The sequence below is a fragment of the Lathyrus oleraceus genome, chromosome 4 (assembly GCF_024323335.1).
Source record: "Lathyrus oleraceus cultivar Zhongwan6 chromosome 4, CAAS_Psat_ZW6_1.0, whole genome shotgun sequence".
NCBI lineage: Eukaryota > Viridiplantae > Streptophyta > Magnoliopsida > Fabales > Fabaceae > Lathyrus > Lathyrus oleraceus.
The window spans coordinates 10,886,916-10,959,004 of record NC_066582.1 but is presented as its reverse complement, the minus strand read 5'-3'; positions in this window follow the sequence as shown (position 1 = coordinate 10,959,004).

Genomic DNA, 72,089 nt, shown 5'->3' with positions numbered 1-72,089 from the left:
TTGGCAAACACAAAAATTAAGAAAAATATTTATTTCCTTGTCTCTCCAATCTTTTGCAAACAACACTTTTCAAACTAAAATGTACATATTTTCAAAGAGGTTACCATGGAGTACCATGGATGTTTAGGGTGCTCATACATTCCTTTTGCATAATTAACCCCTGAACCCTTATCTCTTTTTATTAGTTTTGTTTTAAAACTTCTTTGAGTTTTGTTCGTACTTTTCCCTTTTCCTTTGGAAATAATAAAAGCGTGGTGGCGACTCTTGCTTTATGAGTTAAGTTAATCAATAACTTAATCTCAAAAAATTTACCGCTATAGAAAAGTGGCGACTCTGTTGGGGAGTAGTCCTCAGTGGGTTTAACATATCTTTGTTTATGTGTATATATTACGTTTGATGTTATTTGTTATTATTTGTTTTGTTTGGTGCTTGGTGATCTCTGTGTTGTGAGATAAGTCCTATACCCGGACTTGAGAGCTCTTATGATAGGAGGGTGGTATAGTCTTGTTTGGCTTATGTAGAGTTAATCCTTAATAAGTTGACTTGAGATCCCTCACTCAGTGGAGGCCCCTTTGGGATTACTGCACGAGTAGTCATAGTTGGCATTACTTTTTCCGACCTGGGAGCCTGAGAAGCTGATAACCTTAGAACCCTTAACCCATCTTTTCCTTTTAGGATGTAGTGCGGTGGCTATTCAGGTGTAGACTTCAATTAGTTTTTACGCGATACTACACTTGGACGAGTTTATCTTAAGAATATTATTGGTTGGCGAGTAGTCGTTTAAGCCAGTAATATCCAAAAGATGGAATTATGACTCTAGGAAATTTTTTAGAACCTTGTTCTACAGGTGATTATACCCTTAGTACATACCTTGTGGGTTGGTTCTTAACCTTAGCTCCATGCTCGTGACTCCGAACCTTTGGACCTTGTTTGTGTGCCTTGTTTGTGGTTGTTGCATCATGAACTCATTGCATTCATGAGCATTTTTCTTAGTTTTCGAGGAACTTAGATATTCTCTTTGCAAACATCGCGAATAAAATGATCATGGATATTGGAAGAAGGAACACTCGGAAATACAGTTTCAGATGTCCCGATCTCATGGAATTAAGGAAGCTAGCATCTTTTGTGGATGATCCTAAGGATTTTAGAGACCGTTTTGGAAGACTTTTGTCTGTTCTATCTATTGATGTTGATGATGGTCTTCTTTGTACTTTGGTTCAGTTCTATGATCCTATTTACCGGTGCTTCACTTTCTCTGATTATCAGTTGTTTCCTATCATGGAGGAGTATGCTTATCTTTTGGGTATGCCAGTTTATGATAGAGTTCTTTTTAGTGGGGTGGAAGGAATTCTTGAATCTCGAGTTATTGTTGAAGCAATTCACCTGAGGAAATCTGATGTAAATGATAATCTCACTGTCAAAGGAGGTATCTGAGGGCTGACTTTAAAATTTTTGATTGAGAAAGCTTTTTCTTTTGCCAATGTTGGTAGCATGGTGGCCTTTTAAGATATTCTTGCCTTACTCATATATTGTTTGGTCTTGTTCCCCAACATTGACAACTTTGTTGATGTTAATGCTATTAGGATCTTTTTAGTTGGGAATCTTGTTCCAACTTTGCTTGGTGACACCTATTTATCCATTCATCATAGGAATTCTAAAGGGGGTGGAACTATTGTCTGTTGTGCACCTTTATTGTACAAGTAGTTTATTTTGCACTTTATGAGTCTCCTATCTTCAAAGAAAACAAGGGTTGTTTAAGGTGGTCTCAAAGACTCATGTCTCTTACCAATGATGACATAACTTGGTATTCTTCTATTTACGACGACGTCAAGATTATTGATAGTTGTGGGGAGCTCTCTAATGTGCCTCTTCTTGGTACATAAGGATGAATCAACTATAATCCGGCTTTGGCGAGACGTCAACTTGGGTTTGCTATGAAAGACAAACCTAATAACACCTTGTTAGAAGGTTTATTTTTCGAGGAATGGAAAGACACACAAGGGTTGAAAGTCGGGATGATGAATGTTTGGCACAATAATCATAGGAAAGGAAAAGTGAGCTTGGGTTGAAGAATTGTGTAGCTTTGGAGCCATACACTAGTTGGGTTAAGAAGAGAGCAAAAGAACTCAAGATGTCATACGCTTATGAAATACCTATGTCTTTAGTAATGGTCAAATTGCCCACTATTAAAGGCATAAAGGAGTTGTAAGAGGCTTTGGGTAGGACGAAGCAAGAAAGGGATGATTGGGAAGATAAATTTCACTCACACCTTAAGAAGGTAGAATTGCAGAAGCAGTTGAATGAAAAGGATGACTTGATAGAGTTGCTGGAGCAATATGCTATGAAGAGGTCAAGGAACCAAGAGGATTTATTTTCCTCTCATCTTCCTACTTCTAGTATTTGGAAGGGCATTGTAGCCCAGCTCGTGATGGAGAAGGATGCCATGAAAAGCAACTATGAAAGGGAGATTAAAAGACTTCGTAAGAAGTATCAGCTTGGAGTCGGGTCGTCATCGGATATGATTCTATAGATCTAGTTTGTTTCCGTTTATGATCACTTGAAACTGTATTTCTGATTGTAATCCTTCACATTATTAATAAAATGAGATTTTCAGTACTTTAAAATGCGTTATTCCCTTTATAATGTTTGCAATTTGTTTTATGTCTTAAGTTCCTTTAAAAATTCACATTTGCATTTGCATATCATGCATCATGTTGCATCTTGGTCTTGCTTTAAGTAAGTTTGTCAGGGGTATTATTTCTTCCTTTCTTGGTCTTCGTCCAAACAAGTTGTCTCGCCAGTACAACACTCGTGTTAATCAACTGAAGAAGATGGATCATCTAGAGCAAGAGAATCGTGAACTCCGTGAAAAGGTGACTACTTTGAGGGAAAATTATGAAAGGCTCACTGCTATGATGGAAACTCTAATGGCTGCTCAGAATCAGCCTCATCCTCCTTAGACTCCGCTTTAGAGGATTGTGATTTCTGAAATTGTCTCTACATCCATTTCTGTGGCTCTAGTCAATGCTCCGCAACACCATATGCCTCCTAGTTCCCCTTTGGGAATGCCTCCTAACTTTGTGCCTAAAGGGTATCAACCTGATGTTGAAGTACCCATGGATCATCCGATTATGTCTATACCATCTCTCGTGGTTCATGCTGCTCCTTATGTTAAAAAACCTATTTTCTATGCTGACTAGAGTGAAACTATTGGTGTCTGTTAACGGACGGACGAGTTCCAAGATCAGTTTCAAGCCATACAAAAAAATATTCAAGCTTTGAGGGGAACATATTTGTTTGGGAAGAATGCTCATGAGCTATACCTAGTTTCTAATGTGAAGATTCCTCATAAGTCCAAAGTTCCAGATTTTGAGAAGTATAAGGGCAACTATTGTCCTTTGAGTCACTTGGTGATGTATGCTCGCAAAATGTCAAATCTTCACTGTTGATTTACTACTTTCAAGATAGTCTGATTGGTGCTGCTTTGAAGTGGTACATGGGACTTGATAGCATCCAGATTTGAACTTTCAACGACCTAGGTGAAGCTTTTGTTTGTCCATACAAGTATAATGTTGGCATGGCACCGGACAGAGATTAACTTCGTGCTATGTCCCAAAAGGATAAATAAACCTTTAAAGAGTAGGCATAGAGACGGAACGAGATTGCTGCACAAGTCAGTCCTCCGTTAGAAGAGAAGGAAATGACAAAGTTTTTTATGAAGACATTGGGTCTGTTTTACTATGACAGGATGGTTGCAAGTTCTCCTAGTGATTTTACTAAGATGGTAAACATGGGAATGAGATTAGAAGAAGGTGTTCGTGAAGGACGATTGAAGGAAGGTGGTTCATCTGACAATTCCAGAAGGTATGGGAATGGCTTGCCTAAGAAGAAGGAACATGATGCTAACGCTATTTTGCAAGAGAAACATAGAAGATCTTCGAGAAACAATCAGCATCACCAGCATGTGGCGTCAATTACTCTAGTTATTAATCCTGCTCCAGTTGTTGAATTGCTACGGATATATATATATATATATATATATATATATATATATATATATATATATATATATATATATATATATATATATATATATATATATATATTCGTTTTTAGTCTCCTCAGAGCGCTGAGTCTTCAACAGTGTTTGGCTGGATGCATTGTTCTTCATACCTTTCCCCATCCAGAGTCGAATTCATCTTGTAGTTAGGGTTTTATATCCTTGACGATTTATTTTCATCCATATCAAGTTCTCCAGTTGGTGTTCCCATCTTGTTCATATTAGTCGAGTATCTAGTTGTGATGATTCAAATCTTCATGTTTGTATCCTTTGCGCTCATTTTTCAGCATAATCATAATCATACTCATACACATACATGCATAAACATAGCATCAGATATTTCATTATGCATTTTTGCTGCATTGATCTTTTTTCTCCGATCCTCTGCTTTGGTGATATTATTTCCCCATGCAAATTTGGTGTGTCTGTCCTCCTTCAATTGTAGATTGTCAGCCCCTTAAGCAGAAAGAGTTTATCCTTTCTCCTTCCCCACTGAGTTATTTCCTCGTGGATGATTGTTATTTTAGTCTCCTCCCCAGTTCATTATCTGGATGGAACTACTCCCCTTGAGTTATATCCTCATTGGGTTGAGTCTTGTTTGACCGTTTCTTTCTAGTTCTTACCTAGATAGATCTTTTGGTCCCCAAGAGTTTATTACCCAGTAACCGGTAATATCCTTCTTGATGATTGAGTACTATACCTGTGTTAATTTACCCAGTAACTGGTAAAAGGTAATTTACTTATTTATTTTTCTCCAGTGGATTCGTTTTTTTCGTTTCCTCAGCAAGTCTATCCTTGATATGTTCATCCTAACTGATGCCAGATATTCTTCCTCTAAGTTTATCCTTGATATGTTCATCTTAACCGATGACTGATACTCTCTCTTTGGTCTTCTTCCCAATAACCAGCAGTTGCAATTCCTATTTTCTCCGGCAGTCAATCCTTGATATGTTCATCCTAACCAATGACAGATATTCTTCCTCTAAGTTTATCCTTGATATGTTATTCTTAACCGATGACGGATACTCTCTCTTTGGTCTACTGCCCAGTAATCGGCAGTTGTAATTCCTATTTTCCCCGACAGTCTATCCTTGATATGTTCATTTTAATTGGTGACAAATATTATTCCCTTTGAGTTTATCCTTGATATGTTCATCTTAACCGGTGACAGATATTCTCTGTTTGGTCTTCTACCTCAGTAAAAGGTAGTTGTAAATCCTAATTGGTTTCTTTTTCCCCAGTAGGTTATTCTTACCTAGTAATCGGTAATGAATATTCCTCATTGTCCTCAGCGAGTCATCCTTGATATGTTTACCCTAACCGGTAACGAATGTCCCTCTATCCAAGCGTACTATCTTCCTACCCAATAACCGGTGGTAGATAATATATCTCTTTTACTCATGTGTTGAAGTTTTTCTTACCTAGTTGAGTTTGGGTTCGAATTTATTTGTGAAATCAATTTTTCTTTTGGCTTGAGTATTTCAGTTTTGTTCTGATCTACTCTCATTCCCTGCAGATCTCTCGTCCCCTGCAGATCTCTTATCCCCTGCAACCGAGTCTTTCCATTGATTTATTTTCATGGAAATCCCCTCGTGTTTCCAGTAGTTTTCAAGTCGTAGCCTGGCCTACGCATAACTTTTATCCCCGGAGTCTCTGTCTCCCCAATGAGTTTTCCTTATGGAATGCATTGTGCTCCTGTGGACTTTCAGTCTCTCCTCATTCTTTTCCTTTGTGGCAATATATTCCCCACAAAGATTATTTTTGCATTCATATCATATGCATCATGAGGTCTCTTAGGGACCAAAATTTGTTTCTTGATGTTGTTATTTAAGTCCATTCTACCGAGTTGATATGAAGATTTAAACCTTCACATCCTCATCTAGAATATCCTTAAATAGGGGCAGTTGTAAGACCCCAATTTTGACCCTAAGATCCCTAATGATATCTCATCATTTGCATTGGATTTGGGATCACACCTTGGTATTCTCCTCACCCCTCATTCATTGGGTTTGCATTAGGAGAAATCACCAAGCTGATTTGTGATTGTATCATACTTTATTTTATTTTTTTTACTAAATAAAATACCAAAAATATGTCTATGTGTAGCTTTGTTTCTTTTATAGGTGTGTGTGTGTCCATCTGTGCCTCACCAAGTTCATATTTAGGGTTTGAGACCCTCAATGAAAGATATCAATCAAGGAAAGGTTCACAATGGTTCTAAGAATCATATATGGATCCCCATGTTATTTATTTTCCATTTTAATCAAGAATTCATCAAGAGTTTGAGGCTTGTTTGCCTTGGAAGCCTTAATTCATCTAGGTATCTTGTGTGACTTCCTCAGCAGGTTTCTTTAACAATTGGTCAAAGATCTCAAGGGATGCTTCATTATACTTCATCTCAAGCATATATGATCCTCCATGAGCCCCAAATATCAAAATAACTTCAAGTTTGCAAGTTGGTTCAAAGAAGTTGACCATAGAAAGCTAACTAGTCAAATTTGGGGTCCCCTAGACCCTATCTCCTACAATTTTTGTCATATGAAAATGATTAAAAGATAAAATTTACTCTTTATGACATTTCAAACAACTTTCATGTTGGAATAAAGAGCTAATTTTTCTTGGAAAATCATTTTATATGATGAAATATTATAGGTCATTTTGTTTGTGCCCTAGATGGAAGGTCAACTTCCAAGAGCCATAACATGCTCATTCTTTATGATATGAAGGCCATACAAGTTTCAAGATATCTTATCCAACTTTTCTTCTTTGAGAAATGTCCAATTCTACTTGTAAGGGCATGTACCAAGAGGAAACATTATAGTTCATTTTGGGTCATCATCATTGAACAAGCAATTTTCCTCAACTTCTAAAATCCATAACTCCCTCATGAAAGATCCAAATGGTGTCAAATTGGTGACCAAATTGAATATAATCTAAAAAGCTACAACTTTTAAGAAGGAATCATTTTCATTTGAAGCTCATAGAAAAAGTTATTCAAGGTGGAAAAAGTGGTCATTTGGAAAAAGCTCATAGCAAAAGTTGATTCTTCCAACTTCCACCTTAGAATTCATCATGATCCAAGCTCCAAATGGAAACAGCTTCAACAGAAAAGTTGCTCCCCTTCATGTTATCTTTCCAAAGAGTCCAAGATCATGGAATTTGGAGCATTTTTTAGTGGCTTGTGCATGGGTGTAATGCATGGCCCTAATTGGAATGTTTCATGATCATTTTTCAAATTCAAATTGCTTGGTTTCATGTTATTGTTTTAGGTTGGTTTGCACATGATTTTGGACCTATTCATATCACTTCATGGGCCTTGCACACACTCATGAAAGCATGCACGATGACATTGCGATTTTTGGCATTTGATGGAAAGTGTGTGAAAAGCAAGTGTGAAGGTTATAAATACATTGCCCTTGAGCTCAGAATGAATGACCTCATGCCCCAGCTTTGATCCTCCAACTCCCTACCCTCCATTGATAGGATAAACTTGAGGATTTCAATTAAAATCGAGTTTCAATTTCACATTTGTTTTGAGATTGAAACTCCAAGAGTCCAAACTATTTGATCATCCATTTCACTTCCTGCAAGTTGGAATAAGCAAGCCAAGCCAAATTGGAAGAGAGATCAAGCTCAATTGAAGCAAACCGAAGGTGATTTTTTAGAATTTTCTCTTCTTCGATTCTCCCTCAATTTTCCATTATTTTGCTGATTCTTTGGTTGTTGAAGACCTACCAATGTAGGCAACAAAATTTAGTTGCTTTGAGGTCAAATCGAAGCAACTCAGTTCATACTCCTCAATTTTCAATTCCACATATATCTCTATATATTGAGAATTGGAAAATTCTAAGGGGAGATTCGAACCCCTGACATTTTTCTCTTCAAATTAGTGTATGAAACTTTCATTTTTATGAACTTTGGTGGTGGACCAGTCTGGTGAGGTCCGTCGGAGAAGATGACTGGAGCCCTAGCTCCGGTGGTGTGCTAACATCAGTCCCAACCATCTGATCCTTGCCTTGCATTTTAGTTCTGATCATCCATTTTGATTACCACGTTTGCAACGCTTTGACTTCGGTATATGGTGGACTGCACACGCGTGGACATCATATCTGTCACCTCAATTAATGAGGGAGATCTGATGGCCCTTGTTTTTTCTCTTTTCATTTTAATTTATGATTTTACTTTAATTACCTCTATTTTGTTTAATTCATATTAAATTCATTTTTAATCCAAAAAATATGGGACTTTTTCACCAAAAATCTTTAAATATTTTCCTCTTCCATATTTTGAATTAAAAATATTTTTTGGATTAATTTTGATATTTTTTGTGAATCAAATGATTTTTGACTTGTTTTTAAATATTTTTAAATACTTCTGATTTTCCAAAAATTCTAATTTTTTTTGTCTAAGGTCCTTTAACCTTGTTTGACATAGGATAAATGCCTTGACCATCGTTTATTTGGTGATTTGAAGGGATTTGAGGTTTTTACTTTCAAAAAATGAATTTTAGTTCATTTTTAATTGTTTAAAATATTGTTGAGTCATTTGGTTGACTTTGTGATGTTTGACTTTCTATTTGGCCTTGGTCATGGTTGATTTGAACTTCCATTTGATCAATACTATTGGATTTAGGGGGTTGATGAAATGTACATTTCATCCCTCAAAATGAATGGATAGTATTTATCAGATGAAATTCCTCCTATGATCAATTTGGGTTTCTCTATCCCCTTCCCTCTTCATTTTCATCCCTTTTCTTCCTTAATCCACCATTGACCAATGATTTCTCTACAATTAAAATGCTAGTTAATTCATCAATGATCTTGTGTCAAATGAATCAACATGAGCCAGATTGAGATAGGTCCCCCCCACTTTAAATTTTGTGTGTGGTGTGTTTTAGGAGCTTGGTTCTTTGTACCATGTCTCTAACATGCATTAACACCAATATCCTTATTGCCTGGCCTCAGATAGTTGTGACTTCTACATAATTCCAATTACGATTGCTTAACATAGAGCTAAATATGTCCCAAAAGGCATAACATTCTTGTAAGCGAGATTGTAAGTCTCCCATTCTTCATGGCATTATGTGAAGACTTGACCTTTTTTCCATTCATGAGAGCTAGTGCCATACTTTGTTGATTTATCCAAGTTGGATCCCTTCTCATGGATGATATCTTGGTTCATGTCTTCGTACTTGTGAATGAATGGTTGAGTGTTCTCCAAATAATGACTTAAACAATTTGAATTCCTCAACTAACATTTGACTACCTTCTTATTAATATTGTTTTACTTTCAAGTCATTTACTTAATGCAATTTAAATTTCAGCATCTTTATCATCTATTGCTATTTACATTTCATGTAACTTGTTTATGTTGCAGTCATTTTCACTTTTCTAATTTGAGTCATATATTGTGATTGTATATATTGCGTGCTTGTGATTTTCTTTTGTTTGTGGTATTAGTAGGACCTTAAAATACTTTATAACAACAAAAAACCTTAAAAAATATCTTGGTGGACTGTTGGACTTGATATGAACTTTTGGACTTAGAATAGGCAACTTCCATATGCTTTGAGGACTTGGCCAATGCCACTATTTGAGGCTGGGTTATCTTGGCCAATGCCATTCATCTGATACCAAGCCTTGAGTCCCCCTTTGGTTTACTTGTTACTTTGTCTTAGTGTTTAAACTATTATTTTGATCTTATTATTCATATCTGATGATTGTTTCTATGAGTTTGCCACAAGGAATATTTCATCTGACACATTTGAAGGTATTGAAGATTGCTTACTATTGGAGTGCTTTCTTGGATGTTATGTCTATCTTTATTTGATGCCTTCGTATTCATGTTAATTTCTTATGCTTGTTGCTTGATCAAAAGTCCAAAGGAAATGTGTTTCTATCTGACACTCTTGTCTTGTGGATTGCATCCCATTGGTCAGATCTTTTCAACTCTAAACTTTTAATTTTTGTCTAGGGTAGTCTCTTCATCTCCTCCCACTTCTTTAATTTCAAAATCTCTCCCTCTTTTCAAAACCTTCTTTGCTTGTGATTTCAAACTTAGACTTGTTTTAATGAGTAGAAACTTTGGCCTTATGCCAATGAATTTTAAAATTCTCTCTTAATCAAGCTTGTAAATAAACTTAACCATATTAACGTTAATTTCAAAAGACAAAAAGAACTAAAAACCTCATTTAAATCTTTGGCCATTTTGTGCCCTTTTCTTTTACACCTTTGTTAAAATCAACTCACCAACTTCTTTGAAATTTTTACCATGAACTATGGGGTTTTGATCCCTCGTTTTTATGTTGGTACGTAGGCATAAGACCGAAGGTCTTGTCAAACACAAAATATAATTAATGAATTCTTTTCTCATCCCCCCATTCTTTTTTAGCAAACATATTTTCCAACTAAAAACACTTGCACATAAAAAAGGGCTCCCTAGGAGTACCTAGGACACTTTGGGTGCTAATACCTTCCTTATGTGTAACCAACCCCCTTACCTGTAATCTTTGGCATTTTATTAGTTTTGATTTGAAAACTTCTTATCTTTGGGTTTTGTTCTTACTTTTCCCTTTTCCTTTGAAAACAATAAAAACATGGTGGCGACTCTGGTTTTATTAACATTGAGTTAACCAATAGCTCATGGTCATGAATTTACCGCTACAAGAACCAAAACCATAAAAAAATGAAAACCTCGTAACAATTACTTGAATATCTCCTACACTATGAAACAGCGGTGAAGCTTTAATCGTTGACAGTTGGAGGGGAGTCTGGTTATTGTTGCTCAGGGTATTTGTGTTTGTTATAGGAGGGAGTAGTTTTCCTGGGACTGTTTAAGGTGGTCCAGCTTCTATCGTCAGTGTCAGAGAGGTATAATAAGGATGTTGTGGTGCTTCACGGTAGGGCTTGTCATCCAATTGAGTTTTGAACTTCTTTTTTCTTTTGAAAACCAAAATCAATGTGTCTCCCCTATGCACCGTGTATGCATTTTATATGTATTCCTCTTCAAAAATTTCTTTGCACACTCAAAAGAAGATAAGCTCAAAATGAGCACTACCCCTCATGTTTTGGGATTTAGCTTCCTTCTTCCGAAGAAACATTTTTTTCATTTCTTAATCAAAAGAGAAAGATACGTTAGATTGGTTATGACTGTTGGTTCGGGTGGTAGAAAAGAGAAGAGCGGGCAACTAGTGAGGGAGTGAGGTGTGGATGTTAAGAGGTGGTGAAACAAGTGGTGATTTCGTTTGGTGGAAAGAGTGATGCGGAAGAAGAAAAAATAGGGACATTGGAAACAGGGAAGAAAAATGGGAGGTTAAGAGGAAGGAGACGATGTAACAGAAGTTGCAGGATTGAGGAGGAATGCAGAAGGAATACTTGGTGAGGAGAAAAAAAAACAAGTTAAGTTGATTGAAGAAGATGGTCGATGATGCTCAGAAAATCAAAAGCTCTCTCTCTCTTTTTAGTTGAATCCCTTTCATTTCAAAACGTTAACACAATCCTCAATCTCTCCTCGCCACCTGTCCGTTTTATTAATTGGACTCCCTTTTTTTTTTTCTGACAAGCACTTGTTCTCTTTCTATTAAATGGTGGGTGTTAAAAATAAAAAACCAACTCCTTCCAGCTGGCGCCACTGATAACGTTGTGCATCTTGGCGGTTTCCCTTTCTCAATGCAATACACTTAAGTGTGTGTGTGTATATATATATATATATATATATATATATATATATATAATATATATATATATATATATATATATATATATGCTAGGGTTGCTATCTCTTAAACAATGACCAAAAAACCCTTTCTTCAAAGTTTTTAGAATAAAAATGAGTTTTAAAAACTAAATCAAAATAAAATTAAACTAATCTAAATAATCGAAATCGGATTGAAACGAAAGCGTAGGAATTCTATTTAATTATTACAAACACTTTGACAAAGAAATAAAAATAAAAGGACTCAAAATGAATAAAAATTGGATACAAAAATGCTCGAAAAATTAAACTGAATGCACCAAAATGATCAGCGGAAAATAAACTTTTGGAAAACAGACAGTTTTTGATCAAATTTTGAAATAAAAAATACCCGGTTGAAAAGATTTAGGCTGATTAAAATGCGACCACAAAAGGAGTCGAAAAATTAAAACGAGCATGCCAAGTTAAATTACTTGAACCGTAGATTAATAAAACAGGCGTCTGCAACTTTGATTTCAAAATTTTTTACCTACTAATTTTACCTACATTTGAAAATTGATTCAATCGATCTCTCTGTAGATCCAAAAAATTATTTTGGTCGATATTTTAGGCATTATGCGATATGAAATGCATATTATGTTATGGGGAGAATGCAAATATCATGATGAATGTGTCGATTCAATAATTCAAGGTCAAAGTTATGGTGTGACAGGAGTATAATTTTAGTTATAGGTTATATTACAATAATAAGATAAGTGGAACATAACCCATAACAACTCTAGGTGCAATAATGTTGAAACTTAGGAAAAGAAATGGCGAGGGAAGAAAAAACCCAAGTTTTGATAAATTATATCAATATTTATGAATCAATTGAGAGAAAAGTTTATATAGGCTTGCTAAGAGAAGATGAAAAAAGACGAGATTGGATCAATCAAGTGAAGTGTGTCAAAGATAAAGAAGGAAAAATCTTGGTCAAGGAAAATGATATGTAGAATAAGTATTACTATAATTTACTTAATGATATGATATGATATCTCACTGGACTCTAATATGCTTGACATTGGAGAAGAAGATTGAAAAAAAGAAGAGTTGAAGATGATGAGTAATAGTAAGGCGGTTGGGGCAACCAAGATACCTATTGAAGTATGGAAACTGATTAGAGATAGAGACATTGAGTGGCTCAACAAACTTTTACTCCCTCCATTCCTTTTTAAATGTAATTTTTTGACTTTTTACACATACCAAAAAAGCTAATTAATATTGTTACTTTTCAAACAATAATTATCCTTTTACCTATAATACCCTTAATTATTTATTACATTCATTTTTTTTTCTCTCTTTAATAAATAATTAGGGGTGATTTCGACAAAAGTGTAATTACTACTATCTTGAACTTTGCAAGTGACAATTAAAAAGGAACAAAAAATTAACAAGAAAATGACACTTAAAAAGGAAAGGAAGGAGTAACATAATTATGAGGTCAAAGAAAATTCCTAATGAATGGTGAATAACCATTTGAGTTTAAACTTTAAGGAAATTGACCCTTCTATTCAAGAGAGTTTCACCCACATTTGGGATAAAAGTGGATGCTCGAAAAGAGGGAATATCATCTCATAACGAGTCATTGTATTGGATGCAGCTACAACACCTAGAATCATACTCATATCAAGTACCTTCGTTGCCTATTTTGTTTATTTGTTGTTTTGAGATTATGACGTCATGCTTTATTTTATGCTTCTTAGCTTAGATTTTTTTTCCATGCTTAGTTTAGTTTACACATGTTAGTTTCCATACCTTCTAGGATTAATTTAGTTTAATTTTTCTTAGAGTTGCCTTAGTGTGTGGGAGAGTTTCCTTAGTATCTTAGGAAATACTTTTATAATTTTACAATACATTGATCACTTATACACAGGATCATACGGACTTTCATGCCCCCTCTCTTGCACAACTTTGATGCTTCAATATCCCTTGCTAGATTCACCATGGATTAGAATTTGACTTGGTTTCTTCTTTATGATGAGGATTGGTATAAACTCTTTGATAGATGTCATCACCAGAGGTTGCTTGATCAAAGATCTTCAATGACTCCACCGAATAGTATTTGAAATTAGATGCTGTTAATATTAAAACCACAAAGGATCATCTGCCACTAAGATCATCTATAAATGATTGTACCTGCAAGCACATAGCTCCAAATTCTCCCCATTTTTTATGATGACAAGACATATATAAGAGAGGTGGACAAATAAGAAAACAACGGTAACAAATTGGAGTGGTTTGATATGCTGTTACACACGGGTCAAAAACGAGTTTAAGACAAAATGTAGTAAAATGGGAAGTGACACTTGTAACACCCTTCTAAATACCCCAAAATATTTAATTAAAATAATAACATATCAATCAGAGTAATTATGCCCCGAAGGGTGTCACACAATCATTTCACAACAATTATCAAATTATCCTGGCATGCTCATTTATTAAATCAAAATAAGACTCTTTTGCATAATTCGCAGCGGGTACAAAACATCGACATTCAAATCATGTACTACATTACATGTAAAGTTGAATCAACAACTAAATTAAAACATAGTCAAACATTCCCTCCCGATGTTACATCTACCAGAGCATGACCCGCTAAGGACGACACTAGACTCCATAGCACTAGCTTCTACTCAACTCACTGCTCGTTACCTGAAAAATAGATGTAAGGGTGAGTTTCTCAATCAATATAATAAGCATTATACAACATTATGTAATGTTAAGTAAATACGCATTTGTTCACCCTAACCAGACTACACACTCAGCAACGGCAGTACCAACTCAACATCATACCCAACAATAACATATATCATATGTATAATCTCAAACCATACTCAATCATCAACAACACAACACATAATAACCATATAATACTGGAATACATCCATTCATATTATATGCCATACATTCATTATGCAATGAGACTCAACATATGCGGTACCGACTATTCTTGAACATACAGTTCAAGCTCACCGATCAACTCCAGATACGGCTACTAAGCTCACTAGTCCCACTCATTTGAGATCTAATGACTCACTCACTAATTCCTCACCATGGGAATTAGCTACAGCCCCAAAGGCTAGACTATGCACACTAATTATCTAGTATGCAAACATCAACAACAATTCCATAACAATTCACTCACTAATTCCTCACCATGGGAATTAGCTACAGCCCCACAGGCTATGCCATGCATGCTAATCATCTAGCAAATGCAGCATCAACAACAATCCACAATGGACCTGTGCTCACACTCTAAGCCATACAACAGTCCATTCACAATTACATGCATAATATATACATTCACAACAACATGCATATCATTATACATCATCAATATTTTATCACATAAGCATATCAGATCATGCCAAACAACAACCACAGTATTAGTACACTCTACTAATACCTATACTACTCAAAGCCACGGGAAATGATCCCTAATATGTAATACATCAGCTGAATTGCAACACTCAGCCTAAACAACCAAAAACTGCACAACAACAGCACAGAAAATTCACAATTCTGCCCATACGCGTATTGCCTATGCCCATACGCGTATTGCCCACGCCTAACCAAATCCATACGCGTATTGGCCATTCCCATACGCGTATGCTACGCATATCACTTCCCCATACGCGTACCACCAGAGACCATTTCACGTTCAAAATTTCATCTTCCTCATCCATACGCGTATTGCCTAGTGCCATACGCGCGTACCAGCCATCTCATACGCGTATTGCCTAGTGCCATACGCGTATGACCAGAAACCAGAACTCTCAGATCTGCAATGGCTTTCTCTGCTACGAGATCTACCCAATCCAACCTTCCACAGTCCAATTTCTACACAGAAATCGTTCATATTTTCAACACAATTCATATCTTATTCGATTACACAAAATCTGACACTTTTACATCTAATTCCTACGAATTCTTTCTCAATTATACCCCAATTTCGTTTATCCAAAAAGTTCACAAATTCATCATGCATCAATCTAATCAGAGGTAAAACAATGGTTATCACTACCCACTACATATTATCACATAATGCCCTTTAACCGATGATAAACCCCCCTTACCTGAGTTAATCCAGCAATCTCTGATCTCCAAGCTTTTCCTCTTCTCTTGCTCTGCCTTTTTGCCCTTTTTCCACTTTCAACCGCTTCTCTGTGTTCTCCTTTTCACGTGCAACCCTTTTTACCAAAAAATGGGACTTTTTATTATTCCAACTTATTTTATTCCAAATAAATAATTATCCCAATAATTATTATTCCAAAATAATAATAATAATAATTCATTTATCTAATTAAATTAATAAACATATTATTAACTTAATTTAAATAATTATTATATTATTATCGGGGTGTTACAACTCTCCCCCACTAAAAGAGTTTTCGTCCTCGAAAACATACCTCAAGCGAACAACTTCGGATAAGACTCCTTCATCTGACTCTCAAGTTCCCAAGTCACATTGCCACCTGCTGGTCCTCCCCAAGCTACCTTCACCAAGGCGATCTCTTTACCCCGCAATTGCTTCAACTCTCGATCCTCGATTCTCATAGGTGATGTTTCAACAGTCAGGTTATCTCTCACCTGTACATCATCTACTTGGACTACATGTGACGGATCATGAATGTACCTCCTCAACTGAGACACATGAAAAACCTCATGCAAATTCGCAAGCGACGGCGGTAAAGCGATACGATAGGCTACCTCTCCTATCCTCTCCAAAATCTGATAAGGACCAATAAAACGAGGTGTCAACTTCTTCGACTTCAAAGCTCGACCAACACCAGTTATCGGAGTAACACGAAGAAACACATGATCTCCCCCTTGGAACTCAAGTGACTTCCTCCTCTTATCATGATAACTCTTCTGACGACTCTGAGCAATTCTCATCTTCTCCTGAATCATCTTAATCTTTTCTGTAGTCTGTTGAACAATCTCCGGTCTGTAGCACCTCAAATTTGCACCTATCATTGTACATACATTTTCATATTAGGTCATAGCATATCATGGTCCATTGCATAGCATTGCATTGCCTCTTTTGCCTCAAGTGCAAGCCAATCAAGAAATTAGGTCAAACTGATCAGGAGATCAGTCAACCAAGCAAGCAAGCACAATTCTCAAGGAGCCAAGGCCTTAGGGTTTGTCCAACAAGTTCACATGACTTGGAGTTCCATTTGAAGTGTTCAAGTCAAGGGTTGAAGGCTCAGAGGTCATCAGTTAATACACAGTCAGACAGAAACCCTAAAAGTCAACTGTTGGTCAACTGTCCATTTAATCAGTGCTTTGATGATTGGAAATGGTTTGTGAGAGCTCATTCATGGCCAAATAGTCATCATATATCATGCCAAACACCATCATGGAAGAATTTGAAGCCAGATCAGAAATTTCCAAAAATGGAAGCTGGGCCTGTAACTGAAACCTGCCATAAATGGAAAGTCTTGATCCTCAAAACTACATCATGATACAAGCCTCAAATGAATTTTTTCCCAACATGAAAGTTGAAGATCTTGTTCTCCCATTTCCAAAAAGTCCTAGAACTCTCAATTCCCATGTGTGGTTGGCAAGTTATGATCGAATCGACTTCAGAAAATCTTGAACTTCAAAAGGCCATATCTCCCAAACCGTTTGGCCAATTTTGGTGGGGTTTTTTCCTACAAGTCACATTTGATCCCCTCTTTCCAAAAATATAAATTTCATGAGCCAAAACTTCACCAATCAAAATGGCATTTTTTGACCTATCTCATTTAAATGCAAGTTTGACCAAGAGTTGACTTTTTGATATAAACATTTTTCTAACATTTGGCCAATTGGAACAGCTCAGAAATACCATTTTAAATGTGTTTGCAAGCTCATTTTATGCAGTACATGTGAATCCATACTTGGTTGCTTGAATTGGAAGAAAAGGACAAATGCAACCATACTACTCCATGCTATCCACCATGCCTTGCCTTGTACTCTTAAGAACAGAAAATTTAGAGGCTATTTGCTGTCATTTTGAACACATTTTAGCAGCCTAAACCAACAGAAAAGCCATTGCCTTAGTTGCTTGGATTTTGCAAAGAAAGTACATTGTCACCATGCTACCACATCTTGCAACCATGCCTTGTACTGTCACATTGCAGATTTTTTGCCCATGATTTTCTGTCATGAGAAGAGTAACAGCAGGCAAAGCCAACAGAAATTGATTGATACAAAAAATCACTTTTGGCCATTTTGCAAGGGGGCTGTCAAAAACTCCATATTTCATGGCCATGCTTGGTACTGCAGAGACCAATCTTGTTCATTTTCTGCCACACTACAAACCCTTAGCAAGCAGCAGACCAACCAAGTTTTACTCATGCTAAAGACTTGGTCTCTTGGCATTTTTCATAGGAGGGAAAAACCTGTCAAGTCCCAAACCAATGACCTAAGCTGGCTTGACAACACTTCCATCATTTCCCTGTCATCACAAAACCAACAAAAACACCCTAAAGACCATACCTTGTACTGTCACATGAAGGAGTCATACAAGCCAAGCCATGGAAACCAACAGAAAATGGATTCATGCTCACATTCTAAACATGACTTTGCTATTGCATTTTGCTAAAAAGGCTGTCAAAGGATTTCTAATACCATCCATCCTGCCTTGCCAACCATAGCATTTTGTTCATCCCAATTTCTCATCATTGCCAAACAGCAGCCAACCTAACCATAACAAACCAAAAACTTCATACACTCTCTCAAATCACCTTGCTACTTTGGCATTCCAAATCTTTCTGTCCAAACACAAAGGAGCCAAACCCTGCCATGCCACCAGCAACACCAAAACAGCAGACTTCCACCCTCAATTTTCCTGTCATGAGTAGCAGCAGCATACCACTCTCCCTCCCAAAATTCACTTGGCCTTTGGCATTTCCATTTTTTCTGTAAAAACTCAAAACCAAAAGCATCCTTCCAATAGTCCAACCCTGCTAGCCAACAATACCAACCAACTTCACATCCACACACACTTCACTTGTTGCATTTCAAAGTGAAATCTGTCACAACTCAATGAAACAAAACCAGGCCTTGGCTTTTCTCTTCATCATGTGCTATCAAAGATGAAACCTAGCACCACCTAACACAAACCACAAAAACCTTGGTTCTCATTCACTCAAAAGTCATATCCTTGTACTTTACAAAACCTGTTCCAAAGAACTTCTAAAGAACTCAAGGATCCCTTTGTTGTTCTATCATCTGGCCCTCATTTGGAGGTTACTTGCAACACTATTCATCAACTGGGAGTTCATTTGCCAACACTGTTTTAAAGAAGCATACAAGCATGGCAGATGGAACTTCAATCAAAACCAAGCATCCATGAGCCAAGTTCTTTGTGCCACTCAACTATAGGGAGCTTCATGTTCATCTGTTTCACCATTAAGTCACCAAATACTAGCTGAATCTCTACTGCCCTTCAGGTTTGGTAAAAAACTCGACCTCCCTATTTTGTTAAATTGTGATATGCTTCATAAAGATCTTTCAATGCTGAGTTTAGTGATGCTTTCACTTTTTGGAATGGCTGCTTATTCATGAAGATATGATGAGATAAAGTTTGATGCTTGAAAATGTTTCCATTGATTTCTTGTTGTGTAACTCGAATTAATGAAAACCAATGTTAGGGTGTTGTTGTATGTTGTTTGATGAACACAATGGTATGCTCAATTGAGATTTCTAGGCACTTTTTGAAAATCATGATTTGGGGATGGTGGTGAACAGTAAAACCCTAATCCCAATTTGCCCAGATTTTCCCCATTTTCGTGTGCATGGCCTCTTTCAGCATTAGCCAATGAAAACATTTCCTCACAATGGCCAAAACGACCGTGTTTTGATTAGTGGGCCAAAATATTACCAAAATGCCATTTTCTCAATATTAATTCAATTAATTTCTTCACTTTGATTACCAATCTTGCAAAAATCATAACTTGCTCATTCTTGATCCAAATTCAATGGGATTTTTTGTGTTGTGTTCATCATGATCTCTACTTTTTTATCAGATTTTTTCCAGAATTTTTGGATGGTTGGTTTTTAAATGTTGCTAGGGTTTGTGACATGTGACCAAATTTTGTACACTTTGCCAAATCAATTGTGAAATGATGAGAATGTACCCAATGGCTCCCAAATTTTTTGTGCTTAAACTAGACACATTCATGGTGATTTTGGTGTAGAGTTTGTGAATTTATCATTTGTGGTTTGTGAGTTATGAGTTTTTGAATTAGGGTGTGACAATTTGTGTCACACCATTGATGTCCAACTTCATGATTTTCATTACCATGCTTCCTTACATCAAAATGACCCCAAATTTTGCATGAACCTACTCTTGTATGTCTAGTTGACTTGTGAATTTTCTTGGATTTAATTGAACTATTTTCCATTTGTTTGAGATTTTTCTCCCCTGTTTGGTCATATGTTGACTTTGTGTGACACATGTTCCCATTTCATTTGTGAAATTCTCATACTTTATTGGATGGACATGAAATTTTACATGAGATAACTAGACATCCTCATCTTTACCATGGTTTTAGTCCCATTCATTTATCATACACCATCTCTGATTTATGATTTTTCTAAGTTGATGCATGTTTGGTTGACTTCATTGAGCATGTTCAAAATTGCCTTGACTTTCTGATTTTCATTGACTGCCTTCCACTTGTCCAAATGAGATGAAATTTGACATGCTTACCATGCTATGTGTTAGGATTGATCATGATTTATTTGGTGATTTTGGAAATGTTGTGGTTTGCTTTTGAGTTAAGTCTTTCTGTTGACTTCTATGAGCTTCTGTTTGCTATACCTTGACCTAAATTGTTCATGAAATGATGATGATGATTGATATGAATATGAAACCAATTGGGTTTGTTTCTTAAATGTTTGAACTTGATTTTGATTGGGCATTGCTTTCTGTTTTGACTTTTTCATCCATGTTTGACCCTAGGCTGGCCCTAGTGGTCCTGTTACTCACCTTTGAGCTTGTGTTTTCAGGTTGACCATCAAATGGCCATTGAGACCAATTCTTTTGATTAAGCTTGCCTAAATATCATTGTCTAACCTCTTTGTTTTGTAGGTTGCTTGGCTCACATGCCTTAAGCTTTGTGCCTTGCACATCCATGTGCCTCTAATTGACTGTTGGTGTCTGTTTCTGTTTGTTTTGTTTGAAGTTGCATACTAACATCTGTTTGACTGTTTCAGGTGCTTTAGTTGCTTTTAGTTCCTTGTGAACTTTTGGCTTTGCTTTGCTTGTATAAGCAATTTGCATTGAGGTATGTCTCTTTGTCTTCATGTAGTCTGGAAGACCTGGCCTGTTACTTGGCCAGGCAACTGTCTGAAGTCCCCCTAAGAGGCAATGTTTGTGACTGTTTACTTTTGTCCTTGCATAGAGTCAAAGACCTCCTAAGTGAAGAGGCAATTGGTGGAAGGTAGGGATATGCAATCTATCCCCCACTATTCAGTGTGTCATCTGTTTTGCTCACACCACTGTGTTGATGCATTACAGATAAAAACCCAAGATCTTGTACAATTGTACAGTTGAGTCAGTTTCAAATGTGTAGAAGGGTTCCCACTTTCTGAACCCACACATTCTTGTCTTGAGCTCTCCCAGGCCAGGGATAAGAGCTGTGAAGTCTTATCTTCACTCATCTTTCATCTGCTTCACCTTAGCCCCGCAATGGCAAGGTTAAGAGCAACATTCACCCAGTTCCAGAGGTTTGTTTGTTGAGGTTGATATGACCCCTTGACTAAAACCTAACCCTTGTTTGAGCCACTTGTTTGTGTATAGCGTGTGCTATCTGTGCTTGTAGGATTGTTTGACTTGCTTCCTGTGCAAGTTAGGTTTTACTTGGCTTGCTTCCTGTGCAAGTTAAGTGTGTGTGGCTTGCTTCCTGTGTGAGCCATGCTTAGGATAGGTTGGCCCTTGTGCCATTTAGCTAGAAACCTTAACTTAGGGATGATTTTGCATGATAACATCTAGGCTCGAGTCGTAGTCTCCCTAGTGTTGTGTCTCCCTCTGTTATCTGGTTAGGCTAGTCCTGTATCCCTCCGTAGGGGAACTACATCGCCCTGATCTTCATACCAGATGAAGTATGTAGGCAGGAGATTGAGCTGATCTCTCCGGGCGCCCTTTTTCTTTTTTGTGTGAGTTGTTTGACAGTTGCTAGGCTCGAGTGCCTGACTCCTTAGCAATTTGTTGTCTGTTTGTTTGAGTGTGTGCTTGACAGTTATAGGCTCGAGTCCCCGACTCCCTATTAACTTGTTGTGTTGTTGTGTGCTTGGAAGCGGATGTAAGTCCATCGAGTGGCAGTTAGGTTCCAGTGTGCGTGTGTTTTGGTTCGGATGCTGATGTAAGCCCAGTGATTGGCATTCAGGCTCCATGTTTGCCTTCTTGCGTGTGTTTTGGTTCGGATGCTGATGTAAGTCCAACGATTGGCATTCAGGCTCCACGTTTGCCTTTGCCTGTGTTTGTTTGTGTGCGTGTTAGCCGAGCTACGAATGCTCTGATTCTTCTCTCGTCCGAGAAGATACGTATGCATAGGATGCGACATCCTAGCGAGCATGTGTCGTTTCCCCAGTCCGAACTACTTCGACTCTGATGTCTATGCCTGATAGACTAAGTAGGCCCAGGATGCGACATCCTGCCGAGTCAGTTTCAGTCAGTTTCTTTTGTCTCTTTTCAGCCAGTGTGTGTGAGTATGTGAGCAGTATTCTTAGCAACCAATTTTCCTTCCTTTTGTGCGTGGATCCCGTCGAGTACGACGGATGCGTAGGGGTGCTAATACCTTCCCTTCGCATAACCGACTCCCGAACCCATTCTCTTTGGTCGCGAGACCATGTCTTTTCCAGGTTTACTTCGAGCGTTTCCTTTCCCTCTTGTGGGATAAATAACGCACGGTGGCGGCTCTGTTGTTCTTTCTTTTCCCGCCGGTTTTTCGCGTGATGCGACAGCTGGCGACTCTGCTGGGGAGAAAGAGAAGTTGACCTGTGCTGGTCCATCTTCCCTGAGCGAGTCTCTCCTAGCGCTCTCTAGGTTAGGGCTTTGGTTGCTTTGCACTATTTTATTGCATTCTTTGTATATATTTGCATTTACTGTTTGCATTTATTATTTGCATCAATGTTTGCATTCATTCATATTCATCTGTTCATCTGGCTGTGTTTCTCTGTTTGGGGTGGAGTTACATGAGGTAAAAGGTCCAATACCCAGACCATGAGTGAAAATCTAGGATGATTAGGAATAGAGTGATTCATGGGAAGCGGGTGGTATGGCGCCACTTAGCGGAACATTGATATCACGAGCAGTTCAGACCCTGGTGGGATACTGTCGTTACATACTTCGGGTGTGTATATGATAGTATTTCTGCGAAAGGTTATTTATGCTGCGTTTCTCTCAGCTTTACCCTGGCCTAGACTACACCCGTGAGTGGGGAAGGGTTATTTCATTACAGGTACCGTTGGTGACTCGGTTCTGTTGGTGACTTGGTTCTGTTGGTGACTCTAGTTCAGACAACAGTTTTCAGTTGACCTTAAGTTGGATTTATGTTCTGATTTTGACTGAAGCTTCGACCTAGTCAGAGTTTGCACAACCAGCCAGCCGTGTCTGCATCATGTGCATCATAGCATATTTATTTTTCAAAAGAAACGCATTGAAAAAAAAATATATAAAAAAATCAATCAAAAAAAAAAGGGAAAGAGAAAAAAAAAGAAAAAAAACTAATCTCTGCATGCATATCATTTCTCAGGTACATTCCAGAGTCTGTCTACTGATAGAGATGACAACGGTCCCCGAGCCGAAGCGGAAGACCTGTTCCTACAGTTTCCACCGTGAGCCGTTGACTCCGCTAGTTGAGTTGGGTAGCCTTGTGATAGATGACCGACTGAAGAGTTTTGTTGGGCGGTACGGAGATATCTTGACAGTATTGAAGACAGTAGTAGATCCAGTGCCTCTGCAGACACTACTTCAGTTTTATGACCCAGAGCTCAGGTGCTTCACTTTCCAGGATTATCAGCTTGCACCCACTCTCGAAGAGTATTCTATCCTATTGAGTATCCCTATTCAGCATCAGACTCCCTTCTTGGACGTCCCAAAGGAGGTCGACTTCAGATTGATTGCCAGAGCTCTCCGGTTGAGTGTTGAGGAAGTTAGTGAGAATTGGAAGCCCTGTGGAGAGGTTATAGGTCTGCCATTGAAGTTCCTGTTGAGAGTAGCCAGAGTTGAAGCAGAAAAGGGGAATTGGGAAGTTTTTCACGCACAGCTAGCTGCCATGATCTATGGGATCATCCTATTTCCCAGTATGCCAAATTTCATTGACTTCACTGCTATCAGCATTTTCATCAGAGGGAATCCAATCCCTACTCTTCTAGCAGATACTTACTATGCCATTCACAGCAGGCATGGTAAGGGAGGAGCCATCAGGTGCTGCCTGCCTCTTCTGTTCAAATGGTTCATGTCTCTTCTGCCAGCCAGTGGACCATTTGTGGATACCCAGAGCACTCTGAAGTGGACTCAGAGGGTCATGTCGCTCACTTCCTATGACATCAGGTGGCAGTCGTACCGGATGGATGTGAAGGATGTCATCATAAGTTGTGGTGAATTCCGGAGCGTGCCACTCATAGGGACCAAAGGTTGCATCAACTACAATCCAGTTCTTTCTCTTCGCCAGCTAGGGTTTGTTATGAGTGAAAGACCGCTCGAAGCTGAGATAGCTGAGAGTTTTTTGTTTTGAGAAGAAGGATGACCCTGCTAAGTTGGAGCAGATAGGGAAAGCCTGGAGAGATGTGGGAGTAAAGGATGGATCCGTCTTAGGGAAGAAGTTTGCTGTTGCTATGCCTGATTACACCGATTGGGTCAAGAAGAGAGTAGAAACTTTGTTGTTACCCTATGATAGGATGGAGCCGTTGCAGGAGCAACCACCTTTGATCCTTGCTGATAGTGTGCCTGCAGAGCACTACAAGCAAGTCCTGATGGAGAATCGCCGTTTGAAAGAAAAGGAGCAAGATACCCAGATGGAGCTGTACAAAGCCAAAGCTGATAGGTTGAACTTGGCTCATCAACTCAGAGGAGTGCGAGAAGAAGATGCTAGCAGACTGAGAAGCAAGAAGAGATCCTACGAGGAGGTGGAGAGCATGTTAGATGCAGAACACCGGGAGTGCTTGAGGCTGCAGAGAGTTGAGGCCGGCTATCAGAAGAAGATCAGAGACTTGGAGAAGCAACTCAGAGATAAAGACATCCAGTTGAAGAAGGAAGTAGACTTGAGACGGGCATCAGAGAACCACCTTGGAGGAGAAGTCTTGGAGCTGAAAAGACAGTTGAAAGAGAAGATCACTCCTTTACCAGATTGCTCAGAATGCTCACTGTTGATAGACCAGTGTCATTACCTGAAGACCCTCATTCCAGAAGACCGTCTGTCTTAGTTTGTATCTTCGTTTGTGTTTTGTTGAGAATCACCTCCAGGCTTGTTGGATGGGATTCATTTATTTGTACTCCGTCTTTGGATCTTCATTGTTGAGAATCACCTCCAGGCTTGTTGGATGGGATTCTTTTTCTTTGTACGTTGTTTATTCAGATATTCTGTTGACATTGGTTGTATGCCTTTTTACCCTTATGTATATATAAGGATGTCAGCATTTCCTTGTATCTGTTTTGCTCTCTTGCTACTGCAGGTTGCCATCTTTTCAGGATGGGTCAGGCTCTTTGAATGCCTGAGAAATGAGCATATCATGTGCATCATACGCATCATTAGCATCATACTCATATCATTTTGCATAACAGGTGTTCTTGGTCGTGGCTTCTCACTCTGGTTCCTGTTGAGGCAGGATAGCTGATCAACGTCCGCACCGCTACTCAACAAGACTGAATCAACAGAGAAGTATGGACCAATTTCAAGCTGAGTTGGCCGAGATGAAGGCTAGCATGGCCCAGTTTATGAATATGATGCAAGGGGTTGCACAAGGTCAAGAAGAACTTCGAGCTATGGTTCAGAGACAAGAGGCTGCAAATCCACCGATCAACCATGCTCCGCCAGAGGGAGGCCCGGTCAATGATAACAATGTTGCTGCTGCTGTACCCGTCAACAACTATGCTGTGGGAGATGAGTTGGGGGGTATTCGAATCAACGGTCAACCTATTGTTCCAGATGCCGCTAATGCCAGAGTAGTCCGTGCTCCGGCCCGTAATCCTGCTACGATTGTTGACAGACAAGAGGATATGTTCTCTCTGCTCAGTGAAGACGAAGACGTTCTGGGAAGGGTTAGTGAGAGAGACCGCAAAGTTGAGGCTCTTGCTGAGAAGATCCGTGCTATGGAAAGTCAGAATTCTCTCGGTTTTGATGTTACCAATATGGGGTTGGTTGAAGGTTTGAGAATCCCTCACAAGTTCAAAGCACCGTCCTTCGATAAATACAACGGTACTTCTTGCCCTCGCACCCATGTGCAGGCTTATTATCGAAAGATCTCTGCGTATACCGATGATGAAAAGATGTGGATGTATTTTTTCCAAGACAGTCTATCTGGGGCTTCTTTGGACTGGTACATGGAATTGAAGAGAGATTCGATCCGCTGCTGGAGAGATCTGGGTGAAGCTTTCTTGAGGCAATATAAGCATAACATGGACATGGCGCCTAGCCGGACTCAGCTGTAGAGTCTATGTCAGAAATCCGGAGAGAGCTTCAAGGAGTATGCTCAGAGGTGGCGTGAACTGGCTGCTAGAGTTCAACCCCCTATGCTGGAGAGGGAGTTGACAGACATGTTTATCGGTACTCTTCAAGGTGTGTTTATGGACCGGATGGGGAGCTGCCCATTCGGTAGTTTTTCTGATGTTGTCATTTGTGGAGAGAGGACTGAGAGCTTGATTAAAACTGGGAAGATCCAAGATGCTGGTTCCTCTTCCTCTAAGAAGCCGTTTGCTGGGGCACCTCGTCGAAGAGAGGGTGAAACTAATGCTGTTCAACACCGCCGAGATCAGAACAGAATTGAATACCGTCAAGCTGCTGCAGTAACCATTCCGGCACCTCAGCCTCGTCAACAACAACAACAAAGAGTCCAACAACCGCAACAACAACAACAACAGCAACGTCCTTTCCAGCCTAGGCAGAAGTTACAGGCTGATAGAAGATTTGATCCTCTGCCTATGTCTTACGCAGAGCTACTACCCGAACTACTCCGGTTAGGGTTTGTAGAGTTGCGTACGAGGGCCACTCCAACAGTGCTGCCTCCTGGCTATGATGCTAATGTTAGATGTGACTTTCACTCTGGGGCACCAGAGCATCATACTGAGAAGTGTCGGGCTCTCCAGCACAAGGTACAAGATTTGATCGATGCCAAGGCGATCAACTTCGCTCCAGTGCCTAACGTCGTAAACAACCCTATGCCTCAGCATGGTGGGCATAGAGTGAACAATATTGAGGGGAAGGAAGCTGAAGATCTGGTTGTTAATGTTGATGATGTTCAGACTTCTCTGTTAGTTGTGAAGGGCCGTCTACTGAATGGGGGTGTCTACCCGGGCTGTGATGAGAATTGTTTGGGCTGTGCAGAATCCGAAAATGGTTGTGATCAGTTAAGGGCCGGTATCCAGGGTATGATGGATGAGGGTTGTTTGCAATTCAGTAGGGCTGTAAAAGATCGTGGAACAGTGTCAACTATCACCATTTACTTTAAACCGTCTGAAGAACGTGGACAAAGGGTCGTCAGTGCACCTGCAGCAAATGGTACCCCAGTTACCATTCCCGTGCCTGTAACCATCAGTGTTCCAACTACTATCGTGGCGTCTGAAAGAAGGGCTGTTGAGAATAGTAGAGCCGTGCCGTGGAAGTATGATATTGCTCACCGCAGCTACAGAAGGGCTGAAAGTCAGACGAAACCAGTGAATCAAACTCCAGTGACAATTGGTTTACCGAATAGAGTTCCTGCAACTGTTGGTCCGGCTGTGGATAATGTAGGGGGTCCAGGAGGTTTTACCAGAAGCGGTCGTCTGTTCGCACCGCAGCCTTTGAGGGACAATAATGCTGAGGCTCTCGCCAAAGCAAAGGGTAAGCAAGCTGTGGTTGAGGAAGAGCCTGTCCAGAAGGAAGCGCCCGAGGGGTCATTTGAGAAAGACGTGGAGGAGTTTATGAAAATAATCAAGAAGAGTGACTACAAGATTGTAGATCAGTTGAACCAAACTCCGTCCAAGATTTCTATACTCTCACTATTGATGTGCTCTGAGGCACACCGTAATGCCTTGCTGAAGATGTTGAATCTGGCTTACGTGCCTCAGGAGATTTCTGTCAATCAACTGGAGGGTGTGATGGCCAATGTGAGCACCAGGCATGGCGTAGGATTCACCAACCTGGACTTACCGCCTGAAGGGCGAAACCATAACAAAGCCTTGCACATCACCATGGAGTGCAAGGGGGCAGTGTTGTCTCACGTATTGGTAGATACCGGGTCGTCGCTGAATGTGTTACCTAAGCAGATTCTGAGGAAGATTGATGCGGAAGGGTTTGTGCTTACTCCCAGTAACCTGATCGTTCGTGCTTTCGACGGATCCAAACGTTCTGTGTGTGGGGAAGTTACCTTGCCTGTGAAGATAGGTCCTGAGGTTTTTGATATCATCTTCTATGTTATGGACATCCAGCCCGCCTATAGTTGTTTGTTGGGGCGTCCATGGATTCATGCAGCAGGGGCAGTCTCGTCGACTCTCCATCAAAAGCTCAAGTATGTCTGGAACGGTCAGATTGTGACCGTGTGCGGTGAAGAAGAGATTCTGGTGAGTCATCTATCCTCGTTCAAATATGTTGAGGTGGATGGCGAGATCCACGAAACCTTATGCCAGGCGTTTGAGACTGTGGCTCTTGAGAAAGTGGCGTACGCTGAGCAGAGGAAGCCAGGTGCTTCAATCACTTCTTACAAGCAGGCTAAGGAGGTTGTTGATTCTGGCAAAGCTGAAGGCTGGGGCAAGATGGTGGACTTGCCAGTTAAAGAAGACAAATTTGGCGTTGGTTACGAGCCTCTCCAAGCAGAGCAAAATGGTCAAGCGGGTCCGAGTACCTTTACCAGCGCTGGGCTGATGAATCATGGTGACGTCTCCGCAACCGGTATTGAAGACTGTGACAGTGATTGTGATTTGGACAACTGGGTTCGCCCGTGTGCACCAGGGGGGTCTATCAACAATTGGACGGCTGAAGAAGTGGTTCAAGTTACTCTTCTGACAGAGTAATTTTCTGTTGTTTTGTCATTTTGCATGAAAATCCTACGTTCTGCCCAAGGCGTAGTGATTCATTTTGTAGGGCCTCATCATGTTTTAATGATTATCATTAATGAAGGACATTTTTTGAAATCAAACTTTGTGATCCCTGTTTTTCTATTTTTCGTTTTCATCTTTCTTCAAAACAATAAAAATGGCAATGTTTTGTTTTTTTGTGACTTTTTTTGAACTCTTTTTCTAAAACAAAGCATCAAACATGCAGAAGCGATCTTATGGCATTCACTATGAACAGTTCTGTTATGGCTCAGTATGATTTCGACAATCCCATCTACCAAGCTGAAGAGGAGAGTGAGGAAGACTGTGAACTCCCTGCAGAATTGGTCAGATTACTGAAGCAGGAGGAAAGGTCATCCAACCTCATCAGGAGGAGTTGGAGGTTGTTAATTTGGGTACTGAGGACGCCAAAAGAGAAATCAAGATTGGGGCTGCTTTAGAGGACTCTGTCAAGCTGAGGCTGATTGAGATGCTGAGAGAATATGTGGAGGTGTTCGCCTGGTCGTATCAAGATATGCCTGGGTTAGATACAGACATTGTGGTGCATCGATTACCTCTTAGAGAAGGATGTCCTTCGGTCAAGCAGAAGCTTCGTAGAACGAGTCCTGACATGGCAACTAAGATCAAGGAAGAGGTCCAGAAGCAGTGGGATGCAGGTTTTCTGGCTGTTACAAGTTATCCGCCGTGGGTGGCCAACATCGTTCCTGTGCCGAAGAAGGATGGTAAAGTCAGAATGTGTGTCGATTACCGGGATTTGAATAGAGCGAGTCCGAAAGATGATTTCCCATTACCTCACATTGATGTATTGGTTGATAATACGACTCAATCCTCGGTATTCTCTTTCATGGATGGTTTCTCCGGATATAATCAGATCAAGATGGCGCCAGAGGACATGGAAAAGACGACATTCATTACACCTTGGGGCACGTTCTGTTATAAGGTGATGCCATTTGGGCTAAAGAATGCTGGTGCTACCTATCAGAGGGCAATGACGACTCTTTTTCATGACATGATGCACAAAGAAATTGAAGTGTACGTGGATGATATGATTGCAAAGTCGCAGACAGAAGAGGAGCACCTGGTTAATTTGCAGAAGCTGTTTGACCGGTTGAGAAAGTTCAAGCTGAGGTTGAATCCGAACAAGTGTACGTTTGGGGTGAGATCAGGGAAGCTTTTAGGCTTCATTGTCAGTGAGAAAGGGATTGAGGTTGATCCAGCAAAAGTCAAAGCTATTCAAGAGATGCCTGAACCGAAGACGGAGAAGCAAGTCCGTGGGTTTTTAGGGAGGTTGAACTACATTGCAAGGTTCATATCTCATCTAACTGCTACATGCGAACCAATTTTCAAACTGCTCAGAAAGAATCAGGCGATCAAATGGAATGATGACTGTCAGAAGGCATTTGACAAAATCAAGGAGTACTTACAGAAACCTCCAATCCTGATTCCTCCAGTTCCAGGGAGACCACTGATAATGTACCTTTCAGTCACCGAGACTTCGATGGGGTGTGTATTGGGACAGCATGACGAGTCTGGTCGAAAAGAGCATGCCATATACTACCTTAGCAAAAAGTTTACCGACTGTGAAACAAGATATTCACTGCTCGAGAAAACTTGCTGTGCTTTGGCCTGGGCTGCTCGCCGACTAAGACAGTATATGTTGAACCATACTACCTTGTTGATTTCTAAGATGGATCCAGTGAAGTACATCTTTGAGAAGCCAGCTCTCACCGGACGTGTTGCCCGTTGGCAGATGATTCTAACAGAATATGATATTCAGTACACGTCACAGAAGGCCATCAAAGGTAGTATTCTGTCAGACTATCTCGCCGAACAACCGATTGAAGATTATCAGCCTATGATGTTCGAATTCCCTGATGAAGACATCATGTATCTCAAGATGAAAGATTGCGAAGAGCCTCTTGTCGAGGAAGGACCGGACCCGGATGACAAATGGACACTGATGTTTGATGGGGCTGTGAATATGAATGGTAACGGTGTTGGTGCAGTGTTGATCAATCCTAAAGGTGCTCATATACCTTTTTCTGCCAGATTGACGTTTGACGTCACCAACAACGAAGCTGAGTATGAGGCTTGTATCATGGGGATAGAAGAAGCCATTGATCTGAGAATCAAAACACTTGACATATTTGGAGATTCCGCTCTAGTGGTCAATCAAGTCAATGGAGATTGGAATACGAACCAGCCGCATTTGATTCCGTATAGAGATTATACCAGAAGAATACTGACGTTCTTCAAGAAGGTGAAGTTGTATCATGTCCCCCGGGATGAGAATCAAATGGCTGATGCTTTGGCAACTTTGTCGTCTATGATCAAAGTTCATTGGTGGAATCATGTGCCACATGTTGCGGTGAATCGACTCGAGAGGCCTGCGTATGTGTTCGCAGCCGAGACTGTTGTGACTGATGAGAAGCCGTGGTATTATGACGTCAAGAATTTCCTCAAGACTCAGGAGTATCCTGAAGGTGCGTCGAAAAATGACAAGAAGACCCTGAGGAGGCTAGCTGGAAGCTTCTATTTGAATCAGGATGATGTGTTGTATAAGAGAAACTTTGACATGGTCTTGCTCAGATGCGTGGACAGACCCGAGGCAGACATGTTAATGCAGGAAGTTCATGAAGGTTCCTTCGGTACTCATGCCGGCGGACATGCAATGGCTAAGAAATTGTTGAGAGCGGGTTATTACTGGATGACCATGGAATCCGATTGTTTCAAGTATGCTCGGAAGTGCCATAAGTGTCAAATCTACGCTGATAAGGTGCATGTACCACCAAGTCCTCTGAATGTCATGAATTCGCCTTGGCCGTTTGCCATGTGGGGCATTGATATGATTGGGAAGATTGAGCCTACTGCTTCGAATGGGCATCGCTTCATCTTGGTTGCGATTGACTATTTCACCAAATGGGTGGAAGCAGCTTCCTATGCTAACGTTACCAAACAAGTGGTTACCCGGTTCATCAAGAAAGAAATCATCTGTCGTTACGGAGTTCCTGAGAGAATCATCACTGACAATGGTTCGAATCTTAACAACAAGATGATGAAAGAGCTGTGTAAAGATTTCAAGATTGAACATCACAATTCTTCTCCTTACAGACCGAAGATGAATGGTGCTGTGGAAGCGGCGAACAAGAATATCAAGAAGATTGTGCAGAAGATGGTCGTTACGTACAAGGATTGGCATGAGATGCTGCCTTTCGCTTTGCATGGGTACCGTACCTCAGTACGTACGTCGACCGGGGCAACCCCTTACTCCCTTGTGTATGGTATGGAAGCTGTCCTACCTGTTGAAGTGGAGATTCCTTCTCTGAGAGTTTTATTGGATGTCAAGCTGGACGAAGCCGAGTGGATTCGAACAAGGTTTAACGAGTTGAGCCTTATCGAGGAGAGACGTCTAGCAGCTGTATGTCATGGACAGTTGTATCAGAGAAGGATGAAGCGAGCCTTTGATCAGAAAGTGCGTCCTCGAAGCTATCAGATCGGTGATTTAGTTTTGAAGAGGATCCTCCCTCCCGGTACAGATAACAGGGGCAAGTGGACTCCTAACTACGAAGGTCCGTATGTTGTGAAGAAGGTCTTCTCCGGTGGAGCCTTGATGCTTACAACTATGGATGGTGAAGATTTTCCGTCTCCTGTTAACTCAGATGTAGTCAAAAAATACTTCGCATAAATTGACCCGCTGGACAAAAAGAAAAAAAGAGTCCAGACAAAAAAGGGCATCCCGACGAACCAAAAAACAGAAAGAAAAGGTTCGGGCAAAAATTAGGGATAAAATGAAAAGAATTTGTACACCCGATAAGTCGAAAACCCGCAAGGGCGGCTTAGGCAAAAAAGGGTATCCCGGTGGATTGAAAACCCGAAAGGGCGATCCAGGCAAAAGTTAGGGATTAAAGCGAAGACTACAGTCTGAGTTATCTGTACTTCATCAAGCTTTGTCGTCTGCCATCTCGAAAGATGTGATCCGTCCAGTCATTCTTCTCAGAAAGCAAAGAGTTGGGAGGAAAACTGATGATCTGTGAGTTATAACAGAATTGGGAAATAGTGGATGCCGTGTTCACGTTGCCATTAGGATAGATTTTTCCTTTTGTGCGCAATTACCTCTTTCTAGGAATTGCTTCCCGATGTATTTGCCTCTTCAGGCACATTTTCAATCAATAAAAGTCGTTATTCAGATAAATAGCTCTTTTGTTTTTATTTTTACTGTTTTGTTTGCAAAAATGTCCGAATTTTTGATAAGCATTGCATATAAGAACATGAAGGCTACACAATAATTTGCAGAAAGATGAAACATTTGAAAATCATTTTGAATGTTGAGGACACTTAAGCGTATCTTGTCCATGTATCCCCTGGGGGCATTTTGTTGTGCTGTTTTTCAGATTGGCATCTGTGAGGACGTTTCCTCAGCAGATATTCTCCCCAAGCAAGTTTGGAAGCTATCAGAGCCATGTTCCCCTGCGAAGACGTCTGCGGATAGTGCCTTCTATTCCCCAACAGATCTAAGGATTGCCTATCCCCAGCAGGACTGTATTTGCCGATTTCCTCCCCGAGTGGAGCGGGTCTCATGAAATACATCTCCAAGCAGTGATTCTCCTACATATGGATTGGTTGGGTCGTCCCTAAATGGAGTAGCATTTATTTCTCCAACAGAGTTCGTCCTACCAGTGGATTGGACGAGTTTCTATAGTGGACTGATATCTACATCCCCAGCTAAGTTGATTCTACCTATGGACTGCATGGGTTATCCCCAGCGGATTAACAGATTTTCTCCAAGCAGAGTTTATCCTATCTGAGGATTGGTTGGGCCTTTCTCCCAGTGAAGTCGCGGTACCATTCCCCAAGCAGAGTTCTCCGCAGAATATTTCCCCAAGAGGAGTCTCCCCACAGAGTCAGAGTATCTGATCATTTTGGCTCCCTAGCCAGGGTTCATTTGCATTTTGCATGTAGTAATCATTGCATCCTCAAAAATCGCGTAGCATTTCCATTCATAAATGGAGCATTACGCCATAGAAAAATCAAACATATGCATTCATATGTTCGAAACCCCATTAGACCGTATTCCCTGCAGAGACGGATTTTTTGCTCAACCTGTACAGCATGTTTGCTACAGTTGCTCCAGTCAATTTTTGGTGTTGACAATCCCCACAGAGGTTTATTTCCTCATCCGTTGGTGAAAGAAAAGCCTGCCTCTCCCCAGTGAGACCCCCTGCAAGTGTTCAGCTTTGCCCTGTTATCTTGTAAATGTCGGTATCTTGTCAGCACCCGCGTGTGTTGTCTTCTTTGGTGTCGGTAAAACACCATCTTTCGGTGATTTCCAGTCATGCGTAAGTGTCTGGTCTTCTTTGGTGTCGGTAAACACCATCTTTCGGTGATTTCCAGTCATGCGTAAGTGTCTGGTTTTCTTTGATGTCTGTGAACATCATCTTCGATGTTCGTAACATCGTTATCCCTTCCCTAGTGAAGATTCCTCCTCTCCGTTGGTGTCGATAAACGTCGAGTTTTTCCCGATCATCCATTGATGATTTGGATGTGTTCACTCTCCCAGAAGAGTTTTCCTCCTCTCCGTTGGTGTCGATAAACGTCGAGTTTTTCCTAGTCATCCGGTGATGTCTAGTTGTACCCTCCCCATGTGGACTTACCTCTCCGTTGGTTTCGATAAACGACGAGTTTTTCCCAGTCGTCCGTTGACGTCTGGTTGTGTCTCGCTTTTTCCATTCATCAGTAAATGTCTGGTCGATCTTTTTTGGTGTCTGTAAACATCATCTTTCGATGTCTGTAAACGTCGAGTTTTCTCCCATTCATCCGTCGATGTCTGGTCGAGTCCTCCCATTCATCGGTAAATGTCTGATAACCCCCAGCTAGAAATCCCCAGTAGAGTCATCTGTAAATGTCCTATCTGGTTTCCAGCTGCAAATATTTGTATCTCCCCAATAAATTTCTCACCCAGTCATCGGTAAATGTCTGGTCATTTCTTTTGATGTCGGTAAACATCATCTTTCGATGTCGGTAAACATCGAGTCTCATCCCAGTCATCGGTAAATGTCTGGTCATTTCTTTTGATGTCGGTAAACATCATCTTTCGATGTCGGTAAACATCGAGTCTCATCCCAATCATCGGTAAATGTCTGGTCAATAAAATCAAAATCCCCAGAAGTCGTCGGTAAACGGTTTGTCTGGTATCACCACAAAGATTTTGTTCCTCCCCAAGCGGAGATGCCATCGGTAAATGGCCCAGTTTTCTTCGATATCGGTAAATATCGAATTCCCAGTTGCAGCAGCCATCGGTAGATGGCCTTGATATCGGTAAATATCAGGTTTGCTTTGAAGCCACCATCGGTAAATGGTCTTGCTTCCTTTTCTACACCAAGTTGTTTTCCCAGCAACCATCGGTAAATGGTCTGGCTGAAGTTGATATCGGTAAATATCAAGTTTTTAACCATCGGTAAATGGTTCTGTTTTTCTCAAGATGTTTTCCCAGCAGCCATCGGTAAATGGTCTGGCTGAAGTTGATATCGGTAAATATCAAGTTTTAACCATCGGTAAATGGTTCTGTTTTTCTCAAGATGTTTTCCCAGCAGCCATCGGTAAATGGTCTGGCTGAAGTTGATATCGGTAAATATCAAGTTTTAACCATCGGTAAATGGTTCTGTTTTTCTCAAGATGTTTTCCCAGCCGCCATCGGTAAATGGTTTGGCTGAAGTTGATATCGGTAAATATCAAGTTTTAACCATCGGTAAATGGTTCTCGCTTTTCAGAAGTTGTTTTCCCAGCAGCCATCGGTAAATGGTCTGGCTGAAGTTGATATCGGTAAATATCAAGGTCCCAGTTTTAACCATCGGTAAATGGTTTTGTTTTTCAGAAATTTGTTTTCCCCAGCCGCCATCGGTAAATGGTCTCGCTGAAGTTGATATCGGTAAATATCAAGTTACAGTTTCTAACCATCGGTAAATGGTTTCGCCTTTCTGAAGTTGTCAATTGCAGGCGTCATCGGTAAATGACATGGTTCCTTTTGTATCATATCCAGTCGGTGCAAATTCTACGGTTCTTTGGTATTCAATCCCTGTTTACCCTGAAAGTCTGACAGTCGTTGCTATCATCCATTCGGGTTCCCAGCTGATTGAATAGGGGCAGCTGTAGCACCTCAAATTTGCACCTATCATTGTACATACATTTTCATATTAGGTCATAGCATATCATGGTCCATTGCATAGCATTGCATTGCCTCTTTTGCCTCAAGTGCAAGCCAATCAAGAAATTAGGTCAAACTGATCAGGAGATCAGTCAACCAAGCAAGCAAGCACAATTCTCAAGGAGCCAAGGCCTTAGGGTTTGTCCAACAAGTTCACATGACTTGGAGTTCCATTTGAAGTGTTCAAGTCAAGGGTTGAAGGCTCAGAGGTCATCAGTTAATACACAGTCAGACAGAAACCCTAAAAGTCAACTGTTGGTCAACTGTCCATTTAATCAGTGCTTTGATGATTGGAAATGGTTTGTGAGAGCTCATTCATGGCCAAATAGTCATCATATATCATGCCAAACACCATCATGGAAGAATTTGAAGCCAGATCAGAAATTTCCAAAAATGGAAGCTGGGCCTGTAACTGAAACCTGCCATAAATGGAAAGTCTTGATCCTCAAAACTACATCATGATACAAGCCTCAAATGAATTTTTTCCCAACATGAAAGTTGAAGATCTTGTTCTCCCATTTCCAAAAAGTCCTAGAACTCTCAATTCCCATGTGTGGTTGGCAAGTTATGATCGAATCGACTTCAGAAAATCTTGAACTTCAAAAGGCCATATCTCCCAAACCGTTTGGCCAATTTTGGTGGGGTTTTTTCCTACAAGTCACATTTGATCCCCTCTTTCCAAAAATATAAATTTCATGAGCCAAAACTTCACCAATCAAAATGGCATTTTTTGACCTATCTCATTTAAATGCAAGTTTGACCAAGAGTTGACTTTTTGATATAAACATTTTTCTAACATTTGGCCAATTGGAACAGCTCAGAAATACCATTTTAAATGTGTTTGCAAGCTCATTTTATGCAGTACATGTGAATCCATACTTGGTTGCTTGAATTGGAAGAAAGGACAAATGCAACCATACTACTCCATGCTATCCACCATGCCTTGCCTTGTACTCTTAAGAACAGAAAATTTAGAGGCTATTTGCTGTCATTTTGAACACATTTTAGCAGCCTAAACCAACAGAAAAGCCATTGCCTTAGTTGCTTGGATTTTGCAAAGAAAGTACATTGTCACCATGCTACCACATCTTGCAACCATGCCTTGTACTGTCACATTGCAGATTTTTTGCCCATGATTTTCTGTCATGAGAAGAGTAACAGCAGGCAAAGCCAACAGAAATTGATTGATACAAAAAATCACTTTTGGCCATTTTGCAAGGGGGCTGTCAAAAACTCCATATTTCATGGCCATGCTTGGTACTGCAGAGACCAATCTTGTTCATTTTCTGCCACACTACAAACCCTTAGCAAGCAGCAGACCAACCAAGTTTTACTCATGCTAAAGACTTGGTCTCTTGGCATTTTTCATAGGAGGGAAAAACCTGTCAAGTCCCAAACCAATGACCTAAGCTGGCTTGACAACACTTCCATCATTTCCCTGTCATCACAAAACCAACAAAAACACCCTAAAGACCATACCTTGTACTGTCACATGAAGGAGTCATACAAGCCAAGCCATGGAAACCAACAGAAAATGGATTCATGCTCACATTCTAAACATGACTTTGCTATTGCATTTTGCTAAAAAGGCTGTCAAAGGATTTCTAATACCATCCATCCTGCCTTGCCAACCATAGCATTTTGTTCATCCCAATTTCTCATCATTGCCAAACAGCAGCCAACCTAACCATAACAAACCAAAAACTTCATACACTCTCTCAAATCACCTTGCTACTTTGGCATTCCAAATCTTTCTGTCCAAACACAAAGGAGCCAAACCCTGCCATGCCACCAGCAACACCAAAACAGCAGACTTCCACCCTCAATTTTCCTGTCATGAGTAGCAGCAGCATACCACTCTCCCTCCCAAAATTCACTTGGCCTTTGGCATTTCCATTTTTTCTGTAAAAACTCAAAACCAAAAGCATCCTTCCAATAGTCCAACCCTGCTAGCCAACAATACCAACCAACTTCACATCCACACACACTTCACTTGTTGCATTTCAAAGTGAAATCTGTCACAACTCAATGAAACAAAACCAGGCCTTGGCTTTTCCCTTCATCATGTGCTATCAAAGATGAAACCTAGCACCACCTAACACAAACCACAAAAACCTTGGTTCTCATTCACTCAAAAGTCACATCCTTGTACTTTACAAAACCTGTTCCAAAGAACTTCTAAAGAACTCAAGGATCCCTTTGTTGTTCTATCATCTGGCCCTCATTTGGAGGTTACTTGCAGCACTATTCATCAACTGGGAGTTCATTTGCCAACACTGTTTTAAAGAAGCATACAAGCATGGCAGATGGAACTTCAATCAAAACCAAGCATCCATGAGCCAAGTTCTTTGTGCCACTCAACTATAGGGAGCTTCATGTTCATCTGTTTCACCATTAAGTCACCAAATACTAGCTGAATCTCTACTGCCCTTCAGGTTTGGTAAAAAACTCGACCTCCCTATTTTGTTAAATTGTGATATGCTTCATAAAGATCTTTCAATGCTGAGTTTAGTGATGCTTTCACTTTTTGGAATGGCTGCTTATTCATGAAGATATGATGAGATAAAGTTTGATGCTTGAAAATGTTTCCATTGATTTCTTGTTGTGTAACTCGAATTAATGAAAACCAATGTTAGGGTGTTGTTGTATGTTGTTTGATGAACACAATGGTATGCTCAATTGAGATTTCTAGGCACTTTTTGAAAATCATGATTTGGGGATGGTGGTGAACAGTAAAACCCTAATCCCAATTTGCCCAGATTTTCCCCATTTTCGTGTGCATGGCCTCTTTCAGCATTAGCCAATGAAAACATTTCCTCACAATGGCCAAAACGACCGTGTTTTGATTAGTGGGCCAAAATATTACCAAAATGCCATTTTCTCAATATTAATTCAATTAATTTCTTCACTTTGATTACCAATCTTGCAAAAATCATAACTTGCTCATTCTTGATCCAAATTCAATGGGATTTTTTGTGTTGTGTTCATCATGATCTCTACTTTTTTATCAGATTTTTTCCAGAATTTTTGGATGGTTGGTTTTTAAATGTTGCTAGGGTTTGTGACATGTGACCAAATTTTGTACACTTTGCCAAATCAATTGTGAAATGATGAGAATGTACCCAATGGCTCCCAAATTTTTTGTGCTTAAACTAGACACATTCATGGTGATTTTGGTGTAGAGTTTGTGAATTTATCATTTGTGGTTTGTGAGTTATGAGTTTTTGAATTAGGGTGTGACAATTTGTGTCACACCATTGATGTCCAACTTCATGATTTTCATTACCATGCTTCCTTACATCAAAATGACCCCAAATTTTGCATGAACCTACTCTTGTATGTCTAGTTGACTTGTGAAGTTTCTTGGATTTAATTGAACTATTTTCCATTTGTTTGAGATTTTTCTCCCCTGCTTGGTCATATGTTGACTTTGTGTGACACATGTTCCCATTTCATTTGTGAAATTCTCATACTTTATTGGATGGACATGAAATTTTACATGAGATAACTAGACATCCTCATCTTTACCATGGTTTTAGTCCCATTCATTTATCATACACCATCTCTGATTTATGATTTTTCTAAGTTGATGCATGTTTGGTTGACTTCATTGAGCATGTTCAAAATTGCCTTGACTTTCTGATTTTCATTGACTGCCTTCCACTTGTCCAAATGAGATGAAATTTGACATGCTTACCATGCTATGTGTTAGGATTGATCATGATTTATTTGGTGATTTTTGGAAATGTTGTGGTTTGCTTTTGAGTTAAGTCTTTCTGTTGACTTCTATGAGCTTCTGTTTGCTATACCTTGACCTAAATTGTTCATGAAATGATGATGATGATTGATATGAATATGAAACCAATTGGGTTTGTTTCTTAAATGTTTGAACTTGATTTTGATTGGGCATTGCTTTCTGTTTTGACTTTTTCATCCATGTTTGACCCTAGGCTGGCCCTAGTGGTCCTGTTACTCACCTTTGAGCTTGTGTTTTCAGGTTGACCATCAAATGGCCATTGAGACCAATTCTTTTGATTAAGCTTGCCTAAATATCATTGTCTAACCTCTTTGTTTTGTAGGTTGCTTGGCTCACATGCCTTAAGCTTTGTGCCTTGCACATCCATGTGCCTCTAATTGACTGTTGGTGTCTGTTTCTGTTTGTTTTGTTTGAAGTTGCATACTAACATCTGTTTGACTGTTTCAGGTGCTTTAGTTGCTTTTAGTTCCTTGTGAACTTTTGGCTTTGCTTTGCTTGTATAAGCAATTTGCATTGAGGTATGTCTCTTTGTCTTCATGTAGTCTGGAAGACCTGGCCTGTTACTTGGCCAGGCAACTGTCTGAAGTCCTCCTTAAGAGGCAATGTTTGTGACTGTTTACTTTTGTCCTTGCATAGAGTCAAAGTCCTCCTAAGTGAAGAGGCAATTGGTGGAAGGTAGGGATATGCAATCTATCCCCCACTATTCAGTGTGTCATCTGTTTTGCTCACACCACTGTGTTGATGCATTACAGATAAAACCCAAGATCTTGTACAATTGTACAGTTGAGTCAGTTTCAAATGTGTAGAAGGGTTCCCACTTTCTGAACCCACACATTCTTGTCTTGAGCTCTCCCAGGCCAGGGATAAGAGCTGTGAAGTCTTATCTTCACTCATCTTTCATCTGCTTCACCTTAGCCCCGCAATGGCAAGGTTAAGAGCAACATTCACCCAGTTCCAGAGGTTTGTTTGTTGAGGTTGATATGACCCCTTGACTAAAACCTAACCCTTGTTTGAGCCACTTGTTTGTGTATAGCGTGTGCTATCTGTGCTTGTAGGATTGTTTGACTTGCTTCCTGTGCAAGTTAGGTTTTACTTGGCTTGCTTCCTGTGCAAGTTAAGTGTGTGTGGCTTGCTTCCTGTGTGAGCCATGCTTAGGATAGGTTGGCCCTTGTGCCATTTAGCTAGAAACCTTAACTTAGGGATGATTTTGCATGATAACATCTAGGCTCGAGTCGTAGTCTCCCTAGTGTTGTGTCTCCCTCTGTTATCTGGTTAGGCTAGTCCTGTATCCCTCCGTAGGGGAACTACATCGCCCTGATCTTCATACCAGATGAAGTATGTAGGCAGGAGATTGAGCTGATCTCTCCGGCGCCCTTTTTCTTTTTTGTGTGAGTTGTTTGACAGTTGCTAGGCTCGAGTGCCTGACTCCTTAGCAATTTGTTGTCTGTTTGTTTGAGTGTGTGCTTGACAGTTATAGGCTCGAGTCCCCGACTCCCTATTAACTTGTTGTGTTGTTGTGTGCTTGGAAGCGGATGTAAGTCCATCGAGTGGCAGTTAGGTTCCAGTGTGCGTGTGTTTTGGTTCGGATGCTGATGTAAGCCCAGTGATTGGCATTCAGGCTCCATGTTTGCCTTCTTGCGTGTGTTTTGGTTCGGATGCTGATGTAAGTCCAACGATTGGCATTCAGGCTCCACGTTTGCCTTTGCCTGTGTTTGTTTGTGTGCGTGTTAGCCGAGCTACGAATGCTCTGATTCTTCTCTCGTCCGAGAAGATACGTATGCATAGGATGCGACATCCTAGCGAGCATGTGTCGTTTCCCCAGTCCGAACTACTTCGACTCTGATGTCTATGCCTGATAGACTAAGTAGGCCCAGGATGCGACATCCTGCCGAGTCAGTTTCAGTCAGTTTCTTTTGTCTCTTTTCAGCCAGTGTGTGTGAGTATGTGAGCAGTATTCTTAGCAACCAATTTCCTTCCTTTTGTGCGTGGATCCCGTCGAGTACGACGGATGCGTAGGGGTGCTAATACCTTCCCTTCGCATAACCGACTCCCGAACCCATTCTCTTTGGTCGCGAGACCATGTCTTTTCCAGGTTTACTTCGAGCGTTTCCTTTCCCTCTTGTGGGATAAATAACGCACGGTGGCGGCTCTGTTGTTCTTTCTTTTCCCGCCGGTTTTTCGCGTGATGCGACAGCTGGCGACTCTGCTGGGGAGAAAGAGAAGTTGACCTGTGCTGGTCCATCTTCCCTGAGCGAGTCTCTCCTAGCGTTCTCTAGGTTAGGGCTTTGGTTGCTTTGCACTATTTTATTGCATTCTTTGTATATATTTGCATTTACTGTTTGCATTTATTATTTGCATCAATGTTTGCATTCATTCATATTCATCTGTTCATCTGGCTGTGTTTCTCTGTTTGGGGTGGGAGTTACATGAGGTAAAAGGTCCAATACCCAGACCATGAGTGAAAATCTAGGATGATTAGGAATAGAGTGATTCATGGGAAGCGGGTGGTATGGCGCCACTTAGCGGAACATTGATATCACGAGCAGTTCAGACCCTGGTGGGATACTGTCGTTACATACTTCGGGTGTGTATATGATAGTATTTCTGCGAAAGGTTATTTATGCTGCGTTTCTCTCAGCTTTACCCTGGCCTAGACTACACCCGTGAGTGGGGAAGGGTTATTTCATTACAGGTACCGTTGGTGACTCGGTTCTGTTGGTGACTTGGTTCTGTTGGTGACTCTAGTTCAGACAACAGTTTTCAGTTGACCTTAAGTTGGATTTATGTTCTGATTTTGACTGAAGCTTCGACCTAGTCAGAGTTTGCACAACCAGCCAGCCGTGTCTGCATCATGTGCATCATAGCATATTTATTTTTCAAAAGAAACGCATTGAAAAAAAAATATATAAAAAAAATCAATCAAAAAAAAAAGGGGAAAGAGAAAAAAAAAAGAAAAAAAACTAATCTCTGCATGCATATCATTTCTCAGGTACATTCCAGAGTCTGTCTACTGATAGAGATGACAACGGTCCCCGAGCCGAAGCGGAAGACCTGTTCCTACAGTTTCCACCGTGAGCCGTTGACTCCGCTAGTTGAGTTGGGTAGCCTCGTGATAGATGACCGACTGAAGAGTTTTGTTGGGCGGTACGGAGATATCTTGACAGTATTGAAGACAGTAGTAGATCCAGTGCCTCTGCAGACACTACTTCAGTTTTATGACCCAGAGCTCAGGTGCTTCACTTTCCAGGATTATCAGCTTGCACCCACTCTCGAAGAGTATTCTATCCTATTGAGTATCCCTATTCAGCATCAGACTCCCTTCTTGGACGTCCCAAAGGAGGTCGACTTCAGATTGATTGCCAGAGCTCTCCGGTTGAGTGTTGAGGAAGTTGGTGAGAATTGGAAGCCCTGTGGAGAGGTTATAGGTCTGCCATTGAAGTTCCTGTTGAGAGTAGCCAGAGTTGAAGCAGAAAAGGGAAATTGGGAAGTTTTTCACGCACAGCTAGCTGCCATGATCTATGGGATCATCCTATTTCCCAGTATGCCAAATTTCATTGACTTCACTGCTATCAGCATTTTCATCAGAGGGAATCCAATCCCTACTCTTCTAGCAGATACTTACTATGCCATTCACAGCAGGCATGGTAAGGGAGGAGCCATCAGGTGCTGCCTGCCTCTTCTGTTCAAATGGTTCATGTCTCTTCTGCCAGCCAGTGGACCATTTGTGGATACCCAGAGCACTCTGAAGTGGACTCAGAGGGTCATGTCGCTCACTTCCTATGACATCAGGTGGCAGTCGTACCGGATGGATGTGAAGGATGTCATCATAAGTTGTGGTGAATTCCGGAGCGTGCCACTCATAGGGACCAAAGGTTGCATCAACTACAATCCAGTTCTTTCTCTTCGCCAGCTAGGGTTTGTTATGAGTGAAAGACCGCTCGAAGCTGAGATAGCTGAGAGTTTTTGTTTTGAGAAGAAGGATGACCCTGCTAAGTTGGAGCAGATAGGGAAAGCCTGGAGAGATGTGGGAGTAAAGGATGGATCCGTCTTAGGGAAGAAGTTTGCTGTTGTTATGCCTGATTACACCGATTAGGTCAAGAAGAGAGTAGAAACTTTGTTGTTACCCTATGATAGGATGGAGCCGTTGCAGGAGCAACCACCTTTGATCCTTGCTGATAGTGTGCCTGCAGAGCACTACAAGCAAGTCCTGATGGAGAATCGCCGTTTGAAAGAAAAGGAGCAAGATACCCAGATGGAGCTGTACAAAGCCAAAGCTGATAGGTTGAACTTGGCTCATCAACTCAGAGGAGTGCGAGAAGAAGATGCTAGCAGACTGAGAAGCAAGAAGAGATCCTACGAGGAGGTGGAGAGCATGTTAGATGCAGAACACCGGGAGTGCTTGAGGCTGCAGAGAGTTGAGGCCGACTATCAGAAGAAGATCAGAGACTTGGAGAAGCAACTCAGAGATAAAGACATCCAGTTGAAGAAGGAAGTAGACTTGAGACGGGCATCAGAGAACCACCTTGGAGGAGAAGTCTTGGAGCTGAAAAGACAGTTGAAAGAGAAGATCACTCCTTTACCAGATTGCTCAGAATGCTCACTGTTGATAGACCAGTGTCATTACCTGAAGACCCTCATTCCAGAAGACCGTCTGTCTTAGTTTGTATCTTCGTTTGTGTTTTGTTGAGAATCACCTCCAGGCTTGTTGGATGGGATTCATTTGTTTGTACTCCGTCTTTGGATCTTCATTGTTGAGAATCACCTCCAGGCTTGTTGGATGGGATTCTTTTTCTTTGTACGTTGTTTATTCAGATATTCTGTTGACATTGGTTGTATGCCTTTTTACCCTTATGTATATATAAGGATGTCAGCATTTCCTTGTATCTGTTTTGCTCTCTTGCTACTGCAGGTTGCCATCTTTTCAGGATGGGTCAGGCTCTTTGAATGCCTGAGAAATGAGCATATCATGTGCATCATACGCATCATTAGCATCATACTCATATCATTTTGCATAACAGGTGTTCTTGGTCGTGGCTTCTCACTCTGGTTCCTGTTGAGGCAGGATAGCTGATCAACGTCCGCACCGCTACTCAACAAGACTGAATCAACAGAGAAGTATGGACCAATTTCAAGCTGAGTTGGCCGAGATGAAGGCTAGCATGGCCCAGTTTATGAATATGATGCAAGGGGTTGCACAAGGTCAAGAAGAACTTCGAGCTATGGTTCAGAGACAAGAGGCTGCAAATCCACCGATCAACCATGCTCCGCCAGAGGGAGGCCCGGTCAATGATAACAATGTTGCTGCTGCTGTACCCGTCAACAACTATGCTGTGGGAGATGAGTTGGGGGGTATTCGAATCAACGGTCAACCTATTGTTCCAGATGCCGCTAATGCCAGAGTAGTCCGTGCTCCGGCCCGTAATCCTGCTACGATTGTTGACAGACAAGAGGATATGTTCTCTCTGCTCAGTGAAGACGAAGACGTTCTGGGAAGGGTTAGTGAGAGAGACCGCAAAGTTGAGGCTCTTGCTGAGAAGATCCGTGCTATGGAAAGGACCAATAAAACGAGGTGTCAACTTCTTCGACTTCAAAGCTCGACCAACACCAGTTATCGGAGTAACACGAAGAAACACATGATCTCCCCCTTGGAACTCAAGTGACTTCCTCCTCTTATCATGATAACTCTTCTGACGACTCTGAGCAATTCTCATCTTCTCCTGAATCTTCTTAATCTTTTCTGTAGTCTGTTGAACAATCTCCGGTCCAACCACAGCACTCTCACCGGACTCATACCAACATAACGGTGTCCGACATCTCCTACCATACAAAGCCTCAAACGGTGCCATACCAATACTCGAATGAAAACTATTGTTGTAGGTAAATTCAATCAAAGGTAAATAACAATCCCAAGCACCTCCCTTTTCCAAAACACAAGCTCTCAAAAGATCCTCTAATGACTGAATCGTCCTCTCAGTCTGACCATCAGTCTGCGGATGATATGCAGAACTCAATCTCAGCTTAGTTCCCAAAGCTCTCTGCAAACCTTCCCAAAATTTCGATGTAAATCTAGGATCTCTGTCCGACACAATACTCGACGGAATACCATGCAAACTTACGATCTTCTCAATATACAACTCGGCTAATCTCTCTAACGGATAATCCATTCTGATCGGAATGAAATGAGCCGACTTCGTCAGTCTATCAACAATCACCCAAATAGCTTCAAAATTCTTACTTGTCCTCGGCAACCCAGAAACAAAATCCATACTGATACTATCCCACTTCCACTCTGGAATAGCCAACGGTTGCATTAGCCCAGACGACTTCTGATGCTCAATCTTTGACTTCTGACAAGTCAAACAGGAATAAACAAAACTCGCAATTTCTCTTTTCATTCCCGGCCACCAAAATAACTTCTTCAAATCACGATACATCTTCGTAGCTCCAGGATGAATACTCAAGCCACTACGATGTCCTTCCTCAAGAATACTCTTCTTAAGTTCAGTAACATCCGGAATACACACCCGATTACCAAATTTCAAAACACCATTCTCGTCAACTCTGAATTCACCACCTTGACCTTGATTCACTAGAGTCAACTTGTCAACCAAAAGCATATCGGATTTCTGACCCTCTCTAATCTCATCCAAAATACCACTTGTTAACTTCAGCATACCCAATTTAACACTATTGTGAGTACTCTCACACACCAAACTCAAGTCTCTAAACTGCTCAATCAAATCCAATTCCTTAACCATTAACATAGACATATGCAATGATTTCCGACTCAATGCATCAGCTACTACGTTTGCTTTACCCGGATGGTAATTCAAACCAAAATCATAATCCTTCAAGAATTCTAACCATCTCCTCTGTCTCATATTCAGCTCTTTCTGATCAAACAAATACTTTAAACTCTTATGGTCACTGAAAACCTCAAATCTTGATCCATACAAATAATGCCTCCACAACTTCAGAACAAATACCACGGCTGCCAACTCTAAATCGTGCGTCGGATAGTTCTTCTCATGAACTCTCAGTTGTCTCGAAGCATAAGCTATAACCTGCTTATTCTGCATCAACACACCACCTAAACCCAACAATGAAGCATCACAATAAACCTCGAATAGTTCCGACGAACTCGGTAATATCAGGATAGGAGCAGTAGTCAACCTTTTCTTTAACTCTTGGAAACCTTCTTCACATTTCGAGTCCCAAACAAACGCTTGCCCCTTTCTAGTCAACATCGTCAACGGTAACGCCAACTTGGAAAATCCCTCAATGAATTTTCTATAATAACCTGCAAGTCCAAGAAAACTCCTTATCTCAGAAACTGACTTCGGAGCTTCCCACTTAGACACCGCTTCTATCTTAGAAGGATCAACAGCAACACCACCTCTTGAAATTACATGACCAAGAAAACTAACTTCTTCCAACCAAAATTCACACTTAGACAGTTTAGCAAATAACTTCTTTTCTCGGAGAACTTCTAAAACCACTCTCAATTGCTCAGCATGCTCTTCTTCAGATTTCGAATACACCAAAATGTCATCAATAAACACTACCACAAACTTGTCTAGGTACGGATGGAAAATCCTATTCATATACTCCATAAATACTCCAGGCGCATTAGTCACCCCAAAAGGCATCACAGAATACTCATAATGTCCATACCTTGTTCTGAAAGCAGTCTTCTGAATATCCTCAGTTTTTACACGTATCTGATGATACCCAGACCTCAAATTTATCTTGCTGAACACACTCGCACCAACCAATTGATCCATCAAATCATCAATCCTCGGCAAAGGATACCGATTCTTGATCGTCACTTTATTCAGTTGCCTGTAGTCCACACACAACCTCATAGTACCTTCTTTCTTCTTAACCAATAACACTGGTGCACCCCACGGTGACACACTCGGACGAATAAATTTCTTATCCAACAAATCTTCCAACTGACTCTTCAATTCAGCTAACTCAACAGCAGACATACGATATGGAGCCATCGATATCGGTCTAGTACCAGGTACCAAATCAATCGAGAACTCAACTTCACGCTCTGGCGGCAATTCATTCACCTCTTCCGGAAACACATCAGGAAAATCACACACCACAGCTAGATCACCAATTACCAGTTTATCTTTAGCTTCCATAGTCGCTAACAGCATAAACAACTCTGCCCCATCAGCTACTTCCTCACTCACCTGCCTTGCTGATAGAAACAAACTCTTTCCTTCTTCAATCTCAGGAAAAATCACAGTCTTATCAAAACAATTGATATAGACTCGGTTAAACACCAACCAGTTCATTCCCAAGATAACATCAATCTGTACTAGTGGAAGACACACAAGGTCTATCCCAAAATCTCTACCAAAAATACTCAAAGGACAATTTAAACAAACTGACGTAGTAGTCACTGAACCCTTCGCAGGAGTATCAATCACCATACTACCACGCATCTCAGATATCTCTAACTTAAGTTTCACAGCACAATCCAAAGATATAAAAGAATGAGTAGCACCGGTGTCAATAATAGCTACAAGAGGAAAGCCATTAATATAACACGTACCTCGGATCAAACGATCATCTGCAGAAGTCTCAGAACCCGATAAAGCAAAGACCTTGCCTCCTGACTGATTCTCTTTCTTCGGCTTAGGACACTGTGGACTGATATGACCCAACTCTCCACAGTTGAAACAAGTCACAGTCTTCAACCGACACTCTGCAGCCAAATGACCACCTTTTCCACACTTGAAACACTTCATCTCAGCACTGGTACACTCATGAACACGATGTCCAGCTCGACCACATCTGTAACACTTAACAGGAGCACTAGAGTCTCCCCCACTAGGCCTCTTCATCCCACTCTGCCTCTGGAAACCTTTGCCAGCTGCATACGGTTTCCCACGATCAATCTGATTCTTACCTTTCCTATCAACCCTTTGCTGATAGCTCTCTGCTCTAGCCTTGGAATCCTGTTCGAAAATCCTGCAACAATCAACCAAATCAGAAAACACCCTGATCCGCTGATACCCAATCGCCTGCTTGATCTCGGGACGCAACCCGTTCTCAAACTTCACGCATTTGGAAAATTCCCCAGTAGCCTCACTATAGGGAGTATAATATTTTGACAGTTCTGTGAACTTAGCAGCATACTCAGTAACAGACCGGTTACCCTGCTTCAATTCCAAGAATTCTATTTCTTTCTTCCCTCTGACATCCTCTGGAAAGTACTTCCTCAGAAATCTCTCTCTGAACACTGCCCAAGTAATCTCAACATTCCCAGCAGTTTCCAACTCAGTGCGGGTAGCAACCCACCAATCATCAGCTTCCTCTGACAGCATATGCGTACCGAACCTGACCTTCTGGTTATCGGCACACTCAGTTACTCGGAAGATTCTCTCGATCTCCTTCAACCACTTCTGAGCGCCATCTGGATCGTATGCTCCCTTAAACATTGGAGGATTGTTCTTCTGGAACTCACTCAGTTGACGAGCAGCTCCCATTCCCACAACATTCGGATTTCCTCCAAGTACTCCAGCTAGCATACCCAGAGCCTCAGCAATTGCAGCATCATCTCTACCTCTTCCAGCCATCTCTATTCTGAAAACCCAAACAAACTGAAACAATGAGTACTGATAGGGTTACACAACACCTATACCGTACAGGGGAAACAGAATAACTACGACTCGACTCGACCGACTATGCTCTGATACCACTAATGTAACACCCTTCTAAATACCCCAAAATATTTAATTAAAATAATAACATATCAATCAGAGTAATTATGCCCCGAAGGGTGTCACACAATCATTTCACAACAATTATCAAATTATCCTGTCATGCTCATTTATTAAATCAAAATAAGACTCTTTTGCATAATTCGCAGCGGGTACAAAACATCGACATTCAAATCATGTACTACATTACATGTAAAGTTGAATCAACAACTAAATTAAAACATAGTCAAACATTCCCTCCCGATGTTACATCTACCAGAGCATGACCCGCTAAGGACGACACTAGACTCCATAGCACTAGCTTCTACTCAACTCACTGCTCGTTACCTGAAAAATAGATGTAAGGGTGAGTTTCTCAATCAATATAATAAGCATTATACAACATTATGTAATGTTAAGTAAATACGCATTTGTTCACCCTAACCAGACTACACACTCAGCAACGGCAGTACCAACTCAACATCATACCCAACAATAACATATATCATATGTATAATCTCAAACCATACTCAATCATCAACAACACAACACATAATAACCATATAATACTGGAATACATCCATTCATATTATATGCCATACATTCATTATGCAATGAGACTCAACATATGCGGTACCGACTATTCTTGAACATACAGTTCAAGCTCACCGATCAACTCCAGATACGGCTACTAAGCTCACTAGTCCCACTCATTTGAGATCTAATGACTCACTCACTAATTCCTCACCATGGGAATTAGCTACAGCCCCAAAGGCTAGACTATGCACACTAATTATCTAGTATGCAAACATCAACAACAATTCCATAACAATTCACTCACTAATTCCTCACCATGGGAATTAGCTACAGCCCCACAGGCTATGCCATGCATGCTAATCATCTAGCAAATGCAGCATCAACAACAATCCACAATGGACCTGTGCTCACACTCTAAGCCATACAACAGTCCATTCACAATTACATGCATAATATATACATTCACAACAACATGCATATCATTATACATCATCAATATTTTATCACATAAGCATATCAGATCATGCCAAACAACAACCACAGTATTAGTACACTCTACTAATACCTATACTACTCAAAGCCACGGGAAATGATCCCTAATATGTAATACATCAGCTGAATTGCAACACTCAGCCTAAACAACCAAAAACTGCACAACAACAGCACAGAAAATTCACAATTCTGCCCATACGCGTATTGCCTATGCCCATACGCGTATTGCCCACGCCTAACCAAATCCATACGCGTATTGGCCATTCCCATACGCGTATGCTACGCGTATCACTTCCCCATACGCGTACCACCAGAGACCATTTCACGTTCAAAATTTCATCTTCCTCATCCATACGCGTATTGCCTAGTGCCATACGCGTACCAGCCATCTCATACGCGTATTGCCTAGTGCCATACGCGTATGACCAGAAACCAGAACTCTCAGATCTGCAATGGCTTTCTCTGCTACGAGATCTACCCAATCCAACCTTCCACAGTCCAATTTCTACACAGAAATCGTTCATATTTTCAACACAATTCATATCTTATTCGATTACACAAAATCTGACACTTTTACATCTAATTCCTATGAATTCTTTCTCAATTATACCCCAATTTCGTTTATCCAAAAAGTTCACAAATTCATCATGCATCAATCTAATCAGAGGTAAAACAATGGTTATCACTACCCACTACATATTATCACATAATGCCCTTTAACCGATGATAAACCCCCCTTACCTGAGTTAATCCAGCAATCTCTGATCTCCAAGCTTTTCCTCTTCTCTTGCTCTGCCTTTTTGCCCTTTTTCCACTTTCAACCGCTTCTCTGTGTTCTCCTTTTCACGTGCAACCCTTTTTACCAAAAAATGGGACTTTTTATTATTCCAACTTATTTTATTCCAAATAAATAATTATCCCAGTAATTATTATTCCAAAATAATAATAATAATAATTCATTTATCTAATTAAATTAATAAACATATTATTAACTTAATTTAAATAATTATTATATTATTATCGGGGTGTTACAACACTCGAGTATCGTATCGCAAGGACTCTTGGAAAATTAACCAAATAAGAAAACGAAATATAGGGGTTTCGATTCGATTAGAATAAGTGATTATAAATAGTGATTATGAAATAAGTTGATCTACTGTTCGGTCTCCTAACTTATCATCAATCAAAATAATTCTCAATCCCTAAGCGATCTCTATTCCTTTTCGATTATAATATCAATCAAACTAGCACAATTGACGCCACAAGATATATATTCCTAATTTCCGAATTAAGCAGGCGGGTTAAAACAATCACGACTTAAGCAAACGCGATAACACAAACGTGAATTAAGCAGATGCGATTTAAGGTAAAGGAACATACAAATTATCGAAATCAATCAATCAACCCTAAGAGAAATAGAATTAAGCAACCCGAGTGTGTTAGTTCTCCATAGGTTCATACAAAGTGTATTACTTTTCATGAATGCAAAATATGATTACTGTAGCAGCAAAGATCCTTATAAAACAAAAGGGGAATTCGGACCCTAATGAGATCCAACCCGAAAATTACAAAAATCGGCCCAAACTAACTATTTTAATTAAGTCTGTAACATCAATGAATTATTCGACCCTCCTTCACTCCAAATCTGCTTTTGACCTAAACATGCAACTTGTAGCTCTTTCTCTTAGCTTTCCAATGCATATTAGAACATGTCGATCCGATTCCTGAAGCTCAAGTTATGGTCTACATAGTGACGAGGTATCAAATAATTGTTTATGCTAAAAATAAAGTACGAAAATGAAATAAATCCAAAAATAAACTTAAATATAAAAACACACTAAAATAGTAAAAATAGTAGAACAAACTATAGAGTTTCCTAAGTATAATAGTAGAAGAATATGCATCAAAATATATTGATCATGGTTAAACTACTCCCATTTAGAGTATACTTCTCCCCATTTGGAATCATAAAAAAGGTGAGAAATGGCACAAAGCAAGTAAATAGACAATATTTCAAATGAATGGGTTATCTGATAAAGAGGTGAAAATAATAGGCACAATTAAGAAAGACAAAAGACCATATATCTTCCTCTTATGGGAATGTTTGTTTAGAACTTGTTTTATTGGAGTCTAGTATGCATGCTCAGCATGGGCACTTCAATCTCAGACTCCCTTTGTCTTGGAGGTTAGAATTCCTCGAACCCATAGCCTTCTGATGGCTTGTTTCTGCTAAAAATAGTCCCAACTTTTCAAGCTGGTCTGATGAGAAGTTTTGGCCAAATTTCTTCATATACTTTTACTTTAATTTCTTAGCCCTTTTATTTTGGAAACACACACTTAAACACAAACTTAGTAGAAAAATAATCATAATGGAAGTGTGATAACTTAGCACTTGTTAGAGAAATAACCGAAGTTTTCCGATTTCATTCTCTACCAAGTGACTTACCTCTTACCCAAATAGTATGTAAGCTTTAGAGGACTTCTTCAACTTTTTTCTTTATTGAAACACACTTAATTTTATTTTAAGCTTTCTAACTCAAGATGGATTCTAGAATTTAATTATTTCATGCTGAGATGCTTTCTTTAGACAGGAAATCATTTCTCTTTGGGAAATATTTGGACAACTTTTACCTATTTATAGTGTAGTCTCTGATGAACTTGAGCGTGTAAACGTTGCAAGTAACCAATGGGGATTGTGAATAATCAAAATAAGAGAAAAATATTTCAAGAAGTGACTGCCCAATCAATTTAGTTGAGGCTCCAACCGATTGGGTGATCAAATCTCTAGAGATATTGATCAATTTTTATCAATTTGTTGATCTAATTTACTTGGAGGATAAGTTTCTCTCATATTGGATTTGAAAATATGTGCGCTAAGCTGCATCAATTTATTGCATTAAATATCCAATCAAATAGGCTTATGTAAATCGGCCTCCTTGGTGCTTTTGGGGCCTTGAGTCGGATTTGCTTTGGCTTTCTCACTTTTTGCACCCATGCCCATCTTATTTGCACATCTTTTCTATAAAAGACTAAAAAGCTCATCCATTGAGTTAGCAAAATTATTTTAATTGATGAGCAAAAATTAAAAGCACTATTTTAAAGGATTAATCGGAGTTTTCAAATCGTTTCAACTTTAAAATAGTTCTCTACCTTAATTATCAAGAATCCTTGATAAAACTTCCATATTTTAAGACAATGCTAGCATATTGTGGCGTGTCCTTCTCTATGGATTATTGGGTACGAGAGTTGGTTAAATAAAGTGACATATGAGTCCACCTCACACATGTCTACTAAACCTACTTAGAGGTTAGCATATCCTCGTCGATCAGAGATGTTGAGACCATCCTCAACGAAAAAGCATTTCTTTGATCACCATCAATGATCATTCTTGGATCAAAGACTTCAAACCGAAAACCAATGTATACTCAAGAGTATACTCTTTGGTTCAAACAACTTCATTTAATATGCTTTAAGGCTTCATAATAACTACAAAGCATCCTTGCAAAACATACTAGAGTTTCATCCTTCATACCTAAATTTTCTTGGGTCCCGATGTGTTAGTGGTAATAGAAGGTCTAGGGTTACTACCTTTAGGCCTTTTCAATTTAAAGAAAATGGTTCTAAGTGGCCAAACCTATTACAATGTTAGTATTTATAAACATGACAATTTTTTTCTTCCTATTTATATTTTTACTATGTTCTCTACTGTTAGACTATGGCACGGATCTAAAAAGGGGGGGGGGGGGTTGAACAGATCCCAATTAAAATTTGAGTCGGCGCTATCAATTAAAAATTGGTTTTGAAAATTTGTTTTAAGTGCGGAAGCGGCCGAGGAAAATATAGTCTAAAATGAACTGTTATTGGAAAACCGGATATGCGTCTAGTCTATGGATTAGTGATAATGTAGAATAAGAATCACTAGACTAGTCACACTATCAATGATTTATTTCACTTGGTAGGATTCCTAGTTCCAATGATTCAAAGAGCAAACCAAACTAGATACGCAACTAAGATAATTTTGGTTTAGGCAAATTATCAAACACTTGGTGTGCAAAAACACTCCAAGTGATATTTATGTTGAGTAAGTGATTCCAATTAGTCTAGTACAATATTTTATTGTACTTTGGATTCAGAAACAGAGTTTTAACTTCTTACTCAATTAATATCAAGGTTTGATAAAAGTGCTTATACAAAAATCACTTATTTTTAAGCCAAAAACAAATATGCTAAAAAATAGAGAAGACAAAGATTTGATGAGGCAGTTCCCCCGTCGTCCTCGCTTCGGGGTACGTCTGCCCTCAATTCTAAAACTAGAATTGAGATTGCTTTAATAGATATCACCTGTTGAGTATAACAATTTATACAAGGATTGCAAAGCAAATATACAACAGAATTCTCAAGATGTTGAATGTTGCTTCCACTCCTTGTTCCTTGATTCAAGGTGAATCAAGTCCTTCGATTGTTGTTGATAGGCCTCCGATTCCAGCCCCTTTGTTGAATAACCCTCAGTTCTTCAAACCCTCGGCCCGACTGATCTCAACTACAACAAATCGAACCCGAAATCTTCCCTTCAATATCACTGAATCCGCTACTAGATTGATGAAGACTTCCTCTTCTCAATCACCTTCACTCAGCTGAAAATTGATGAAGAATTCGTCCAAAAACCCCCAAAATCAAACCAGTCTTGGAGGACAAAACCCTAAAGGTTTTATTCAAGAAAACACCTGTCACAAGCTTCAACCCGAACCGGATTCCCCAATCACGGCTTCGAATGTTATCACCTTTAACTAATCACAAAGCACTTCAAAAATGGTTGTGTGTAATTGATGTGTTGTGAGATGTTGAAGATGAAGATGAAGAATCTTGGACACCTATTTCACTTTTTCTTGTTCTTTGTACACTTGAAACAATTTGTCAAATGTTAGTTGATACAAGTAACTAAACTTCTATTTATAGTAGCAAACCAACCAACCCACTTAACAGCTTTTCAAACAGAGTGGGAAATGCTTAAAAACTGAATTTGCGCACGAACGGTCGACCATAGCAGGTCTATGCGTCGACGCATAGCCTGCAGTTTTGGACAGTCTGAAAAACACATCAGTATGCGTCGACCATAGGTCGGCGTGCGCTGACCCGTGGTTCATGCGCTGACCCCTGCGGTCGACTCAAGCTTTTTGTGCGCTGACCCGTGAGGAAATGCACTATGTTATGCGCCGACCCTACGGTCGACTCAAACCCTGCAAATCTGTAAAAATTCAGATTTTTTTTGTGGTTTTCATGCATTTTGTCATGACCACATTTTATCCACATATGTTGTATGAAATATAACAGTTTAGATGAGCATAGAAAAGGATATGATAGGTGATATGTTGCATTTGTTTTGTAGAGGTGGAATCGACAATGCCGATTCATCCATGGTGGTAATTTGTCATCATCGAAACCTATGATCGTATGTTGTATGACAGTTTTCCCTTACATACTCCCCCTTTTTGATGATGACTACCTGTGTGAAACCAAAGAAAAAACAACATGTAATATTTACACACACTTCCCCTTTCTTTTGTAATCTAAGGTTGGCTGCAAAACAAACTGTTAATTGTTGTGAATATCTTGGCTTGGCTTTGGTACATGCTCTTCTCCCCCTTTGACAACATCAAAAAGAGAAAGAGAACTATTATTCAACATAACATGATATTCAACAGGAGATAGCGAATCATATAACAATACCACACCAAATATTATTACTGGACAAATTGAAAAGGAGATAACATTAAACTAGATTAACAAACAAGCATAACAGATAATAAGTTCAGTCAAACAACAAAAGTACAAATGCACATGCAGTGTTATGCCCTAATGGCCTCGTCCTCGATGGTAACTAATATCCGAGTTTCTGTCAGGATCTGCCAAAGAAGTCATTTGGTCAGCAACACTACTTAGATACATGAGGCCCACATCGACGGACCGCTCCTGTCGTTCAAATGTTTCGGTGAATGTTGCATACCGTTCATTCATGTTGGTTGAGAGGTTATCGAGCCTCTCATTTTGTGCTTGAAGCTGGCTGCTTATATGAGCATAGCGCTCATCCTGAGTTTGTATGAATGATTGTTGAGCCAACTGCATATCTCGCATCATGTCTAAAAGTACAGAAGAATTTTCTTGCTGCGGAGGAGATGGTGGAGATTCTTCAGCACCATATTGATACGGCTGATAGAATTAGCGTTGTGTTGACCAGCCCATATGTTGCCATTCACCCCAGCCACCACGGTTGGGGGCATCTTCTTCAGTTGAATATGTATTCTGAACCCAAGCAGTGTTTGTGTAGTCGTGAGTGTCTGCTTGTGGAGGACTATCATGCTGCTCAAATGCTTGTCCTGCTCCTTCTTCTTCGTTTTCCTCTTGGTCTTCTTCTTCACTTTTATCACTTTCATCATCTTCTTCAACAGTCGTAGGAATATACCCTCTACGAACAAATTTGTATATTCTCCGCTCATCACACCAAAAATATCCCATCATAGACAAAGTTTTTGGGCTGAATTCTTTATCTGAGGAAATGGAGGTATACGGAAAGGAAGGATAATCAATGTCGGCTGCAGTAAGAACCTCTTGAATAAAAGATCCATAAGCAAGAGCCGTTCCTCGTCCGGAGTCTCGTAAACTGAACATCCTACTAGCAATGTAGTAGGGCCAGTTTATTTTGCGCTGATTTTTCAGGATATATATGAGATGAACCTCAGCCTATTCAACTCGGGAAAGGCCACCCTTCTTAGGCCGCAGGATGCGTGACACAATCCACTGGAGAATGCGCTCACCTGTTTTCAGCTTACCGGCAGTGACAGTTCGTGGGAACGCATCACTGTTCACAATGTGGTCTGGGTAGGGTCGTTTCAGCATAGCGTTCAAAGCGCTCTTAAACTCATATCCTTCTATTGTGTGAGAATCAGTTACCTCAGCAGGAGGATTTTCATCAGCAGCCAATGTCAGATCAAAATATTTATTCCAAACAACAGACTTAAAAGATACCTTTCTTGTGCCGATCCTGGAGTGAAACTTTTGACCACGAAATTTGTCATGAAGGCAAGTGTAGAACACACGGACTAGGTCTTCGCTATATTTGGCATTGCATTCCAGGAATTTAACAATACCGTGATACTGTAGCAGATTCAGGATTTCTCTGAGATGCATGCGTTCTGCTGTGAGTTTGCAGAAGGCATGTTGCCTCATAACTCCTCTTTTACCAATGTCTTTGTTGAAGGTGTCGACAAGAGCAGGTGGAATTAATGATACAGCGGTAATGGGTAAGGAGGCAGAGGATGATTCCCTTGATCTCTTACCGGTAGGTCTGTGGGATGAGGAAGCCATGGGTAATGTTTCTAAAGCTTTTTGTGAAAGTAGAGAGTGAAGGTTGGTGTAAGATTTTGAGAGTAATTTGCAAGAAGGAGGTTTTCCCTTTATATAGATGAAGATTTAGGGTTTTGGGAAAAGGAGAGGCCAAGAGACAATAGGCACTAGGTAGATGCAACTCACAATGTAGTGGGTTGAATGCACACTTAATGAGAATTTGAAATGTAAATGCATGGGAAGTTTGAACGTTTTCTGCAGAGAAAAACTGATTTTTCGTGCGATGCGTCGACCATACCTTCTGCATGCGTCGACACATACTGTTTGAATTTTGTGAAAAAAGAAAATTTTTAAGGTGTGCGTCGACCATTGCCCTGTTATGGTCGACTCATAGAGGCAAATTTTGCAGTTTTTCAATGTTATGCACATATGTTCACATGTTTGATGCATAAATAGAATGCCACATAACATTAAACATCCAAACAGATATGGTATAAGAAACAAGTCATATATATATACAATATTATCATGTAATACAACTATTTAACCATGAAGGTTGGGAGAGAGAGAATGGTAAAGGAACAATATCACCTCGATGCCGGAATAACTTGATGAACAATATACTTGTGCTTGCAACAACATTAACTTGTTAGAAGTACAAGACTATAGTTTTAAATGAAATGAGATAAAGCAAGCAATTTATGACGCCCGTTCCGAAATGTCGAGAATACCAAGTTCTCGGCGAATATGAAAGAAAGGCTCAGTAGCTAGCGGCTTTGTGAAAATGTCCGCTAGTTGATTTTTAGTGTTAACATGTTCAAATACAACATTACCTTTCTCTACATGATCCCGAAGAAAGTGGTGTCGAATTTCGACATATTTGGTGCGAGAATGCAACACAGGATTTTTTGTAAGATTAATGGCACTTGTATTGTCACAGAAAATGGGAATACGTTCGAGTTTGAGATTAAAATCCAATAATTGTTGTTTAACCCATGGGATTTGAGCACAACAACTACCGGCGGCAACGTATTCCGCTTCGGCGGTTGACAAAGCAACTGAAACTTGTTTCTTGCTATGCCAACTGACCAAGGAATTTGAAAATAGATGACAAGTACCACTGGTGCTTTTCCTATCCGATTTGCAACCGGCAAAATCGGAATCGGAGATACCTACCAATGAGCAATCATTACCTTTGGAATACCATAGTCCATACTTCGGAGTACCGGATAGGTATCGAAGTATTCGTTTGACAGCTTTTAGATGGGATTCCTTGGGACATGATTGATATCTTGTGCACATACACACGCTAAACATAATGTCGGAACGAGAAGCAGTAAGATAGAGAAGTGATCCAATCATACCTCTATACCTTTTTACCTCTACGTCCTTACTGTTTTCATCTTTATTCAAGTTTGTACATGTTGGCATGGGGGTGTCAATGGCCTTGGCTTTTGCCATGTCAAATCTCTTGATAAGGTCCAAACAATACTTTGTTTGACTCACGGATGTTCCTTCTTTGAGTTGTTTAATTTGCAAACCGAGAAAGTATGTGAGCTCCCCCATCATACTCATCTCGAATTCACCCTGCATAAGATCCGAAAACTCTCTCACGAGATTCATGTTAGTAGACCCAAATATAATATCGTCAACATAAATTTGTACTAATATCAAGTGCTTTCCTTGGCGTTTAATAAAGAGAGTTGTGTCAACCTTTCCTCTTGAGTAACCTTGATCATGTAAAAATTTACTTAGTCGCTCATACCAAGCTCTAGGAGCTTGTTTGAGACCATATAAAGCCCTTTTTAGTTTGTAAACATGATCGGGATACTCATGAGATTCAAAACTCGGAGGTTGTGCGACATAGACCTCTTAATTTATGTAACCGTTAAGGAACGCACTCTTAACATCCATTTGGAATAGTTTAAAGTCTTTCGCACAAGCGAAGGCAAGGAGAAGGCGTATAGCCTCGAGTCGGGCAACCGGCGCATAAGTTTCCTCATAGTCGATGCCTTCCTCTTGGTTATACCCTTGCGCGACTAAACGCGCCTTGTTACGGGTTATTACCCTGTTTTCGTCCAACTTGTTCCTAAACACCCATCGGGTGTCGATTACTCGATGACCTCGCGGAGGAGGGACAAGGTCCCAAACCTCATTTCTAGTGAACTGATTTAGTTCCTCCTGCATTGACAAAAACCAGTGTTCATCGAGTAGGGCTTCTTTAGGGTTTTTAGGTTCCATTTGTGAAACGAAAGCGAAGTGATAACAGAAATTACTTAGCTTCGATCGAGTTGTAACACCCTTTGAGATATCTCCGAGAATGTTGTCAATTGGATGGTCTTTGGGAGACTTCCAAGCTTGAGGGAGATCATCGTTTGAAGGCGGATGAGCTACCTCGGTTTCCTCATGGTGTACATCTTTATCCTCCTTAACTTTGACTTTGTCGGGTTGATCAATCCCCGGCTCGCCACCCTTGAGTATGTCTTCCGTAGATGTACCTGCACCATGAACAACACTACCCTTTCCGACGTTTCTCGGATAGGATTCGTCAAAAGTGACATGTACAGACTCTTCCACAGCAAGTAATCGTTTATTATATATTCTATATGCTTTACTCGATTGAGAGTATCCGAGGAAGATACCTTCGTCGGCCTTGGAATCGAATTTGCCCAAGTTTTCCTTTCCATTATTTAATATAAAACATTTGCAACTGAAAACATGTAAGTGAGAAACATTTGGCTTTCTCCCTTTTAAAAGCTCATACGGTGTTTTATTTAGAATGGGGCGAATGAGCACCCTATTCAAAACATAACACGCCGTACTAATGGCGTCGACCCAAAAATATTTCGGTAAGCCACTTTCGTTAATCATTGTTCTTCCCAATTCTTCCAAAATTCGATTTTTACGCTCCACAACCCCATTTTGTTGAGGAGTACGTGGAGCGGAGAAGTTATGATCGATACCATGGTTACCGCAATATTCTTCAAATAAATGGTTTTCGAACTCACCCCCATGGTCGCTTCTAATTGAAACAATGTTTGTATTTAATTTATTTTGGGAAAGCTTAGTAAACCTTTCAAAGGCGGAGAACGTATCGCTCTTGCTTACTAAAAAGATAGTCCAACAAAATCTAGAAAAATCGTCCACTATTACGAAACCGTAATAATTTCCTCCTAGACTTTTAATCCTAGACGGCCCAAATAAGTCCATATGAAGAAGTTCGAGAGGTCTCGTTGTTGAAACGATATTTTTGGATTTAAATGAGATCCTCGTTTGCTTCCCTTTTTGACAAGCATCACAAAGGTGATCCTTGGTGAAATTTATTTTGGGGAGACCTAGGATTAGATCTTTAGAGACTACTTTATTTAGTAAATCAAAATTAACATGTGTTAAACGCCTATGCCATAACCATGAATCTTCACTCATTGTTACAAGGCATTTATCACTTGTTAACGATACTTCGTTCAAGTCTAACATATAGACATTATTCACTCGCAGGCCATTAAACATACTCTTCTTATCATCATTATGTACAATTTTGCAACAATCTTTTGAAAAAGATACATTGTATCCTTTGTCACATAATTGACTGATGCTAAGTAGATTGTGTTTAAGACCTTCGACAAGCAATACATCAGAAATAGTAGTGGAAGAAGGGTTACCTACACTACCTTTACCTAGTATTGCTCAACGGTTGTTGTCACCATAGGTTACATATCCTTTCTTCTTAGCCACGAAGTCAATGAAGAGTGATATGTCTCCTGACATGTGCCTTGAGCATCCACTGTCGAGAACCCATCTTCTCTCGGTGGTCTCGAGGCATTGTACCTATGGAAATGCAATTAACACGAGAAGGTACCCAATGGCTTATTGGGTCCTGAATGGTGAGTAACGAAATGGTTGCATTTGGGAAGCCATTGATAAATGCCTTTAGGAACTAAGAATCTCCTAAACCTGCGTTTAGCAATGGAGTGGCCTTTCTTGCAACAATAAAGACAAGAGAAATTTACATTTTGATTGCCTTTGCTATCTTCATCCTTTATAACATATTTATATTTTTGATATGGATTAACCATACTTTTTCGAAAGTTTGATTTATCGATTGCAAAGGTAGTCTTGGGCTCAAGAGCCTTGTCAAGTTTGGTCTTTAGGTTTCTTACTTCACCTTGCCAAATATAACAAGTATCACACCCAAAGTTGATTATTCTATTTCTAAGGTCCTCACAACCTGCTTTTGTGCTTTCTACCATAGAAGCTTTGAGTGCCTCAAGTTTCCTTTCGGATTCTCGAATTTTTTGTTCCAAATGGATAAAAATTTGGTTATTTGAGGCAAGCCTTTTAAAGGCCTCTTTAGCTTCACAGTGTAAAGTATCAAATGCAGCTTGTAATTCATGATGAGACATACTAGAGGATTTTTCATATTTAGCATGTCGTACCTGTTTCTTTTTGTTCTTTTGATGAGCAGAGAGGCATAGGTTTGCAGCTTCATCTTCATCACTAGAACTTTCATCATCGGAGGAGTCACTATCGCTTTCCCAAGCTATGTATGCTCTCCTTGGCTTTGATGATTTCTTGTGTGATTTGTATGATTCCTTTTCCTTTGTCTTCTTGTTCATCGGACAGTCTGGTTTGTAATGACCGGGCTTCCCACAAGTGTAGCACGACCCTCTAGTCTTTTTACCTTTTGAGTCATCATCTTTAGAGTACCTCGATTGTTTCCAGAAGTTTACCAAGTTCTTCTCGGAATGTTGGATGCTGTTCTTTCTCACGTAACGATTGTAATGTTTAACGAACAACCCCATATCTTCGCTCTTGTCCTCTTCTTCTTCGTCGCTCGAGGAATAATCACTTTGCTCTTTTGCTTGAGACTTCGAGGAGGAAGTCTTAAGAGCTATAGATTTCTTTTCACTCACCTTTGTTTTGTCCTTCTTTTCTTTCTTTTCGTGTTGTTCTAGGCTCAAGAGTACTTGTTCGTGCTCTTGTAGTTTGCCAAATAATGTTGTCAAGTTTAATACGGTAAGATCATTTGCTTCTTTGATGACGGTCACTTTCAGCTGCCATTCCCTGTTAAGACATATCAAGATCTTATTAGTAGCAACATCATTGGAAACCGACCTACCTAATGAATGTAATTGATTGATGAGATGAGTAAATCTCTTTTGCTTGTTAGCAATGGTTTCCCCTTGCTCCATGAAAAAGAGATCAAACTCTTGTGTTAGTGTGTTGATTCTTGCCAACTTAACATCGTTCGTCCCCTCATGGGCGATTTGTAGTGAATCCCACATGGCCTTATGTCGCAACCTGAAAAATACAGTGTGCGAAAAAACAACCGGCAAAAGAAAATGACAGAAGAGTCGCCACCGTGCGTTATTTATCCCAAAGGAGGGAAAGGAAACGCTCGAAGTAAACCTGAAAAGAGGAAAGGAAAAGACAAGGTCTCACAACCAAATCTTGGGTTCGGGAGTCGGTTATGCGAAGGGAAGGTATTAGCACCCCTACGCATCCGTAGTACTCTACGGGATCCACTTTTGTAGTTCTTGTCTAAAGGGTGTGAGTTTATCTTGTGCTGTTTACTAAAAAATGGGTTAAATGAAAATGACTCGCGCGGATGTCGCATCCACTGCATACGTATCTCATCTGAATATGAGAATCAGAGTCTTCGTAGCTCGGCTGACCTATGGGTTAGGGGGATGTGTGCTCGCTAAGACATCGCGTCTTATGCCTACGTATCTCATCTGGAATGAGAATCAGAGCAAGCCGTAGTTCGGTTAACTACAGGGTTATGGATTGGGTTTTGGACGAACGACGTTACTACGCAATCTACCGGATGCTCGACCTTTGGAGACTTACTCGCCTATAGTAGAAGGAGTAAACGTGTGTTTAGGAGAAGAAAAATCAACGAAGGGTTAGGGTTTGGGATGCTCATGCAAAAAGGCAGTCCTTGGCGAAGGAACCTGTAAAAAAAAAATAAACACACAAAAACATTGCCTCCTATCGAGGTCTTCCAGCTAGGAAAGCAGTAAAATGCGGGAAAAATGTAAAAGTACCACGCGGATAAAGATCCGAAGTAACAACAATTAGAGGAATGGGAAACCCAGGGATCCTTCCAAGCTAAACACCATCAAAGAAAGTGAGTCAGTACAGGTAATCGGAATGAAACCTCCAGGCGGTATCCCACAAATAAAGGGGAACACCAAGCAAACCATCTCTGCAAAAGTCATGTGAGCCCTCACAAAAACTCAACAAACAGGTTAGAGACAAAAAAATAGGGTAATCAAGGGTTGCCCCCAAATCAAAATGTAACCACATGAATCATGCCATTAAAATTCACAAAAAAAGACATGCATCAAAAGGGTATCAAATTCACCCATAATACCTCAAACATTCAGAGTATTGAAATTCAAAGCTCAAAGGTAATGGGAATAAGGGCAAACCTGATTGGAGAGCTTGATTGAAATTGAGTTGCACCCGTGAGGTTTACAAAACAATCTTTAGGGTTTATGTGAGGCAGAGGTGATTCTGTGCAGTTGAGTTCCCTTTAGGGTTTGGAGGCTGCTCTGAACTCTATTAGCTCTTCTCTCACTATCTTTTTCCCCAGGGTTCTTCTCTCACTATCTTTTTCCTAGACAGGGTAATAGGAATAGAAATGCCTTTTGTTTCACTGAAACTCTGAATTTATAACCTGATTTTTGTGGACCTGTGGGCTCAAATGAGAGAGGTCCAAGTCCAAGATTTTTTCTTTTATTTATTTATTTATTTTCCGTTTTTTCTTTTTCGTTTTTTTTTTCATTTTTCGTTTTTTTTTTCGTTTTTCGTTTTTTTTTCAAAACACGTGGGCTTCGCCTAGCGAGCATGACAGCTCATGAACAAACCTTTGCTCCTTCAAGATTAACATTTTGACTGACGAATAGTCCCCTGTTGGCAGTAACTCAAGTCTTTCCCTTGTGTTGACTGATCATCTAAATAGGACCCACAAAGTGTCCTGGATGATGTTCAAGCTTCTTGGATCCGATTCCGATTACCATGATGAAATTCAAATGCTAAATGACCTAAAAAATGAATGCATGCATGAGGTATAAAGCGTATGCTTCCAGGAAAAATGAAGGGTAAATTTTGGGGTATTATAGTTGCCCCTATTCAATCAACTAGAGACCTGGAAAGAAGATAACAACGGCTTTCGTGCTTTCGAGGTATCAAGGGATTGAATACAATAAAAGCCCGAAAATTTGCACTGAAGTGAAGAGAAGTAACAATGCCTGTCAGAATCGGCAAAGAGGTGGTCTTGAAAGAAAAATCCGTCTGGTATGGTCAAAGTCAGTCTGAATACCGAAAAAGAATGTTAACCCGGATACCAAAATAAATGGTAACACCAAAATAACCATGGCCTGAATGCCGCTCATCAGTCTGAATACCGAAATGACTTCGATCTGAACATCGGGAGATATGAGATTATTAATATCGGTTTGAACACCGAGAGGCTGGCGTGAACGCCACAAGTTGCATCAACCTGAACGTCGGAAACTTCTTAGATCTGAACATCGGAAAACTAGCCTGAACGCCACAAGTTGCATCGACCTGAACGTCGGAAACTTCTTCGATCTGAACATCGGAAAACTGGCCTGAACGCCACTTCGGTCTGATTACCAGAAACTTCATGCCTGTCAGCATCGGCAGAAATAGGGAACGATAATAGAGGCGGCGCATGGGCCAATGACACTTGCTGGGGATAACAAAGGTAAGTCATGAACAATCTTCAGTCTGAGTACTGGGAACAACTTCTGGCTTATCGCTTGGGATACCGAGAATGTCTTATGCTTACATGTGTATGTTTTAATTTTTCAATGGCGTAATGCTCCATGAAAATGGAAATGCTACGTGATTTGCAATGCAATATGATTCTACATGCAGGGATGCGAAATGCTAGGTAGAATGCCAAGCTGAGGCAACGGGATCTGCTGGGGAAATGATCACCATCTTCTGGACCCTGGCAAGGCTGCTGGAGATGCACAGCGCAAAGAATTATGTGGGGAAATGACCTGCCACACGGTGTTCTAGCAATGACGAAATACCGAGATTCTGACTGGGGAGAGAACGGCACTGAAAACCTGCTGTTGGGGAAAGCGATAGTGGTTCTGGCAACCACGATCTGCGAGAGATGACTCAGTAGGGGAAGCAAACACCGATACGGTACCGAGGTTCTCCTTCAAGGAAAGAAACCATGGATCTGGCATTAGGATTATCGATCTGGCCTCGAACTCTGAGGAGCAGCCGCTTCTGCTGGGAAGATACAGTCTGGCACTATCAACTCCGCTAGGGGTTTATAGTCTGACACTGTCAACTCTACTGGGGAGTGTATAATCTGAAACCACCGCTTGGGGGGAGGTACAGTGGTGAGAACCTGTTGGGGATTGAAGAATCCAATGCTCTGATCAGCTTTGCAGGGATAAGATACCGAATTCGTCTGTTGGCGACTTCACTGGGGAAAACATTCACGATCATCTGCAGGGGATTTTAAGAAAATGCCCCGAGGGTACCTGTTCTGAATAGACGATCCAAAGCACTTAAAATTTACAGCAATTTTAAATGTTTATTAAGCATGTACCTGTAAAGCTCTTATGTGTCATGATGCAATGTTTATCAAAAAATTCGGACGTCATTTTTGCAAACAAAACAAAAAAATGAAAAGGAAAACAGAGATATACTGAATAACATGATTTTATTAATTGAACGGCCTTTGAATAGGCATTTACATCAGGAAGCAATCCCTGGAAAGAGGTAATCGCACAACAGATAAAAACAGACATTAATCTAATGGCAATGTGAAATGGATTTCTATTGGGTTCTAATTCTGCTATGACTTGCTCGTCTTCAAGATCCTCCAGATGATCAACTTTCTGAAAAGAGTGATTGGACTGTTTCCTATCCTTTAAAAGTTTCTAGTCATTGACACGAGATGAGATTCAGAACTACTCAGAACGCAGTCATTCGCTTAATCCCTAACTTTTGCCTGGATCGCCCTTTTCGGGTTTTCAATCCACCGGGATACCCATTTTTGCCTAAGTTGCCTTTTCAGGTTTTCAACTTACCGGGTGTACAATCTTTTCACTTTTAATCCCTAATTTTTGCCCGAACCTTTTTCATTTTCTTGGTTCGCCGGGATGCCCATTTTTGCCTGGACTACTCTTTTTATTGTCCAGCGGGTCTATTTCATGCGAAGTATTTTTTAACTGCGTCTGAGTTCACCGGGGAAGTGAAGTTTTCACCATCCATCGTTGCAAGCATTAAGGCCCCACCATCAAAAACCTTGGTGACAATATACGGTCCATCATAGTTAGGAGTCCACTTGCCCCTGTGATCTGTCTGAGGAGGAAGGATCCTTTTCAACACCAAATCTCCGACCTGGAAGCATCGAGGACGCACTTTCTGATCAAAGGCTCTCTTCATCCGACTTTGATACAACTGCCCATGACAAATGGCTGCCATTCGCTTCTCTTCGATAAGACTCAACTTATTGAACCTTGTCTGAATCCATTCAGCTTCGTCTAACTTGACATCCAACAGGACTCTTAGAGAAGGAATCTCCACTTCAACAGGTAGGACTGCTTCCATACCATACACAAGGGAGTAAGGGGTTTCCCCGGTCGATGTACATACTGAAGTACGGTACCCATGCAAGGCGAAGGGTAGCATCTCATGCCAATCTCTGTACGTAACGACCATCTTCTGCACAATCTTCTTTATGTTCTTATTTGCCGCTTCAACAACACCGTTCATCTTAGGGCGGTAAGGGGAAGAATTGTGATGCTGAATGTTGAAGTTATGGCACAACTCCTTCATCATTTTGTTGTTGAGATTAGAACCATTATCAGTAATGATTCTTTCGGGAATTCCATAGCGACAAATGATTTCTTTCTTGATGAAACGGGCAACCACATGTCTGGTGACCTTCACAAATGGCGCTGCTTCGACCCACTTGGTGAAATAGTCGATGGCAACAAGGATGAAGCGATGCCCATTGGAAGCGGTCGGCTCAATCTTTCCAATCATATCGACGCCCCACATAGTGAAAGGCCACGGCGAAGACATCACATTCAAAGGATTCGGCGGCACATGCACCTTATCAGCATAAATCTGGCATTTATGACACTTCCGAGCATATTTGAAACAATCAGATTCCATGGTCATCCAGTAATAACCTGCTCTCAACAATTTCTTAGCCATTGCATATCCGCCGGCATGAGTACCGAAGGAGCCTTCATGAACTTCCTGCATTAACATGTCTGCTTCGTGTCTGTCCACGCATCTGAGCAAAACCATGTCGAAGTTCCTCTTATACAGAACATCGTCTTTGTTCAAGAAGAAACTGCTTGCCAATCTTCTCAAAGTCTTTCTATCATTGTTGGATGCCCCTGCAGGGTACTCTTGATTCTTCAGAAAGCACTTGATGTCGTGATACCAGGGCTTGTCATCAACTAACAGTTCAGCAGCAAACACATACGCGGCCTTGTCGAGGCGCATCACATCAATCCTGGGAGCGTGGTTCCACCGAATCACGTTGATCATGGAGGATAGAGTAGCAAGAGCATCTGCCATCTGGTTTTCGTCACGAGGTATATGATACAACTTTACTGTCGTGAAGAAAGTCAACAGTCTTCTCGTGTAATCTCTATAAGGGACCAGATTGGGCTGGAGAGTGTTCCAATCACCATTCACTTGATTAATTACCAGAGCTGAATCTCCGAAGATGTCCAAAGTCTTGATTCTCAAATCAATGGCTTGCTCAATACCCAAGATACAGGCTTCATACTCAGCTTCATTATTGGTGCACTCGAAAGTCAGACGAGTGGTGAAAGGCATGTGGGCACCTTTCGGAGTTGTAATGACAACACCAATTCCACTTCCTCTGGCGTTGACGGCCCCATCAAACATTAAAGTCCACTTTTCGTCTGGATCAGGTCCCTCTTCAACAACTGGCTCTTCACAGTCTTTCATCTTGAGGAACATGATGTCTTCATCAGGAAAATCAAACTTCATCGGCTCATAATCTTCAACTGGGTGTTGAGCAAGATAGTCTGATAGAATACTCCCCTTGATGGCTTTCTGGGAAGTATACTGGATGTCGTACTCTGTCAGTACCATTTGCCAACGAGCAACTCTTCTGGTGAGAGCTGGCTTCTCAAATATATACTTGACTGGATCCATTTTGGAGATCAGTAAGGTTGTGTGAGACAGCATGTATTGTCTCAATCGCTTAGCAGCCCATGCAAGTGCACAACATGTTTTTTCAAGCATTAAGTATCTCGACTCGCAATCTGTGAATTTCTTACTCAGGTAGTAGATGGCATGCTCTTTCCTACCTGTCTCGTCGTGTTGACCGAGAACACAACCCATGGAATTGTCCAGTACTGTCAAATACATAATCAGCGGTCTCCCTGGGACCGGAGGCACAAGGATAGGAGGATTCTGCAAATACTCTTTTATCTTCTCGAAAGCCCTTTGGCAATCACCATTCCACCTGATCTTGATCTTTTCTCAACAATTTGAATATTGGCTCACACGTGGCTGTTAGGTGAGAGATGAACCTTGCAATGTAGTTCAACCTCCCTAAGAAACCACAGACTTGTTTCTCTGTTCTTGGCTCAGGCATTTCCTGTATCGCTTTCACTTTGGCCGGATCCACCTCAATCCCTTTTTCACTAACAATAAAACCCAGTAATTTTCCAGATCTCACCCCGAAAGTACACTTGTTCGGATTAAGCCTCAGCTTGAATTTCCTCAAACGCTCAAACAGTTTCTGCAAATTCACCAAATGTTCTTCTTTTGTCTGAGATTTGGCAATCATATCATCAACATAAACCTCGATTTCATGATGAATCATATCATGGAAAAGAGTCACCATCGCTCGTTGATATGTTGCTCCGACATTTTTCAGACCAAACGGCATCACCTTGTAGCAGAAGGTGCCCCATGGGGTATTGAATGTTGTCTTATCCATGTCTTCTGGTGCCATCTTAATTTGATTATAGCCAGAAAAGCCATCCATGAAGGAGAATACCGAGAACTGAGCCGTGTTATCCACCAAAACGTCAATGTGAGGTAAGGGGAAATCATCTTTAGGACTAGCCCTGTTCAGATCCCGGTAGTCAACACATATCCGTACCTTTCCATCCTTCTTAGGTACCAGAACGATATTTGCAACCCATGGCGGATAATTTGTGACTGCTAGAAACCCTGCATCCAACTGTTTTTGCACTTCTTCCTTTATCTTGACAGCCATCTCTGGTCTTGTTCTTCTGAGCTTCTGCTTGACCGGAGGACAACCTTCTTTGAGCGGCAAGCGCTGTACCACGATGTCTGTGTCAAGCCCTGGCATGTCCTGATAAGACCAAGCGAAGATGTCAACATACTCTTGCAGCAATTCAATCAACCCCTTCTTCACATTGTCTTCCAAAGCAGCCCCTATCTTGATTTCTCTCTTGGCGTCCTCGGTGCCGAGATTAATCACTTCAACAGACTCTTGATGCGGTTGAATGACCCTTTCCTCTTGTTTTAATAACCTGGTAAGTTCTTCAGGGAGTTCACAGTGTTCATCACCCTCTTCTTCAGCTTGAAAGATTGGATTTTCAAAGTCGAAGCGAGCCATAGCAGAACCGTTATCAATAGGATCCGGTGATGTGCATATGCATGAGTGATGGTATGTGCTTTTGAGTGTGAAAAAAAAGTGGAAACTAAACAAAACATTGCCATTTTTTTTGAAAAACTGCAAAAATAGAAAGACAGGGAATGAAATATTTGAATGCAAAAAGACGTCCTTTATTTATGATAAAAAATGCAAGCGTCACATAGATGAGCCCTACAATGAGTCATTACGCTCTGGCGGAACGTAAGACTTGGATATGCATGAATAAACAAAGAAAATTACTCCTCCAGACAAGTGGCTTGGACAATCTCCTCAGAAGACCAATTATTGAGAACTTCACCCGGGATCCTCGGACGCACCCAGTTATCGATGTCGCAATCACTATCCCCATCTTCATTGTTGACCGCATAGACTAATTTGACTTCTCCTTCAACCATGTTAACGTTGGCTCCACCATGCTGGGGCATGGGATTGTTGACGACATTAGGAGCTGGTGCAAAGTTAACGGCCTTTGAATCAATGAGGTCCTGAACTACGTGCTTAAAAGCTTTGCAGTTCTCAATATTATGGCCAGGTGCCCCAGAGTGGAAGCTACACCTAACGTTGGCGTCATAACCCACCGGAAGCCTACCAACGGGAGGAGCCAGAGTGCGCAACTGCACAAGTTGTAGTTGTTGAAGACTAGAAAGCAACTGAGCGTACGACATTGGAAGAGTGTCGAAACGCCGGTCCATCGTCCTTGGCCTCGGTTGATAGGCGGGTATGTTACCCAAATGTTGTGGTTGGTACTGAACTGGTTGACGCTGTGGTTGTTGTTGTTGTAGTGGTGCTGCAGCTGGAATGGTCACAGCCGCAACATACGGTTGCTGATGATAGTTTTGAAAGTTATTCCTCCGGTTATCCCTGTTCTGATAAGAAGATATGGCACTTGCATCTCCTTCTCTCCTCTTCTGTCCTTGAATGAACGGCTTCTTCACCCCTGATGAGGATCCACCTCCACTCTGGGTCTTGTATGTCTTTAGGTAATTCTCCACCCTCTATCCGGTAGAGACTACATCAGCAAAATTGGAGGCATTGCAACCCACCAGGCGCTCCAAATAAGGTCATGGCAGAGTGTTCATGAACATGTTAGCCATTTCCTTCTCCAACATAGGAGGTTGAACACAGGAAGTTGTTTCTCTCCAGCATTGAGCATATTCTCTGAAGCACTCATTGCTTTTAAGAGACAGATTTTGAAGTTGAGTTCTGTCCGGAGCCATGTCTGCATTATACTGATACTGCTTCACGAAAGCCTCAGCCAAATCCCTCCAGCAACGGATGTGGGCTCTGTCCAGCCTCATATACCTTTCCAGGGATGCCCCAGCTA